At 36.1% G+C, this 72089-nt stretch overlaps 2 pseudogenes; one reads left to right on the plus strand and one right to left on the minus strand.

The window, feature by feature from the left end:
- Positions 1-3703: 3703 nt before the first annotated feature.
- On the minus strand, positions 3704-10097 carry LOC149249307 (LOB domain-containing protein 25 pseudogene; annotated as a pseudogene).
- An 842-nt stretch (positions 10098-10939) lies between these two features.
- On the plus strand, positions 10940-56630 carry LOC149249308 (heat shock protein 90-5, chloroplastic-like; annotated as a pseudogene).
- Positions 56631-72089: the final 15459 nt, after the last annotated feature.

A 72089-nucleotide genomic window follows, 5' to 3' on the forward strand; every position in this document is an offset into this window, starting at 1 on the left:
TTATAAAAAAATGCAATTGCTTGAATGTCGTTCATTGTTAACCCTCAACTTCATACAAGCAATGCCTATATATTTATACAACACTCCATCCAATACAACAATGTTGTTACCAAACATGCTTGCCCCAATTGAGAAGGTAGCAATATATGGGAATCCAATAAAAGGTTTTTCATTCTTTGTAACCAACTTGCCTCAGCTAAGTAAATAGGTTACTTATTATATCCCCATAATTTTTTTCCCATACTTGCAAACAAACTATTTTGTTCATCTCTATTTCTAGCCTTCGTCTAAATAACAAATTTCTTGTTGCAAATGCTTGGAGTCTTTATTGTCATATATATGGATGCTTTTCGGGTGCAAGTTCATGCCCACACCAATTGTATTGCTGCTTCTATTCTTTGTCAACAATAAACCATAAGGGTTTGAAAATCGATTTCTACTTAGCTAATCAATTTTTCATATATACCTGGGGCATTTTTGTTATGTTTGATTCTTCTTGTGCTTGGCGAAAGCACTGATCCTGTTGGATTATTCATTAAATTTGTTTGGTTTTTCTTCTAGCACATGTATATATATGGTCATTTTCTCAATCTAATATGACATATTAAATGCAATACATAACACATGTGTTACTTCAATCAAACGTTCTAAATTGTTTGAATACTAGACACATAATTGGTGTCATATCTAAAGTGATTAAATGCATTGTAACCAATTTAGAATTCTCAAATGAAGCCTTAAGGTTGTATAACATAGTTCTCACTTCATTTTTCCCATCACATTGGATGGCATTGTCATTTCTCATGTTTTTTTCCAATGAATTGGCATAAAGTACTTGTTTTTTTTGTTGGTTGATGTGACATCCAACTCCTACAATGTTGATCTTCGAGGATTCCAACATATCATGGGTGCAAGAATCAAAATCTTCAAGCAATTCTTATAAACTTCCATCATTTTTCCTGTGATTAACAACCACACTCACATGGATTGCAAAAGCCATTGTAATTCTCCTATTTTCGAACAGACACTTCAAACAACATTCTAATACTAATGTTTACCAATTAAAAAACAACAACCTGCTAATGTGCTACTTAGAAGGGCAATTCTTGATGAGAACAAAATTATTTGATTATGTCTTACAAATTTTCCAAGCTATTATCTCCTTATTATGTTCTATTCATATTGGTTGATTCTTGGTTCATTCCTTTCTGAACATTAGAATAGTTTTCTCAATGTTAGCAAGTCGTCCAAAATTGTTCAAGGAAACTATTCGATCTACAATGGATTTCTCCATCCTTAAAAAACCTGCCACAAATTATCGGTGATTCTTTGCACCTCCTGATGTAAATGCTAGTTAATATTTGTCTGCTATTTACAACCTCAAAATATGAAATAGGAGAAGCCTATGGCCTGAACAGATTTTGACTGCTGAAATTCAAGCAAACTCAACTAAGAAAGTATTGTTTATTGGACGAGCCAAAGGCATGAAGCATGGTGGCAATCTGGTCTTAACAGTAGAGTAGAAATGAGTCGGAACCTTAGCTTGGTAAATAGTTAAGCATGATGTGGATAGTTACTACCTAATCACAAAGCTATGCATCTCTTGCTATTTGGTAAGTCCTCATCTCATAAAAATTGCAGTCGTTGATTGAAATTATCGCATCTAAAACCCTTCACATCTAGCGTACAGATTCCCAATCAAGTATTGTTATCAACCCTTGAAGAACTGTGTGAAATGGAAACTTGTTTTTGTTTTCTCCCAGTATTCTTTTCTTCATGCGAACAAACTCCATAGCTAGAGTCTAGAGGTAAATAAAACTAAATAAAGATCCGAGTTTCCTTAACAGTTCATGTTCTTCTGTTGCCCTAGAGGCCGCATTGGAAAAACCTAGAAGGAAGGAGACTGTAAAGATAACGCTTAGGATTTGTGATGGTGACATCAATTGGAAGATCAAGGAATGCAAGGCATCAACTATTCATAAGAATGGGAAGCCAGTGGTTTGAAAAAAGAAAAGTTTTATATGGGCCACTTAATACGAATTGTCCGAAAACATGGGACAAAAAAGGATGGGCCTTGAGGATGTTTCCAATTTTCTGATTGCCAGTTTTGTTAGCTGGCGAATCTTCAATCTACAAAGCTATATATTAAAATTCACCTCTAAGTTATTCATAGCCAAATCTACTGAAGCTAATCGCAGATTTAAAAAAAATTCAGGAAAATCTAATGGACAAGACTAAAGTTTTACCTATAATCTCTAATTAAGTTTATTATAACCTCACACACCATCAATTTTGAAGTTCTAATAATGTAAAATGTAGAATGTAGAATGCACAACATCAATTTTGAAGCTCTAACAACATAAAATGTAGAATTTGGAATGCAGAGTTGTTTATGTATAGAAACAACAAATAGTAATACTCAAAACAGATGAAAAGTGTGGATATAGACTCACCATGTATTGTTGTAAATCATCTGGCGCAGAGAGACTCGTTTGAGACATTGATCCACAACAGCCAGACCCTTGCATAAATGCCAACTACACAAAACCAAAGCATATTCCTTGCAATATTTTATATTTAGTTGAGTTCAAGCTCTTCTATCTGAATTGTGTTTGTTAAATAAAATAAAATAAAATAAATACTGTAGTTTTCAAGGACTTCAAAATTTATTCAATATTCTTTGCAATCTTAGGATTCAATTTCCAATGTCTTCAAAAGTAAGATTTCACTTTTGATATTCATAAATTTAGGTTACAAAAGCCACATCTCACAGTTCTCGAGTATCAATCTATCAGACCTAAAATCATAGACAGGGTTCATAGCTAGAGAATTTTCATGCTGTGCAATAGGGAACATAATCTCAGGAATATCGGAGATAGGAATTCCTTGTCCTTACTTGATGTAAATAGCTTCACGGGCTCTATAAATACAACAATAATATCATTTAAATACATTCATAAATATATGGAACGACATCATACAACTATTTTCACATCTTTTCAGCTAATAGAAAGCTATGTGTAATCCCGAGATTTGAGGTGTTGTGCATGTTTCATGATTTTGGTGATTTCTCTGCCTATGAATAATTAACAAACTTTGATATGATCTAATTAAATACTTTAAGGGAAATGCTAATCTAATTATAAAGGATGGCATCCTGTTCATAAGAAAAAAATACAATTTTAATCCTAGATTTCGGGCATTATAGCCAAGCCCAAGAAGTGTTATTTTCCGTCAAGATTCATCACACTTATCTTGAAATGACATGACAACCCAAAAGTAAGAACTGGAATCAAATAGGAGAATATATTTTATGCTTCGGCCATTCATCATATAATATTAGAAAGCAGATGAGACTTGAATTTCAACTAGGAAAATAGATTTACAACACTCGCTCGATAGACTTCTACAACAAACCCAAAGATAGTGCCACTCTTCATAGACATCAAGAGGTGATTTATAGACGCAACTCTTGCAAAATTTTCACATCAACACCTAATAAGATATAATGAAGCTTCCATCCAACTTGCAGAATAGTAAAAGGTCGGTATGGTAACCAAAAATGCATTATATCTACAGTAAGATCAATGGCAGTTTAATGGAGAAGTTTCACCATTTGATATTTAACAAAAAAAATATCCATATACATGAAATTTAGGTCTTATAAAAAAGCTACCACAAGAGACTAAGGGAAAGACAAGTGTCAAAAACTTCCTCCTCTACTTCTGCTTCCGCTGTCACTGGCAGGCCTGGATGAAGAATATAGTGCATAGGCATGATTTGTCATACCTAGTGCAGCGAGGCCAACCTCGTAGGAACCATTGATTCTCAAGGCCAATTCTAGAAGCTGCCCTTTATTCAGTTGTAGCTCCTATATAGAATTAGGGAATTCCACTCAATTTTGTTGTTATTGTTCCCTAGTTGCGACATGAATCATGTGAACACTGGAATAAGCTGGTAGCGTGGAGCCTGGACTATGTGGAATAAGAACATGCTTCGTTGTAGAGGTGTATTGAAAAAGGTTCGCATGGGCAGTTGCCAGTTCCTTCTATAGTTGTTGCACCTGTCTCTGCAGAATGGAGATCGCTCATGTTGGAAATATTAATCCCAGCCATTGCCTTAAACACACTCACAACCACCATACTTGCCCAGTCAACTTTTGCAAGTTCCTATTTTGTTTACAAGCGGAAGCAATGAAGTTCTGAGCAGTAGTACAACGCTAACCATTCTTCAACACATCAGAGAGTTAAAGCACTTAATGAAGTTTGGTAAATATGTATGGCCAAACATTTACTAAGCAACTCCTACTTCCTGTCTGCAACCTCTACAAGTTCAGAAAATCCCTCATTTTGTATAATTTCCCATCCTGTGTCTTAAATATTTGCTCTGTCATCTATTAATGAGTCAAAGTTGTATGTTTTGATAAATACGATTGTAAAATTCATTTTCAATGTTGAACAGTAGAGAGGAGTCAAGTGTATAAGTCTAAGAGGTACTGAGCAGAAAATCATCGAGGAAATATTGGTGGGTGAGTGAAAACAAGTTTTATGGAGTTTTACATATAGTTACTCTGCAACCCTAGTGAAGCTTAAATCGCAATAAGATTTTTGTGTTTTTAATTGGAGTAGCAACCTCCAATTTATCATGGGAATGTATTTACATATGCTTTATAATATAATCCAAAGTTTGGTTTGTTGTGATATGGCCTTAAACCTTTATGAGTATATTTACCACAACCATTTGGTTTTTACTCTCTTTTGTTGTGCATTTAATTTTTGTTTCATTTAAGCCTCTGTCTAGTTGCGATGTGCTTGCCGCAAATAAATATTTTCTTGCCACAACCGATTTCTGAGCCAAACTCCTCACCTATGCCCTTGCAAAATTTTCTAACATGGTATCAGAGTAGGTTAAACTTTGTTAGTATAAAAACAAGTGTTTTTACTAGCAATTAAAAATTGTTTTGAGGGCAGATTTTTGAAGTGTATTTACCAGTAGGTAGAAAGTTTTTTTTCACTAAGAAATGGAAAACATCAAGCACAAGCTTGACTAATCCTTAGATACCTCAGTTTAATGGGGAAATTTATTATTATTGGGCTATTATAATGGAGGCCCTATTTTCTTCTCAAGACATTTGGGATTTGGTGGAGAATGGCTTTCAAGAACCGGCAGATGCAATAGCATACAATGCCTTGTCTCAAGTAGAAAGGGATTTGTTGAGGGACAACAGGAAGAAGGATGTAAAATCCCTCTTCTACATTTCTCAAACAGTTCATGAAAGTATTTTTCCAAGGGTTGTAGTAGCAATGAAGTCCAAGAAAGCATGGGACACCCTCTAGACAACCTACCAAGGGATGGAAAAAGTCAAGACAACAAAACTGCAAATGCTGAGAAGAGACTTTGAAACACTTTGTATGAAAAAGTCTGAGAATGTGGACTCATTTTATACACATGTAATTGGGTTTCTTACTTAAATCAGGTCTCATGGTGAGACACTTAAGGAAAGGATAATATTTGAGAAAGTTTTGAGAAGTTTGCCAGCAAGGTTTGATGCCATTGTTGTGGCCATAGAAGAGACAAAGGATCTCTCACAATTCTCAGTGGATGAGCTTCATGCAACACTGATTTCGCATGAACATAGACTGAATAGAGCAACAAGCTCCTCACAGGAGCATGCGTTCGAGACACAAGTTTCATTTGGTTAAGGTAGAGGTATAGGAAGATCATATGCTAGAGGAAGAGGAAGAAGCCCACATAGAGGTGGAAGAAGCAGCCCTTCAAGCTCAAGTGGAAGAGGAAGCAATCAAAATCCAAGTCAAGGCCCAAGCAAAAATCAAGCACAAGGTCAGAGGTATGATAAATCTCAAGTTCAATGTCATTACTGTAAGAATTATGGTCATTATACAAATGAATGTAGAAAGAAGCAATACAACATTAGTAACAAACCAAGTGTAAATTTCACAAAGGAAAATCAGAACCATGATAGCATGTTTTTAGCTTGTAATGTAGCATAAGAAAAACAAAGTGATATATGTTATCTAGATTCAAGGTGTAGCAACCACATGTCAGGGAACATAGAAATGTTTTCCAATCTAGATGAAAATGTGAAATCTGAAGTGAAATTAGGGACTAATAGCAAAGTCTCTGTCATGGGCAAAGGAAGAGTTAATATCCTAACAAAGAAGGGGGAGAAGAAGTACATTTCAAATGTTTACTTTGTCCCTATTTTGAAGCATAACCTCATAAGCATTGGACAACTCATGAAAAATGGCTACAATGTCTTTCTCAAAAATGATGGGTGCACAATGTTGGATAGGCCTCCAAGCAGGAAGTTGATTGCAAAAGTTCAGATGACAAGTAATAGGATGTTTCCCCTAAAAATAAGATCAGATTTTAAGGAAGAAGGTGCACAAGCACAACTATAAATGAACTCACAAGAGGATGGAAGAAAAGATGCAGCGGTCACACAAGTAAAATATCAAGCAGAGCTCAAAGATGAAAATTGGTTATGGCATTTAAGATTTGGTCATCTCAACTTTGGAGGTTTGAATTTGCTGCATAGGAAAGGCATGGTGAAGGGATTGCCACTCATATAAAAACAAGACAACGTATGTGAGGGATGCATCTTGGGCAAAGAACATAGAGAGACATTTCCGGGAAGAAATTCAATAAGAGAAAAGGCACCCTTGGAGATTGTCCATTCAGATTTATGTGGACAATGCAGACACCATCAATTGGTGGCAACCATTATTTATTGACCTTCATAGATGACTACACAAGGAAGACATGGGTCTATGTCCTAAAATAGAAAGGTGAAGTGTTTGAGCGCTTCCGTCAATACAAATTTCTTGTTGAGAAGCAAAGTGGAAACTACATAAAAGTCTTGAGGACTAACAAAGGTGGTGAATACATCTCAAATGAGTTCCTTCGCTTTTGCAGGGAGAATAGAATTCATAAGAAATTTACAACAAGGTATACACCTCAACAAAATGGTGTCGTGAAAAGGAAGAATAGGACCATTATGGAAATGGAAAGGAGTATGTTGAAGGCAAATCATTTACCAAATTATTATTGGGCTAAAGTTGTCGATTGTGCAACGTATTTCATTAATAGGTGTCCAACCAAAAGTGTCAAGAATTTCGTTCCTGAAGAAGCATGGAGTGGAAGAAATCATAGAGTCACCTGCATGAGAGTATGGATGTGTGGCTTATGCACATGTCCTGATGTGTTGAGGAAGAAGTTAGACAAAAAGGGGAAGAAATGCATATTTTTTGGATACAGTGATGAATCCAAGGCTTACAAGCTCTACAATCCATCAACGAAGAAGGTCATAATCAATAGAGATGTGCAGTTCATAGAAGAGGAAGCATGGGATGGAATTTTAGAGAGGACAGTCAATGTCAAAGCATGTATACCGCATGAGGACAAAGAGGAATTGACAGAAGCAAGAAATTCCTCAACAATGACTCCCTCTACTCCTATTCAAGCGCAACATAGCATGCAACAAGCAAGACCATTAACAAATAATAAGACAACATTGCACAGTCATGCAATTGCTTCTCTAAGCACGCCGCAAAGAGCAACACCAAGTGACATGTCGAGCTCATCTTCAGCAAGCATAAGAAGACCAAAATTAAGAAATTTAAATGAAATTTATGAGAAAGATAAAGTCGATAGTAGCGGTGATCTGAATTCCTTAGTTGCATTATTTTGTCATGTAGATGACCCAATCCATTTTGAAGATGCAATCAAAGAAGAAAAATGGGTTGCGACAATGGAGGATGAAATAGAAGTAATAGAAAGAATGACACATGGGAGTTAGTGGACCTTCCTCAAGGAAAATAAGTTATTGGAGTGAAGTGGGTCTATAAGACCAAGAGAAATGTTGACGACAAGATTGAAAGGCATAAAGTGAGGCTAGTTTCCACAGGATACAAGCAGCAGCATGGAAGAGATTATGCGGAGACGTTTGCGTAAGTCACGAGGATGGAGACAATGCGTATAGTTGTGGTGATTGTCATGCAACATAAATATAATGTGAATCAAATGGACGTAAAATCAGTGTTCTTGAATGGAGCGCTGAAAGAGGAAGTGTATGTTGCACAACCGCATAGTTATGAGGTAGAAGGCCAAGAAAACAAAGTGTATCAGTTGAGAAAAGTTCTTTATGGGTTGAAGCAAGCACCACGTGCATGGTATAGTAGGATAGATGCTTACTTGTTGGGCAATGGTTTCGAAAATGTGACAGTGAGCCTACTTTCTACATCAAAGAGAGTGATGGTAAGATTCTTATTGTTGTCTTATATGTAGATGATTTAATTTTTACAGGCAGTGATGATTTCCTCATCGTTGATTTCAAAGAAGTTATGAAGAGTGAATTTGAAATTACTCACTGGGGGTTGTTAAGGTATTTTTGGGTTAATAATTGAAGCAAACAGAAAATGGTATTTTTATTTCTCAAGCAAAGTATGTAGCAGACATTTTGGACAAGTTTAATATGCTGAACAGAAAGCCCGCACCAACTCCAACTGTCATGGGGTTGAAGTTGAGCAAATAATATTGCAGTAGCAATGTCAATCCGACATTATACAAAAGTATGATAGGCAGGTTGATGTATTTGACCACCACTAGGCCTGATATAATGTATGTAGTAAGTCTGGTGTCGAGGTTCATGGAGATACCAAAGGAAACACATTGGAAAGCAGCGAAAAAGATTCTAAGGTATGTCAATGGGACAAAACAGTATGGTATTTTGTACACTGCAACAAATGATTTTAGGCTAGTTGGTTACATTGGCAATGATTAGGCAGGAAGTGTCGATGACAGAAAGAGCACGTCAGGATATGTTTTTCATTTGGGTTTCAGAGCCATTTCATGGGCCTCCAAGAAGCAGCCAATAGTGTCATTGTCAACAGCAGAAGCTGAATATGTCGCCACAACAGTAACAATGTGTCAAGCAGTTTTGATGAGAAGGATGTCAAGGGATTTGCGCCATGACCAAGAGGGAACGACAACTATTTTCTGCGACAACACTTCCGCAATTTTATTGTCAAAGAATTTTGTCTTTCACAGGAGGACCAAGCATATTGATGCTAAATATCATTTTATTAGAGATTTGATTAACAATGGTGAAATTGTGTTGTAGCACTACGGTTCACAGGAACAATTTGTTATATTTTCACAAAGCCATTGGGACATGAAAGTTTTGTTTATCTCAAACACTGTTTGAGAATATTCAATGGACGCCGTTGTGATTAAGGGGGAGTGTTGGAAATATTAATGCCAACCACAGCCTTAAACACACTGACAACCACCATACTTGCCTAGTCAACTTTTGCAGGTTGGGATTTTGTTTGTAGGCGGAAGGAGTGAAGTTATGAGCAATAGTACAGTGCTAACCATTCCGCAACACATCAGAGAGTTAAAGCACTTACTGAAGTTAGGTAAATATGCATGGACAAACATTTACTACGCAACTCTTACTTCTAGTCCTTCATAAAATCCTTCATTTTGTATAATCACCCACCCTGTGTAATATTTGCTCTATCATTTATTAATGAGTCAAAGTTGTATGTTTTGATAAATATGAATGTATAAATCATTTTCAATGTTAAGCAAATAGAAGTAGAAAGGAGCCGAGTGTGTAAGTTTGTGGGTACTTTGTGTTTTTACTTGGAGCAGTGGCCTCCAATTTATCATGCGAATGTATTTACATTTAATTTTTGTTTGAATTAAGCCTGTGTCTAGTTGCTATGTGTTTTCTGCCATTGAAGATTTGCTTGTCACAACCGATTTTTGAGCCAGAGTCTTCTCCTTGGCCCCCGCAAAATTTTTCTAACAAGCCCAAAAGACCCATAAACGGGATCTTTCAAACGAGCTTCGGCTTCATAGGCCAGAAAATTCACGTGTCTTCCCGCTGATGAGGCCCTAAATTGTTGAGAATTTTGGTCACATTGCTTGCTCCGAAAATCTTGTGAACATTGGCAAATTCTTGAGGTTCTTCTCGAGGAAAATACGGTGCAAATACGCACTCTGAAGTACACTTTCTTCTTAGGAATTTGCAACGCAGGGCAGGGTGAGTTCCACGAATTCCAAGCCATCTCTGCCATGGAAGATAAACCATCATGCTTTATTATGGCGGAAAAGAAATCAGTACCTGACACATAAATATGACTAACTACCAAGTAAATAATTATATTAATCAGTATAGAAAATAACCAGAAAACACACCATTTCTTAATATACAGATTGTTATGGTTTGTATACTCCTATTTTTTTAATTCCCAACGGGCAGACTAGCTGCAAGATCGAAATCGTCAGGGTAAGTACCCGAATTGGGTTGCTGAAATTTCGCAGGCACACACAACTGGAAAATCTTCGTTTCTTTGAGTGCCACACGGCTGCCGTTGATGACGAATTTAGCAGTCAAAGTACTAACCCTGGTGGCCATCTGGGCTCAACTTTTGAGTGGAAATTGGCCTGAACCCTAACTTGTGCTCAACTAAGCGTTTTATGAACGGTTAACCCTGAATCAAAACACTGTGCTTTGAGTGTCATATGGTACGGCTGTATCTCATAGGAATCGCCACAACTGCTCGAAATTCAAAGATCTTCCGTTCTCGCGTACAAACGCCCAATGCAGTACTGTTACCAACCCTCATGTACTGTATATCAGAGACGAAAATAACCCATTTGTTTCTGGAAACAGGATGATCAATATCGTAATCTAATTTAATTTCCGGGTCTTGCGATCGATCTCCTGTGACTAGCCTCTGAACATACATATGAATATGACTAAATCGAGATCCCAGTTTCCTCAGGGGCTCAACTCCCGCCCCGCCGTACCAGACACCACACTAATAAAAACAAGGAAGGAGGCGCTATAGAGGAGTTAACTGTTAGGTTTGTCAATGTTGGCATCACAGCCTGGATGAATTGGAAGATGGATTGGAAGATGGAGATGGTACTCCAAGTACCTATCAGCTTTTCCCAAACAATAAAAGGCTATGATATGAAAGGAATGCAAACAGAAAGAGGGAGGTGAGTATGGACCACACGATTGAATACAATCTGCCCAAAGTGGAGGACTAAAAGGGGTAGGCACGTGGAGAGCCTTTCTAATTCTATTTCTAATTTTGTGTTTAGCTTCATTGCATTGAACGTATAATTTTTTTTTTTTTTTTAAAAGAAATGGGTCTCTCTCTCAAGTTGCTGTTACCAAGTCTATACTTTCATATTGGTGTTTTCTAAACAGGTTGAGTTTTAGGCTAGAATTTAGTTAAATTTTTTTAAGAAGTTTTAATTTTTGTTGTTTAAAATAGGTTATTGATTACATATATGGATTCAACACTTTAAAAAACATTTGGATCACTAGGAATGTAGAGATTCAGCACCTTAAAAAACACCTGAGGCAGTAGGATTATTCAAACTTATAATTCTAAGAAATCCCTACTAAATTTAGAACAAATTAAATCAAAACATATACCAAAAAAATACTGCAAAACTTACAACAGATAATCTCGCTTTCATATTCATTTAATTAACAACAATACATCTAAACATTAAAACTAATTATTTTAATATCAATAAAAAGGAATTTGAAAAACTTACAAAAAAAAATATTCAAATGTGAAAAGAAAAACATAATAATCATATAGCACAATCACTTGGAATAATTCTAATTAATTTTTTTGGTAGTCTAACTAAATTGCTCTTTTTCTTTAAAATTGAGGAAAATTCTTTGATAAATTCCGGCAGAGATTTTTGTAAAACAAGGTTAAGGTTGTTAAACTTCAAAATTTCGGGTGCCCCAAATGTTTTTGATGGTGCTGAATCCATTGCCACTTTCAAAAACATGATTTAAACACTACTTCTTGTTGGGTATACGACCAAAGTCCCACATTGACTAGAAGTGGAGAGGATCATGGGTATATAAGGATGGACAAATATCTCCGTTGGTATGAGGCCTTTTGGGGTAAAGCCCAAAAACAAATCCATGAGGGCTTAAGCCCAAAGTGGACAATATCATACCATTGTGGAGATATGTGGTGTCCAGAGTCCTAACAAGTGGTATCGGAGCCATGCCCTGAAGTTAGTCAAGTGGATGAATCCTCGGAATGCTGAACGAAGGTGGTGGGCCCCGGTAATATCACGATGGGATCCGTGGATGAGCTCGGTTAGACAGGTGGTGTGCTCCGGATTCTTCATGGACGTGTCCTGGTCCCAACACGGTGAAGAGGAGTTGACCTGGGATAGAGCAAGCTCTCGAGGCAGGTGGTGCTTCCATGTAAGGCGTGTGCTTCCAACGCATTGGAGTGGAGAATCCTGGTTGGTAGAGAGTGGATGGATGGATAATCGTTTGAGGGGAGGCTCGATGGTCCTTTGTTCGAAGGGAGGATTGTTGGGTATACGACCAAAGTCCCACATTGACTAGAAGTGGGGAGGATCATGGGTATATAAGGATGGACAAATATCTCCATTGGTATGAGGCCTTTTGGGGTAAAGCCCAAAAACAAATCCATGAGGGCTTAGGCCCAAAGTGGACAATATCATACCATTGTGGAGATATGTGGTGTCCAGAGTCCTAACACTTCTACAGGATTTGTTGAAATCACCAAAAGTAGCCTTACGACAATTCCTCTTGTCCACTTTTTCTTAACTTGTACTTATTTAAGCATATCCAAGCATTTCCAAAAATAGTAGTTTAACTGAGGACACAATTTTGCTCAAAAATAATGGAAATTTGATCAAAATTTTGATCCAAAGTTACAGTGGTCAAGCTTCACGATTTTGGGTTCCTCCAAATTTTTAATGGTGTTGGATCTATTTCCAACATAAAAATAAACTAAAAACAACTATTTAAACACTTTAGCAATCAATTTTTTTTTTAAATTTCTTTTCCAAAATTCAGCATTAAATTTTCCATCTTGACTAAATTGTGGCTTTAGTGGCCTGCGTGGACAACGCCTTTGCAAAATGCATCATGCATTATCATCCTCTGTTACCGTGCGACTCTCGATCTCCATGGAGTTTACAAACATAATTAATACATTCATGAACGAAAAGCAGCTAATCAAAGCTGTTGGATAACGCGGAATACGTAATTGTTTATGTATATATAAACATGAACAAATGAACACGCCTGTAATAGCAATCCCCAAACATATCAAAAGCGCGGCCATGGATAATGAATATAGTATGTATGTCAGCTCAGATCTCAACCAATGACTGTAAATAATCTGGCACCAGAGAGCCTCGTGTGTGTCGCATATTTACCAGAAACTGCCACCAACTTCTCACAAATCCGAACAGAACAACACCCAGAATATTCTTGCACTATTTGATTAATTTCCAGCTGTTCTATATGAAAAGTTTGCCATGATATCTTATTTCTAATTGCATCAAATGGAAAGTTCCTGTAGCATTCTTAATTGGCATAATTTATTGATCGAGATTGATCATATGGTTGATGAATTTCAAAAATAGTAGTCCCATAAACATTGAGAGAACCGCATATATATATATATATATATATAAAAGCTGACTTCACTGTGCTAGGATTTTTTAGATAGGTGCCGTATACATCCACTCAGGGCTCGAGGAATTCTATAATGTATATACTATAATGCTCAGAAGATGTCGCAATCTAATCTAAAGAAGATTTTCAGAGAAAGTCGGCATGGTAGGAATAGAGGTACGGGCAGGCGCACAGTCACCAAATATAATCTATGATATATGATATATAGCAATTGCCATAGGATGCAATTTTACAGCCTTCTTCTTTACGTATATATATTAATATGTATTAAGTCCCTGTTCCAATCATTCCCGACAAATCATTACACAGCGCAATAAAATGGAGCACAATTCACGGGATTACTTCAGTACATATAGCAATAAAATGGATTAAAATTCATGGGATTACTTCAGTCCGGTTTTCTTAATCACTATTATATTTCTTTCCTAGCTGTTCAAATCTCTTAGCCAACCAAATTATTTTCTCTAGCTATTCAAATCTCTTACCCATTTTAAAATATGTGCGAGTGATGATTGCATAAATGCACGGGGACTTTTACTATATAAGGAGATATAGGGATTATACACAGCACCTATATCGGCATCAGTGGAAACTCCGAAACAAATTAAAAATTACAAGATACATTTGGTATGCATGTGCATAATACGGCCCTACATTTAAAAGTATTGCTTCAAATGTATAGATACTTTTAGCTAGCCGGTCAAAGTCCATTGTATATAGTCTCACATAATTAGCCACAATGCTTGCTGTGGCTCGTGTTTAGTTTTTTTTAATGGGGAAAGCAGTGATGATATAATCTATGATGGTGATGGATGTACCATTATCATTGCACGAGAAAACAAGAATTTCGATTTCTTATTAGGAATGCATCCCCTTCGTACATAGAGTGTAGAAATCAAACACATGTGAACGAACAGTAAGTATGGTTGGTAGTACTTGTTAAACTAATGGGAAAATATTGTTATTTGACTTCCTGCTTTCTTGTTTACCGTAATGATGATAGAGATAGGATGAGGGAGGGTAATGATGATAGAGATAGGATGAGGGAGATATTTATTGAAGGTTTGAAAAAAATTGTTAGATTTTTTTGGAATTTGATAATAATTTTTTTTGTGAGATTGCAATGTTTTGTTATTTAAGTTGTATTTTTAAGTGTAAAAATGAATTCAGTTTTTTGGCAAATTTTTAGGGCATTTATATAGTGCAAAATCAACAATTTTTCTAAGAGGTGATAAATTGAGATGTACATTATATTTGTATTTTGCAGTGTTGCTCTTAACTATCGAACATAATTCTTACAACTTAGATTAATTCGCTATCCTTGGGTTGCAAATTAGTTGTTGATAAGGTGTAGTGTTAAGGCATTCCATGGGACATCAGTGGTTCAAACCTCAACTAGCTTGTGTAACATGTGTGGGGCCACGTGGATACACTTGTAGGTTATAGTGGTAGTAATAAAAAAAAAAAATCTTGTATCATATCAATGCCAGATCCACCCACTTAGCAATTCCTCTAATCATAAAAAATAAAATAGAAAAAATGGATTGGAAAATATATTAGAAATTGGCTAAGGAATCACCTTTTTAGACTACATCATCATGATAGTGTTCTTACAAAGATTGCACACCATCTTACTAAGTAAAATTTTAATCTCAATGCATATCATGTCTTAAGTTCAATGTATTATGCATCACATTTATTTTGTTAAGAGACTTCTGAATAATTTATAATGTAATTATCATTCTTCTTTATGTTAATGATATTGTTCTTATGGTGAGAATCCCTATGATCTTGACAAGTGACTAAAAATTCTCAAGCATTCATGTCCTAGTATGGGTATGATTGTTCATATTGATAAAAGAAATATTATGGAAATAAAATCTAAGAATATCACTTAATGCTAATTTTATGCATGATAATAAAAGCTTGGAAGAAATTACTTCATACAAATTCCTTGCAATCGATCTTCATTACAAACTTGATTGGACCTACAATATTTAGAAAACGACAAATGGAGGGTGGAAAGCTCATCATGAACTTCGAAATAGTTGTAAATCATTGAACTTTTAGCTAGATAGAATAAGAAGAAACTCTTCTTTGAGAAACTTATCACTCTTATCATTTCATATGATTATGAGGTTTCAGGTTACATATCTCTAGAGAATCATGAAAAAATATAGAGCAAATCCAAAAGCATTTTATAACTTTTAATCTTAAAATTAAATGTGATACACCCTATCTTATCCTCCTCAAAGAGGTGAATCTTTCCCCCATTGAGAATATCGTTATGAATGGGTACTTAATGTACAAGAAAAAGATAAATGACTTGGAAGACAAGAGGCTTCCTAAGGTTGCTTGTAGCTCAAATTGGATCCTTGTCAAAATCTTTTGTAAACTTTGCAAAGGGCATTTTTTTAGGTGAAGTTGAGAAAATGTCTAAAATTTACTTGGAAGTTAAAATAAACCATTACAATAGTTGTCTTTCCAAGGTATCTCATTAAAAGTAATTCTTGTGGTGAAAAATAACAATAAAGGGGGAGATGCAAAGAGAATTGGGGAAGTTTGAAGGACAATAACAAAGATGAAAGCTTGAAGATTGTGATTTTCTTAAAGATTGGAGGATGAAGGAATCAAGGAGCCTATCCACGATGAGTGAATGTGTCTTTAGGCCATGTCATCTAATTGTTTTTTGCTAATGATAAACAATGTGTAGGGACCTACCTTAGGACGAATATATATATATATATATATATATATATATATATATATATATAAACCCAACTCAACATAATAGCAACTAATTATTAGATGTAGGAAACCATGCTCGTATTTTATTAACCAATAAGTAATGCAATTTAAGTTATCATGTTGCAAATAATAAGCAAATAAATATTTTCATTTTAAACTAATCATCCATTAGCAACATCCATTATGAAAGTCACATAGTAATTAAAAACACATCAACATGAGAAGCACGTATTAATTTTAAGGCACATACATCAATAGTCCATAAATTTGCAATTCAACCCTTATATATCCTTCACTTTTACAGTTTGGTAATTATCAAGCATGTAATAGAAATTTATGGAAAAACGAGGTACCATTCACCAAAGGGGTGGAGATTCAATCTCGGCTTTGTTTCTTCTTGCACTCCTTTTTTGTTATCCGCGTACACGTGTGAAGGATGTTGTTTCCCAACTAAACGTCATTGACTCACTAGTTGACCTCCCAACCTACTCCTTGGGTACTATTTTTCTACATAGACCCCCGAATTGCAATGGGGCTATAAAGTAGAGGAAGAATACTAGCCGATGGAGGAGAGCACTCCTGGCTCAAGAGTTCCCTCTCTAATGGCCTCCACCACACCAAACTCACTATAGAATTCATAGTCACTCACATTAGAATTATGTAATCCATCCAATAGTAGGGAAAAATTGATCCCTCTCCCATAGCTTGCTCCTTCTTTTATAGGAGGCTTCATATGTAACACTTGTCACTTCATGCAAAAATAATTATTTTTATTCATACAAAAGTTTGATTAGTCACCCATCCATGTGCCATCCTCTCACCAAGTATCTCCTAAATTATTTACTTAAATTCTTATTTAAAAATAATATTTTCCTTCACCCCAACATGATTCTCTATTTCTTCTCCTACTTGTCTCTTGACCCCTCTTTTATGCTCCTTATTTTGTGTTCATTACTGAATTCAACTGGTAGGTCTCATATTTGGTTCCCAAAATGCACCCTAGTTTATCTCAATTTGACTCTTATATGGAGATCCTTGTGTTGGCTCTTGCCACATGGAGGTTTTCTCATGAAACTAAATTTCTCTAATTTAAATTATTATTCTTTATTTTCATTCACCACCCTCTTTTTTTAATGAGGTTAAACTATACTAGTATTAATGTTTCTAATTAACTCTATATCATTTTCCCCTTTTTGCTAATTTAAAACACTTAGATACTTTGGAGTTACTTTTTGTGCACATTATCTACCTAAGATTTACCAAATGTGGGAAGGGTATAGTTACTTAATTGGTCTAATCTTCTTATTTCTTCCTAGTTTATCTTTACCCCAAGGTTTAGTCTTGATTTAGTTAACTTGGTTCTAAAACCTCACTTACTACATTATGTGAATTAGTATGATTATTAGATCTTAATTATATTTCAACGGTTTATTATTGATGCCAAGGATGCCAACTTAGTCATTACCTTCAACAAACTCCCCTGAAGTTTCAAGGGTGCCATGGAAATCAGTTTCTTCTTGATGCTAAGGATTCCAAGTTGGTTGTTCCCTTCAAGAAATCCCCTCGAATTTTGAAGGGTGTCATGTTGCTTTCCCTTCAGGCATCTAGTGACTATGAGAGGAAAACTAAGTGTGATGACGGAGACAGTTATCCTCTCTATGTCACCCTCTATAGTGCGACTAATGTTGTTGGGGATCAAGGAACCCACCTAGATGTGTGCCCCCCATTAAATTCCTCATGAGCAACCCAATCAAAGGTTTGCCCCACGACATCATGATCTTAAAGGTGAAGGTGTCTCAACAACTTTCATCCCAAGTCACAGTGGGAGTGCTAGTGGGTAAAATCAATGACGTTTTCCCACCCCTCCCATGAAGTTCCATCTATCTGTACAACCCCATCACCCATGTGTGAGTCATTCGACCAAGAAACTACCTTCTACATATAGCCACTAACATCTCATTAGAATTCACAACACAATTTTTAATTGAAATTTAATTTTTTTTGAGACAATAGTATGCAATTCAAATCAAATCAGAGGTCTTTGACTCATCACATGTAAGTGAACGGTCTCCTACCACACTCAATAATCATCAATAATATTTGTTCTTAGTACTGGTCATCGATATAATTACTTATTCTAAATCATAACCATGAAAAACTCATCAACATCTTCGTTAATTCTGAGAAAGAACTAATGCAAACATACAACATAATAAATCCATTGCATAACTATACCTAGTCATAAAACAGGTCCATCAAAGCTATTATCATCATAACATGAAACTAGAAAACAATTATTATCACATCCACTAATAGTAAAAGTTAGATATCAACATCTTTGTTAACTGTGAATAAGAACTAATATAAACATACAACATAATGAATCCATCACATGACTATACCAAGTCATAAACATGTCCATCATAACTATTATTATCAATAACATCAAGCTGGAAAATGATTGTTATCACACTTACTAATAGTAAAAGTTGAATATATGGATCCTCGATTTGAAGTCCTAAAAGAATAATGTATGATCCCTAAGGTTATATCAAGTCTATTATCATATCTAGGTCATTCAACTAGAGTAGTGCACTACATACACCCGCTCTTAACAATGGAATTCGTCCCAAAGTCCTTAGAAAAGTTAATGAAAACGGTGACGCATCTCCTCGACATCCTCTCAAGTGGTTGAATTGGGACTATAACTATCCCACTAGACCTTAATGTGGTCAACCAATCATCCTCTAAGCTACAAAGTTCATTGGTCTAGTATGTGAATTAGTTCGACCATCACCATTCGCTCATCTGACATCTGCAAATGACGTAAGTCAATAACATGCAAAGGATCTGAAATATAATGATGCAATATGAACACATGGAACACATCATGCATGCATTCTAGTGATGTAGGTAAACCAAGCCTATATCCCACTACTTCTTTCCTTCCTATGATTTCAAAAAGTCCCACAAACTGGGGAGATAATTTTGATCCCTTCCCAAAATTTATGGAGCTTTTTTGGGATCTTACTTTGAAAGACGCCCTATCTCCCACTTCATAACATCAATCCATCAAATGAGCATCAACATAGCTCTAATTTTAATCTTGTGCTTCTTTAAGCCTCCCTTTAATCTTGGTCATTTGTTCTTCCATCTCTTGTACTACTTCTTGTCCTATTAATAATCGATCCTCTAGTCAATCCCAACGAAGAAATGTTCTGCAAGACCTCCCATACAAGAACTCAAATCGTGCCACCTTGATGGAAATTTGATAATTGTTATTGTAAGAAAATTCAAATAGTGGTAAAAACTCTCCCCATAACTTTTGTTGATTCTTTACATACATTTGTAGCATGTCCTCGAGGATTTGATTAGTCATTTTTTGTTTGAATATTTGTCTCAGGGTGATGAGAAATGTTGAAGTTCAATTGGGTTCCCAAAGTTTCTTAGAAATTGATCAAAAACATTCCTATAAACATTTCCCCCCTATCTAATATGATCTTCCTTGGCATTCCATGTAATCTCACAATCTCATCAATAAAAACTTTGGTTATCTTAAGTGCCTTATATGAAGTCTTAATTGGTATAAAATGGATGCTCTTGGTCAATGTGTCTACCACTACAAATATGGAATCATGCCTTCTTGTGGTCATTGGCAGTCCCACAATGAAATCCATTGATATAACTTCCCATTTAGACTCTTGTACCTCATGGGGTTGCAATGACCCTGTTGCATGTTTGTGCTCACCTTTCACTCACTAACACTCTAAACATCTCACTACAAAATTTAAAATGTCCTTCATCTTCTTCCAAAATAAGAGTTGTTTCAGGTCCGCACTCATCTTCTTGACACTAATGTGTGCCATGTATACTGCTCGATTTGTTGTGCTCAAGATTATTTGATGTATATCTTCATTTGACGACACATATATCATTCCATGGAATCGTAGTAGTCCATCATTATCTAGGGAGTACCCTTAACACTTTGGGATCATTATTTCATCCTACCTTAAACTCTTTCTAACTTCCTTGTACTAAGTGTCCTCAACTTGTAAATTGAGAAAATCCCCTCTCAGGTTTGGCTTTAAGGAAATCACTAAAAATATTCAAGTTCTCCTACTTAAAGCATCTGCCACCTTGTTTACAGTTCCTTTCATGTAAGTAATATAAAATTCATATTCACTTATTAATTCGAACCACCTTATCTTTCTGGTGTTTAAATGATCATAGGTGAATATGTGTTGCTGTCCACAATGGTTAGTTTTTAGTTCAAAATTCCTTCATAGTAGGTAGTGTCTCCAAATCTTTAGGGCATAAAAAATAACTACCATTTCTAGATCATGTGTTTTATAGTTCTCCTCATGGGTTCTAAGTTTTCTTGACACATATTCTATTACTCTTCCTTCTTGTATCAATACGCACCCCAATCCTTCCTTGGAGGCATCAATGCAAGCCAAAAATTCCTACTTCATATCTGGTACTTTTAGGGTTGGTGCCATTGTTAGTAATTATTTTAACCTTTGGAATGTATATTCATATTTTTCAGTCCAAATGAACTTCTTGTTCTTTCTTTGGAGTTTATTAATGGGGATTTCTATCTTCAAAAACCCTTCAAAAAATTTGTGATAATACATGGACATTCCCATGAAACTATGTATTCCATGAACATTGGCTAGTGCTAGCTATTCGATGATGGCCTTGATATTTGTCAGGTCTACCGTTGTTACACAGTATTTTGTCACACTTCCTATTCCACATCCTGAAGTACCAAAATGTTGACAACTGTGAAGTGTACTCATCATGAAACACATACTGAAACATCCCTGAAGAATAGAAGAAAAATTTCCCTAAGTCAATTCTGGAGAAGGTTGAGAGAAACCCTAAATTTTAGGAACAATGCTCTTTGCTCCACTACTTTCCCGTACTGATGACAGGTTGCAATTCTTTGACCTAGCACTACCAATGCGGGTTTTGATATGAAATCCTGCGTTGAACCTCTTCTCCCAGGTTTTATCAAAATGGAGGAGAAGCTTCGTATGCTAGAAACTTCGAGAAATAGCAAGCTAGATGTTGTTGGGTAGAGATATGGTCGAGAACTCCCATTTGGAGCTTCTGATCCTACCTTTAAGGGACTTCCCCTTGAGATATGGACCTTCCTCCCTCTTTTGCGGATCCCTAACTCCCTCTCCTTTCCTATAAATAAAATCCCCTCCATTCCCAAATGGTTGGTTATTGATTACTTGCATTCCTATGAAGAGATTATGCCTAAATGCTACCCATCTAAATTGGAGAAGGAGTGCTTGAATATTCTTGGATTGGACATGGAGATCCACTAAAAGTAGGTCTCCAACATTAAGGCAATGTTTGTATGCTTCCCTTTTTTATTTATTAATATATGCATATTATGTTCACTTTCTGTAAATGTCTAAATATTTATGCATTTGGCTTGATACTTCTTGATCTATCGAGTAGTTTATGTTTGATATATACTATGTATGCTCTTGTATCTTGGATTTTCCTTTGATTTCTCTTGCAGGTACTTGGATGTAAGGAACAAGCAAGGAGTGAGCCTGGAAGCTAAGGGATTGAAGTCATCATCAACAGATTGAGAAAGTAGCATCAGAGCGAGGTAGGTTTCTCTCTCTCTCTCTGCAGTTTCAAACATAAGCTAGGAAAGTCTGCATTAGTTTGTTTAGTTTGTTGCTACACCCACTCATTGGGCTAGAGAGATCTCCTCTATCCACAGAGGGGATTTATCTTCACAACAAAATGGCGACTTCGTTGGGGAAGCTATAACCTCTTCATCTCTTTTCTTCATTTGACCTTTTGATTAGTTTGGTCGACCATTGAATTACTAGTTAGTGTGAGTCAGTATAGGTTTGGACATTGAATAATCACTGCTTTAGAGTGTTAGGTCTAGATTGTTTGTTGAAACTCTTTTTATTTTTTACCAATTTTCTTGCCCTACGCGTTTTTGACCTGAACAGTCATGCCACCAACACGCTTTTCATTAAAATAGTCACACTGAAACCACTTTCAGCATGGGTTTGGCATTAACAATCACACCGATCTCAAATATTTGAGAAAATTAGGGTTTCTACCCTAGAATCTAGTGTGTCCTCGCGTTTGAAGGTCTTTTCCTGTCCTCTATGTTTGGATTTGCCAATATTTTTGTCTGGTTGTCTTAGTTAATTAACAAATTAGTCTCATTGGCTTTGAAGTGCTTGAAGTCAAATTTGGTTGAGTTATAGGGTTTATAGGTCAATTAGTCATCACTTTCTCTTTGTTTTTGTCGCTGAGATACTGGTTTGTTGATTTATTGAGTCTTGTTTTCTGCGGAAATAATTGAAAACATCAGTTTGCATTTGTTTTAGCCTCTCTTTCACAAAGTTTCTTTTGAAGTTGCACTAGGTCATTTGAATTTGGAAATCATCTTTGATTTTAATCAAACATAGATTACATTGTTTGATTTTCAAGTTGAAAGAGTGCATCATTTATTGGTTCAAAATGAAAAGTGAAAAATATTTTCATTTAGGTGCTTTTGAATTAGATTTAGTGTTGCTTTGGTTGATGCATTAGTTGCATTAGAGAATTTGAGTCAGATTCTCATTTTTATTTAGTTGATGCTTTAGTTGCATTAGAGCATTCAAAATTCAAGGAAAAAACATCATTTATATAAGTTCATCTTAGTAAATGTGAAAATCATTTTGCTTTCAAAAAGTTGCATCTAGGATAGTGAAAAGTGAAGATCAATTTTACTATTCAATGGCTAGTTTTCTTCCTAAGTCCCATTGACTAGGTCAACCCTTTTCTTTAATAGTATTCTATTAGATTATATTATTATTTACTTAATAAGTTGCGACTATATCAATAAAAAATAATTATTTATTTCATAACAGCTAAATTTTTAACCAATTGATTTTATTTCACCAATGGCTAATTCTAAACGGCTAACACTGGAGAATGATGCATCCATGCTATTTATTCTCTTAGATCGATTGTTTTCTCACCTTGTCCTGAGAATGAACCACATTATTTGGTTCGAAACTTCGACCCAATCCTTACGATCTATCAATCTGGAACAATTTTCTCTAAATCGATGGATCACAAAAGTCTTAGATCTAACATCATTTTTACTTTTGATTATTTCATTTGGAAAGTGAAAGTTAGTGGAAGGCATGTTGTTTGATGCATTATTGATTGAAATTTCTTCCCTTGATTAGTCTAGCTTTCATCGAAGTGGAAAGTTTTCCTTTTCTCATATAGCTCCATCTTAGGGATTCATGTGACATCGTTTTGAGCCCAAAATGAAAGCATAATTCAAGATAAATGTTAAAATTTACTTAATTAACCTAAGGAGCATTTGGAACCTAACACAAACATTTAGAGGTCTACGCGAGAGACATGTTATGATGTCTATAAACCTAGCAGTTGTCGTTATCTGCCAGCATTGTATCCCGAGGGTGAAATCTCAATCCATGTATGGAAGTATATAGGATTGTCCTCTAGTAGACGTCATTTCATTTACTTTAACAAGTCTGAAACAACAAGTACTCGGCAATATTTTCATGCTTCAAGAGTCATAAAAGAGCTTAAAGATAATTCCAAGGGGTCACTTTTTCGTTTATTTTTTACGAGTCCAAAAAAGCGATAAAATAAAACTCATTGAATGAGTCATAATTAATCATCGTCACCATGTTACATGACTTGTCGTTGCAGAAGTGAAACGCACATTACCCATTTCGAGGAAAAATATTAAAATATAAGTGAAATATGCCCTAATTTGGTAGAAATGTCATTTAAAAACTTATAAAATCTCAAAAAAGTAAATCATTTTTACCATTCTGCCATTTTGCAAATCAGAGAGCATTTTTACCCTATTTTACCTCAATCTTCAGGTAAGGAGTACGATCAATCCCGAACACCATTGGTTGAATTGTTCACTGCAAGTAAGAGATCTGTCCCTTTCCTTCAATTTGGTTGTAATTTCATGCATTTCCATCCATAGATTAGGATGTAAGGAGGGCTTAGAAAAAATTTATGTTGAGGGCAATCAATGTGGGTTTTACCCATCAAACCCATGTTGCTCACCCTGCGGCCAACTGTGGCAGTGTGGTGGAAGCGCGGAAAAATACACACACAGACGCGTTAGTGCCGAGCTGAATTTTTTTTTGGAAAATCCTCCATGTTTAATGATTTGTTTCCATAGAAACTCATGAAATGTTGTTTTATGGATGTTCCATAGGTTAATCAACCAAAAATGGTGATTGAATGGAAAGAAAGAGAACACAAAACCGAAGACCATCAAGCAACCCAGGACCCAAATTGCATTGCTGCCCTTCAACATTGTGGGTTACTGAAACTCTTTCGGATTCCTGCAATTAAGAACCAGGTTGAGTTACTACTGCATTTGATTGGTTGGTGGGATGTGGATCACCAACTATTTATGATTAGGGACCAAAAACTTGAGATAGATGTCATAGACATCTATTTCATTATTGGTTTGTCCAAAAAGAGACAACAGATTCAGCTATTTGGTTCTCGAACTGGAGGGGAGATCACGGATATGTTGATTTTGAGACATTCCTCAGGCACTCGAAAAATTCAGAGTGGGAAGATAGATATAAATACCATCACTAGTCTCCCACAAAGAACAATCCTTCATACTATGGCCCGAGTAGTTGGGGCTCAGGATTTGCATGAAGAAACAAAGTCTCATTTCCAATATGCCATTAATTGTCTAAGTCCCATAAATTTTAACTAGTGTGAGGGATTGTTAGTCAATATAAAGAGCCAACTCACGAAGTACAAGTCAGGAAATTTGAAACAGTTCGGCTATGGATCCATCCTAGTGATGTTCTTCTTAGAACATGTACCATTATTTCTATATCAGTGGATAGAAGTGGATGCACCAGCACCCAAAGATCCATGGTTGATGAGGTGGCGTGAGTTGATGCCTCGAGAGGGAGGTGCTCAGCGGATGTCATTTCCCTTGATTTTTTTTTATGGTTGCTATAACAACTAATCATGGTAGATGATTGGGCATACACTGGAATAAATTTCTGAGGATATCCCAACCTTCCACTTCCATCAGGTGCATAATGGATTGATGCAAGTAAAAACCAGTTTTTAAAGTTTTTGATGTTTTTGATTTTTTTTTTTTTTTTGTGTACTAAGATTTGACACTTGTGAGTTTTCCAGATGTTGGACTAGAGAGACCTCTAGGGGTTTCTCTGATATCCAGGAGAGTGGCACGACAGATAGAGGATTCTCCCTATGAGGAGGGAGATGACTCGATCATTGAGGTGGAACGCAACTTGGAAGTCCTGACAAGGGGCATTCTAGAATATGCATTGATTGATGAGGTGCCACTTCAATATCATAGGCACACTATAGGGATGCTCGCTAGACTGCATCGGTTGTTGAACCGAATCATAAGAGTTGTGTCATGCTACCATGAGCACCATGTTGGCGGGTAACCATCTCTAGTCTTTATCTTCCACACTTATGTAGGCTTGAGAAGCCATGTGTCTCAGAACACAGTTTTTGACATTTTTATGTAATAAACATTTTGCTAATACTATATATATATATATACACGTTTTCTTATTATGTTCACTATGTGATGGTTTTTGTTTTACATATGTTTTAGATGTCTATCTAATACATAATTAGCCAATGTATCTATTAATGTGTTCAAATATCTCGGAATATGTTGATAAGTGATATAATCAAAGTCTCATTCCAAGAGACGAATTCACAAATACATTCTCAAAATCTGAGGGTTTCTAATTGAATATTGTCAATTAAGTTGTATTATAATGATCTGTGAATCAAGATTAATGACTAACTCTCTAATGCCAAGAGCAATGGCTTCTGAAAAAAGCTCAATAACTGCACTATATTCGAAAATGTTATTAGTAGTATGACCTAAACATATGCCTTGTAAATTCACTAACTCACCATTCGGGTCATAGATTGCCCGTGCAGCAGAAGATATATTTTGTGTACTATGACAAGCTCCATCAACAAAACAAACATAAGGGTTTGATGAAATCTACAAACGAAGTACAACACATGGTAAGTAGAGGAAAACACGCTTGCAAAAGAAAACAAACACAGCAAAACGAAACTACACACTAATGAATCACACTATTGTACAAAGTATTTACACAAAATCATGCATAATACTTCTTGAGGTAAAGCCCATTTCATGGCTTAGCCAACTAATTTCCTTCATAGTCAACCAACTCATAGGCACCTTTCTGTAAAATGCGTTTAACAATGTAATGCCCATGCCACATTGGTTCAAATTTCCCAACTCCCAATTTATTATTGGCTTGGTCATATAGAAAGACCAAGTCACCTTCAACAAAAACACAAGGAGTAACAATTTTATCGTATTGTGCTTTAACTCATTCCTTTTGAGCTTCAATTACTAATGCAACAATATGGCAAGTTTCATCAAGCCTTTCAAAGTAAAGTAATCATTCCTCCTTCGGTGAAGTGCCATGGAGTAATTAGATATCTATTTTTAATGAAGGAATCTCACATTCAATCGGAAGGGTTGCCTCTAGACCATACACCAACTGAAAGGGTGTGAATCTATTTGTTGTCTTAGCTGTGGTTTGGTATGCCCACAGAGCTGAAAATAGCATAAGGTGAAATTTTTGTTTATGCATCCCAATAGTATGCGAAAGCATGGTAACCAACACTTTGTTGACTGCCTCAACTTGGCCGTTGGCCTATGGATAGTAAGGAGTTGAGCTGTCACGACATAGACCCAACTAGGTAGTAAGCTTTGTCATCATATAATTTTGAAAATGAGAGCCATAGTCAGTGACAATGACTTGAGGGACACCAAATGGAGCTATGACGTGATTAAAAAGGAATTGAGCTGCAATTTTTATATCAACATCATATGTGGGCATCACCTTGGCCCATTTAGTGAAATAATCGACGACGATGATGATATAACCATGCCCCCTGGCCGAGTGAGGGTTACATGTCATGAAGTCAATACCCCATTTTGCAAAGGGTCTGGCAGTAACAGATGGGTGCAAGGGTGCAGGTGGGGGGTGCTATTTATGGTTTTAAATCTGGTAGACATTACATTTTTGGACTGCTAAAATATAATCTTTGAAGATCTAAGGCCAAAAATAACCAGCGCGAAGGATTTTTTGAGTCGTAGCATATCCCAACATGTGACTGCCATAGGCCCTAGATCGGTAGTCATTTAAGACTTTTTGAGCCTCATTAAGTGTTAAACATCTATGAAGGATGGAATTGAGACCAACACGATACAAAGTATCCCCAATAATTTGATAAGTTTGGGAGTGATGTCACATGTGTCGACGTTCAAACTTGGATAACTCTGGCCGAAAGTTTTGGGTCTAGAGATAGGTAATGATATCTCCATACCATGGATTAACGATACTAATGAGGAAGAGAGTTTCGTTAGGAATCAACTTGTCAGATGTAGTAGATGTGGTTGCAGATGGAAGGTCACAAATTAACTCAACGAAAAACAATGATATCTTCAATTTAGCTTTAGAAAATTCCAAATCGAATTCTTGTAGGATAAAAATCCATTTAGAATACTTTCCCCCCAGCAACTGACGAGTCGAAATTTATGTCATGGGGTTGCAGTCAGAAATCATAGTGGTTTTTCGTAAGAGAATATAGTGCCGAAAGCGTTGAACATCGTGGATAGCTACTAAAGCCAATTTCTCGACATGGGCATATCAAGTTTCAACGTAAAAAATATTTCGACTCAAGTAATAAATCACATGTTCATCATCATCATCCTGAATAGGTACCATAGCAATAGTACTATCAGTAGCGGCCAAGTACAAGAAATAATCACAGTGATAATATGGGGGATGTAGTAAAGGAGCACTAATGAAGGCATTCTTCAATGCATCGAAGGATTTTTGAGAAACTTCATCCCAAATGAATGGGATCCCTTTCTTTAACAAGTGAGTAAATCCCTTGGCAAGTTCAGCGTAATTTGGGACAAAATGATGAAGGAAATTTGCTTTCCCTTGTAAACTTTGAAACTGATGTAAAGAAGATGGAGGGGGTAAATTCATGATGGCCTCAACTTTAAATGGACCAATCCAGATGCCTTCCTTGGATACGAAAAAACCTAAGAGACGACCAGATTCAACGCAAAAGACACACTTATGCGGATTCAAATGAATATTGTAGTGTTAACTACGAAGAAAGACCTCTCGAAGGTGATCAAGATGGTTTTCATGCTTAATAGAATGTGATGGTCAATCATTGAGATATTGTTCAAAAATATGCTTAATATCATGAAAGGCATAAGACATCACTCATTTATCTAGACCAAAAGGGAGATTTTTGTAAGCAAAGGTTCCCCAAACACAAATGAAAGAAGTTTTATGTTGATCAGCATGGAGATTGTTAATTTGGTTGTATCCATAATAACCATCCGTAAAGGAAAAAATATCACTCCTAGCACATTCGTCAATGATTTGATCTATAAAGGGAGTCAGATAATTATCTTTAGGACATGCTCGATTGATATCACGATATTCAACACAAACGTGGATAGTTCCTTCTTTCTTAGTCACAGGAACAATATTCAAGACCCAATCTATTAATGGAATACGATAAATGAAACCAAATTTAAGTAGTTTTTCAAATTCTCCCTTTATGGCAGATTCCTTTCTAGGGTGCACGGGATGAAGACGCTAATGATAGGCTTCGCATTTAGATAAGTAGGTATTTCATGCACTACTATACTTGGATCTATGTCAGGCATCTCTTTGTACGACCAAGCAAAGACATCACAAAATTCTTTGAAGAGGGTAGTATAAATCTTGATCTCATCTGGAGAAAAAGAAACTCCAATATGGATATTTTCGACAATCCCTGGTTTGACAGATATGTCGATGGGCATTGTAATTGAAATGTTTCCCATGTTTCCTTCAGACAACAATTCATGAACCAAAATAGGTGTCTAAAGTGGATGAGTCGGTACATCGGAAACAAGGGTTTCTAGACAAGAAGAAAACTCACTAAGGCTTGGGAGAAATGAAGAACGATGATGGGCATCATTCCATGGAGTTTCCTTGAGAGACATAACTTTTGAAATACTCTCATAAGTTGAAAATATCTCATTCAAAGGATATGGGGAATTCCAAGAATCGAGCCAAGGAGATTGTGAATATGTGTCTAGACTCATACTAAAATGATCATGAATTTCAGAATTTGTTGTAGAAGTCAAAAGGATAGCCTGATATGCTTTCTTTACAGGGCTAAGCAGCATAACAATGCCAAAACTATCAATTTGATCAGGACAGGGAATGAACCAAGGATCATGACAAGTCGAGACCATGTTAATTGAAGTGATGTTCGGAGGTGGAAGGGAAAAGTTTCCCATAAGGGAAGAGTCTTTAAAAATACCTTCCCCAACACTCTTGTAAGGGATAACGATATTTCCAAAAAAATGGCACATTTCCATTTGAGGAGTTGGAAGAGAAAAAGGTGAGTTGATTGATAGTGACTATTTTCCCTTGATGAGGAAAATGAAGCACACGAAATAGGGTAGAAACCACACAAAACATTGCATGGGTGCAACTACGACTAAGTAGAAGATTGTAATTCATATTGGCATTGGCAACTTCCACTTCCAAGTTATAGGTTTCTCCATCCAATTGAATTTGCAAGTCATTGAGAATACTATATCGATGAGAACCTCTACAATCAAAAGATTCCAAAGTATTAGGGGACTAGTTGAGAGGTGGAGAGCCAATAACTTTCCAATGTGAAAGGGACATGATGCAAGTAGAAGAATCCTCATCAATAATAGTCCTATGAATAGTATTTCCTTTTAGAATAACTTGTATCAAAAAGGCAAGTTGATGTAGGAGACGAGGAACTTGGTTTTTGAGATCAAAAGTAATGAGATTCGAATCAGTATGATTAATCCCTCCTATGGTGATTAGTAATGCTTTTTTTGTGATGGACAAGTCTGGAGGACTTCCAAAGTTGACATCACTGAAGGCGCTTGAACTAAGTCTTCCACAATATTATAATGTTGAGCATCTCGCACATTCCGATTATACGATGACTTCCGAAGAACACCTTTAGGAGGTGTACAGATAATGGAATCATTACTAGGTCATTCAATATGAAGAGGACTATAATTGGGTAGAGCAGAAGTAGAATGCATATCAATAGCATCATTTTCCACAACCAGTTTGGTAGGAGTCTGATAATCTTTTGATCAAGTAGCAAAAGAGACAGGTGTCATAACACTCATAAAAAAATGAAAGCCTGAAGATGTAGAGGATTGAGGTTGATCTACGAATGAATTCTGTTGTGATGGAAAGGGTTCTTTCAACATGGCTAGTGTCCCTAGGGTGCCTTTTAATAGCCAAGTAACCTTAGCACGGTAGGGACAATCCTTGGTATAATGATCTTCATCAAAAATAAGACAAGGATATTTCGGCTTACGTTTGGATGCATCATCAACATATAGTTTAAGAGGATCCTATTTAGGGGTATCAGATTTAGCCTTACCTTTACCCTTCTTTTTACCTTTCGAGGTTTTATCTGCTGTGGTAGATTGGACATCATTCACCTAGAAAGTTTTACTGGGATTTTTGGGAGTATTAGAAGGAGGAGAAGGTGCAGTAGTCAAAACATATTTCTTCTTCATAGAAGCAGAAGAAGTATTACTAGAAGTTTGAGCTACTAACCCAATAATACCATCAATGAGTGGTGTCTCTATAGGGTTAGAAGATGTCGGATCAATTGAAGGTTGTGAAGTATTGGGTAAGAGATTATAAAGCATGCCAGATTACGAATATACCAAATCTAGATCCTATGTACACGCGATGGCTTATTCTTCAGTCACACATCCACCCATAGCTATGTCTTTGGTGATTTGATTAACGAATCACTTAGTAAACCATTCAGTTAAAAGCTCATCAAGGATTTTGAACTTAATAATATGACGTCAACTTCTCCATTCATGGATGTGATTAGAGATGTGGGTAGTAGTATTCTGTTTCAAAGACATTAAGAGATGGGTACTAGTTTCATACATAACTGGTAGATGGAAGTAAGTAAGAAAATCCATAGCCAAATTGTTGAAATCTTGAAAGGAACCTCGAGGAGAGGAGTTGGCCCACTAACCATATGAGGAGAGGAAACATATGGAAAGCCTTCGGGAATAAAATGATATTCAGATTCATTACCAATACTAGGAGTATGGGTGGCTGGGACTTCCGGAGGAGGATCTTGAGGAGAGGTTGGAATCTCACCTTCTGATGCCATATGTGGAAACATTTAGCGAGGATGAATTTGTGATGAACGAGGAAAAAGTTACAAAGGTACGTCGGGATTATCAAAGTGACTATATGGGCATTGAGGAGATATTATCGAAGGATCTTAAATCGGAATCGGAGGAAACAACAAAAACTATTGAGGAACCTCAGGACTTTCTGGGTCAGACTCTTGATATGATGCCAATGACTCTTGAGGTGGAGGACGAGAAGCAAGGGGTTGAATACTCAAGATAATTCCAAGTTCAAGACCTTGATCTTCGAGTGAGTTTGGAATCTCAGGGTGGACTCCTTGTGGTGACCCTTCATTGTCGGACTGTGAAGGGGATATGTAAGGCAAACTTAGCAGTTCTGCCACGATGACCTTTTCTAAAAAACTAGAAAGAGAGGAAGTGATTTATTTGAGCTTCAATTAAAATTTACCATTATTAAGGCATAATGAGGCTAAGGAGAACTGCATCGGTAAGCCATGTTATCATGGGCAGTAAAATTTAGAACTTAAAAAAGAAAAAGTAAATCTAAAAGGCTAATCTAGGTAAGAGGGTTTACCAAGTATCCATGAACTACAATATACACCTTAGCCGAAACCAAGGACTTAACGTACGGTGGCCAATCTCCCCAAATGTTGTGTTATGTGTATCATGTTTATAAGGCAACCGACTCACTTACTTGTGGCTAAAGGATAGTAACCTAGTGGGGTCTCCCAATATATATGTGACTATACGGGGAGCACAAGTCCATGTTAGCACCATCTAATGCATAATCGTTCGATGAGAGAATTCCCATATACTTTCCATAGGTGGAGCACCTTTGATATACCCGAGAGTACTGGAGAACGATCCTATATACTTCTATATGTGGAACGAGATATCACCCCTGAGACACAATACTGGTAGATACTGACAACTTCTAGGTTTATACACACCGGAACACGTCTCTAGCCTAGACCTATAAATGTTTGCATTAAGTTTCAAATTCTCCTTAGGTTAATTGAGTAAATTTTAATGTTTATCTTGAATTATATTTGAATTTTGGGCTCAAAATGATGTCATCTGAATCCCTAAGATGCAGCTATATGGGAAAAGGAAAAATTTCTACTTTGATGAAAGCTAGACTAATCAAGGGAAGAAATTTAAATCAATAATGCATAAAACAACATGCCTTCCACTAACTTTCACTTTCACTTTCCAATTGAAATGCTCAAAAGTAAAAATGATCTTCACTTTTCACTATCCTCGATGCAACTTTTCTAAAGAAAAATGATTTTCACTTTTACTAAGATGCACTTATATAAATGATGTTTTTTCTTTGATTTTTTAATTCTCTAATACAACTGAAGCATCAACTAAAGAAAAATTAGAATCCAATTCAAATTCTCTAATGCAACTAATGCTTCAACCAAAGAAACACCAAATCTAATTCAAAAGCACCTAAATGAAAATATTTTTTACTTTTCTTTTTGAACCAATAAATGATGCGCTCTTTCATCTTGAAAATCAAATAATGTAATATATGCTTGATCAAAATCAAAGATGATTTCCAAATACAAATGACCTAATGCAACTTGAAAAGAAACTTTGTGAAAGACAAGCTAAAACAAATACAAACTGATGTTTCCAATGATTTCCGTAGAAAACAAGACTCAATCAATTAGCAAACTAGTATCTCAGGGACACAAAAAAAGAGAAAGTGATGACTAATTGACCTAGAAACCCTAGAACTCAACCAAATTTCACTTCAAGCACTTCAAATCCAAAGAGACTAATTTGATAATTAACCAAGACAACCAGACAAAAACACTGGCAAATCTAGACACAGAGGACAGGAAAAGACCTTTAGAGACCAAGACACACTAGATTCTAGGGTAGAAACCCTATTTTTTCACAAATATCTAAGATCAATGCAGCTATTAAATCCAAACCCTTGCTGAAAGTGGTTTTAACATGATTGTTTTATGGAAAAGTGCACTTGCAGTGCGACTGTTCAGGTGAAAAATGCGTTGGACGAGAAAATTGGGAAAAAATAAAAAGAGTTTCAACAAACTGTCCAGACCTTACACTCTAAAGCAATGATCATTCAATGTGAAATTCTATACTGACTCACACTAACTAGTAATTTAATGGTCGATCAAACTGTTCAAAAGGCCAAATCAAGAAAAGAGATGAGGAGGGTATAGCTTCCCCAGCAAAGTTGCCATTTTTTTGTGAAGATAAATCCCCTCTACGGACAGAGTCGATCTCTCTAGCCCAATGAGTGGGTCTAGCAACGAAGTAAACAAACCAATGCAGACTTTCCTAGCTTATGTTTGAAAATGCAGAGAGAGAGAGAAACCTACCTCTCTCTGATGTTACTTTCTCAATCCTTTGATGATGACTTCGGTCCTTTAGCTTCCAGGCTCACTCCTTGCGTGTTCCTTACGTCCAAGTATCTACAAGAGAAATCAAAGGACAATCCAAGATACAAGAGAATACATCGTATATATCAAACATAAACTACTCAATAGATAAAGGACTATCAAGCTAAATGCATAAATATTTAGACATTTATAAAACAACATTTCATGAGTTTATATGGAAACAAATCTAGAAAGAAATCATTAAACATGGAGGATTTTCCAAAAAATTTACAACTTTACGCCAGTGCGTCTATCTATGTATTTTTTCGTGCTTCTAGTGCGCTGCCACAATTGGCCACAGGGAGAGCAATGCGAGTCCAATGGGTAAAAACCGTGTTGATCACCCTCAACATAAATTTTTTCAAAGCCCTCCTTAAAACCTAATCTATGGATGGAAATGCATGAAATTACAACCAAATTAAAGGGAAGGGAGAGATCACTTACCTGCAGTGAACGACTTGGTGAATGATGACTTGGAGAATGGTGTCCGAGATTGATCATACTCCTTGCCTAAAGATCGAGGTAAAATAGTGTAAAAATGCTCTTTGATTTGCAAAATGGTAGAATGGTAAAAATTATTTACTTTTTGGAGATTTTATAAGTTTTTAAATGACATTTTACCAAATTAGGGCATATTTCAATTATATTTTAATATTTTTCCTCAAAATCGATAATGTGTGCTTCACTTGTGCAGCGACAGGTCATGGAACAAGGTGACGATGATTAATTATGATTGATTCAACGAGTTATATTTTATCACTTTTTCGGACTCGTAAAAAATAAATGAAAAAGCAACCCCCTAGAATTATCTTTAAGCTCTTTTATAACTCTAGAAACATGAAAAGATTGCCAAGTACTTGTCATTTCAGACTCGTTAAAGTAAATTAAATGATGTCTACTCAGTATAAGTTTAACCTTTTTCTAGACTGAGATAGACTATTGTACGAAAAAGGAATACTTTAGTAAAACATGGCTAAGCGGTTCTCTTAGATATCATTTTCTACCTTTTCAAATTTGAGAGAGGATTTACAAAAAGGTACCTTTGGATTTTTCTTTTTCGCCTCTTTTTCAAACTCTCTAAACATAAAAAAGATGTCGAGTTTCACCTCCATCAGACTCATAAAACTTAAAGAACGCGGGACTTGTCACCATGACAAGACTAAGTTTCTCCTTCCTAGGACTCGTTAAACCTACTAGGATGGATTCATCTGAAGGATGAACTTATATGGAAATCATATGATATCCCCTTCAAGCTTGCGATAAAAAATAATGGGGTACTCACTAGAAATAGTGGGGGAAAAATGAAAGCAAACATCTCTTGTATTTGGTATAAACGTAGCATGTCGCTCTTGAACATGACACTTATCTGTTACTCATGTCAGGTTTGGGATATCCTCACTTAATCACTTGCCTTCTTGGTTTGGGAAATCCATTTTTCCTCTCATCTGCTTATACTTTTTTTTCATCATGACCTATGATCCTATGTTGATTCAAATGTTGGCAAACTCCGGAGTCGTGTCACCGATATGTTTAAGAGAAGTTTCATCTGCAGTGTTTTATTGCTTATACATTGTCTGAATTTTCTACCACATTATTGAATCAAACTTACCTACTCTACTATATCCTTTCTTTCATGTTGATAATGTGGGATATATTATGGACCTCCTTTGATGAATCAATTTTTGTTGACTTCAGCTCATTATCCAAAAAGATGATCTAGAAACTCCCTTCCAGTACCTTGGAGCTTGCATGCCTCAATGGAAAGTTCTTCGCATTCAGCGATAGGTTTACATCATTGGAATTTGATCGAATGATTCTACGCGTGTTCAACTTCAGCTTCATTATTCACACTCGTGGATTATGCTAATTGTACCTTGAGATCCATTGTTATTATTGGTGGTTTCTCTCGTGCCTATTAATGGTTTACATCATTGACCAGTAATTAGGTGGTTTCTATCATGTTCAACTTTGACACATGCTAGAATTCGTACATTGATCGGATTAGGACAAAGCTCAAGACCTTGGATTCCATCTAATAAAATCCAAGTTGCATGGATTTGTGAGTTATTCTTGATTGTACACATGATTATACAGATGGTTTCATCCATACTATGGATCCATGCACATGATCCCTTCTATTCGGATGGCCGCGCCCATGTCATGGATTCATGTATTGTTATATGCATATTCATGTATCATTAGGCATGTTTATATTAGAGATGTCAGATATGTATATGTATATGCTTGATTTGTAGGTCTCCTGATGTTGTTTTCCCAGTCCTTGCCTTGACTAGTAAAGCATTTCACCCATCACTCTCTGTTCTTCCTTCATGCTTTAAGGGAAATCTGTCACACAATATTTTGTCACACTTCCTATTCACTTCATGTTACACATCCTAAAGTATCAAAATGTTGACAACTGTGAAGTGTACTCATCATGAAACACATACTGAAACAACCCTAAAGAATAGAAGAAAAACTGCCCTGAGTCAATTATGGAGAAGGTTGATTGAAACCATAAATTTCAAGACCAACACTCTTTGCTCCACTTCTTTCCCGTGTTGATGGCAGGCTGTAGTTCTTCGATCTGGTGCTGTGAGCATGGGTTTTGATATGAAATCCCACGTTGAACCTCTTCTGGTAGGTTTTCTAAAAATGGAGGAGAAGCTTCATATGTTAGAAAGTTAGAGAAACAACGAGCTAGATGTTGTTGGGTAGAGATATGGCCGAGCTCTCCCATTTGGAGCTCTTGATCCTACCTTTAAGGTACTTCCCCTTGAGATGTGGACCTTCCTCCCTCTTTTGTGGATCCCTGACTCCCTCTCCTTTCCTATAAATCAAATCCCCTCCATCCCCAAATGGTTGGTCATTGATTGCTTGCATTCCTATCCTAAGATTATGTCTAAATGCTGCCCATCTAACTTGGAGATGGAGTTCTTGAAGATTCTTGGATTGGACATGGACATCCACTAAAATGAGGTCTCCAACATCATGGCGATGGTTGTATGCTTTCATTTTTTATTTATTAATATATAAATCTAATGTTCACTTTCCATAAATGTCTAAATATTTATGCATTTAGCTTAATACTCCTTGATCTATCAAGTAGTTTATGTTTGATATATATTATTTATTCTCTTGTATCTTGGATTGTCCTTTGATTTCTATTGCATGTACTTGGATGTAAGGAACAAGGAAGGAGTGAGTCTAGAAGCTAAGGGATCGAATTCATCATCAAAGAATTGAGCAATTAGCATCAAAGCGGGGTAGGTTTTTTTCTCTCTCTCTCTCTGCATTTTCAAGCATAAGCTAGGAAAGTTTGCATTAGTTTGTTGCTAGACCCACTCATTGGGCTAGAGAGATCGCCTCTATCCATGAAGGGGATTTATCTTCACAACAAACACAATACCCTCCCTATAGATAATGTTCCCAAGATAGTGGATCTTGGATTGATAAAATGAACACTTTGACAACTTCCCATATAGTTGGTTCTCTCTAAGACACTATACAACTAGCCTCAAGTGTTCTTCATACTCCTCTAGGGTCTTTGAGTAGATAAAAATATCGTCAATAAAGACTTGTACAAACTTATCTAGTTATTCCAAAAATATTTCATTCATCAAACTCATGAAAACCCTTGGGGAATTTGTCAAACCAAAGGGTAATAAAACAAATTCATAATGCCCAAATATTGTCTTAAAGCACTACAACAAATCCTTGTGATTAGCGTCCCTTTTTACTTCCTTTTTTGCATCTAGAGCCCATTTTTGGTGTATCTGCATCCATTTATCAAATATGGTGCAAAACTTAACAAAAAAATTGCACCGAGTTTTGCACCAAACCTTACACCAAGTTTAACACCAGGTATTGCAATAGGTTTTGCACCGGGTTTTACACCAAATTTTATGCCAATTTTTGTGTCATCCTTTGCACTAGGTTTTGTTCTAGGTTTTGCATCAAGTTTGGCACCTAATTTTGTTTGACATACTTTTGCATCCTCATGTGCATCCACTTTTTGCACCTACACTTGCATCAACTTTTGCATCGACTTTTGCACCCTTTTTTGCATCCTTTTTTAAATCATTTTTTGCATCCATTTTTGCATCCCTTTTGCACCAAGTTTTACATCGAGTTTTGTGTCTAGTTTTGCATATAATTTTGCATCTACTTTTGTTGCATCCACTTTTCCATCTTGTTTTGCATCCATATTTACATCCTCTTTTGCATCTATTATTGTGCCCACTATTGCATCTAATATTTTTGTGCCACAATTGGCACCTATTTTGGCACCTCCTTTTGCACCCACTTTTGATTATAATTTTGCATCCACGTTTGCATCCTCATTTGCGTCTAGGTTTTCATCAACTTTTACATCTATTTTTGCATCCCATTTTGAAGCCACTTTTGGATCAGGATTTGCATCGGGTTTTGTGTCTCGTTTTGCATCTACTTTTGCATCGACTTCTATTGCATCCACTTTTGCATACAATTTTGCATCCACTGTTGCACCCATTTTAAAGTCCACTTTTTGCATCCCTTTTTACATCTTCATTTGCATCATAGTTTGATTATTTTTTTGCATCTATCATTACATCCACTTTTGTTGTGCCACAATTTGCACCATGTTTTTCACTTACTGTTGTACCCACGTTTGATTCCAATTTTGCATCCATGTTCACATCCTCTTTTGCATCAAATATTGCATCTCTTTTTGCATCCACTTTTGTGTCAGGTTTATGCATTGGGTTTTGCATCTCATTTTGTATCTACTTTTGCATCTACTTCCATTGTATCTATTTTTTGCATCCAATTTTGTTTCGCCTATTGCATCAATGTTTGATTCCACTTTTACATCCCTTTTTGCATCTTATTTTACATATTTTTTTGTCTATTGTTACATCCACTTTTGTTGTGACGTATCTTTCACCTACCATTGCAACCACATTTTCTTCCACATTTGCTCCCTCTTTTGTGTTCAAGTTTTCATCGATTGTGTATGTTTTTACATCCCCTATTGCATCCACTTTTGTTTCATCCATTTTTGCATCTAATTTTGTGTCCACTATTGCACCCATGATTGTGTCCATGTTTACATCCCTTTTTTCATCTTATTTGGTATCCATGTTTGTCTCTTTTTTGCATCTAAGTTTGTGTCCTTTTTTGCGTCTGTTGTTGCATCCACATTTGTTTCACCACAATTTGTGCCAAGTTTTACGCCTACCATTGGACCCATGCTTGCTTCCACTTTTGCATTCATGTTTGCATCCAAGTTTGCATTGACAACTGCATCTGCTTTTTCATCCACTTCTGTGTCAGGTTTTTCATGTTGTTGTGCATCTACTTATGTTGCATCCACTCTTCATCCAATTTTACTTCTATTGTTGCCCCCATTTCTGTGTTCGCTTTTGCATCCCTTTTTGAACACTCATCATATTTTCTACATTGATGATATTCCTTATGGCATTGACAATTATGAACAATTGATGACAATGTCAATAATATTGACAATGATGAAAATGAAGATGATGGCGATGATATGAATTGTGATTATGATGATAAAGATGATAGTGGTTACAATGACAATGATGATGATGGCAATGATTATGATGATGACAATGCTAATGACCTTGGCGAATCTTCCCAATTTTTAAATGTTGTCATTGTCATAATCATAAGCATTATCTTTGGTGTCATCATCCTTGTCATCATTATCATCATTATCATCATTTTCATCTAGGTCATCATCAAAAACAATAATGGCATGAATGATGATGATGTCCATGATGACGATTACAACAATGATGATAGAAATTACATTAATGATGATGATGGGGATGATAAAAATGACAATGACGATGATAACGGTGGTGATGATGATCATCATCGATCATCTCTCAAAAATAGAGTTATTATTTCTCTTACGTATATCAATGTGTCCTAAACAACCCTTTTCTAGCACTGATCACATTTTTTGGGTTGATGATATTTCTTACAACATCTATAATTATGAACAATTGCAAACAATGTCCATAATGATGATGATGATGATGATGATGATGGAGCTGATGATGATGGCATGAATGGTGATTATGATGATAATGTAATGATGGCAATAATGATGACAAGGATGATGGTGATGATGATGACAATGATTATGATAATGAGAATGACCTTACAATCTTATGGATTCGTGAACAATTACTAGTTTCAATACCATCTTCTGGATACGTATTACTATCATACTTTTTACATTTTCTATCTCTCTTGAGGTATCTTACTATAATGGTGTTGTCAACACTAGAAAGATATCTTGTTGTAATGGTGGTTCTAATGTTAGCACCAGCAAAGTTTTTGTTAAATTTTGGTTAAAAAAATTGATTTATGCAATTATTTTGACAATCTATGTAAAAAAGTAAATAACATACAATTATTTTGACTGTAGTCCCATTGATTATCATGAATTCACCAATTTGAAGACCATCTTTTACATACATATTATTATTAAACTTTTTGCATTATATCCCTCTTATATCTTGTTGTAATGGCAGTATTAACACTAGAAAAATATCTTGTTGTAATGGTGATGTTAGTATTAGCACTAAAAAAATCATTAAATTTTGGTAAAAAAAGGTTGATAATTTATATATTTATTTATTTTTAATTTGGGAAATTTTTGTTTTTGGTTTTGTTTTGTTTTGTTTTGTTTTTGGTTTTGTTTTGTTTTTGTTTTTTTTTGTTTTTTTTTAATTCTATTTTTATGTAGTAATATTTTTTTGGTTGAATTTTGGTAGTAACTAGTTTTTGGTCGAATCATATGTATTAACCATGTTATTTGTACTACAAGTCTAATTGTTGGGTCCCTATAATACTAGTGATTACCCCATTACTATTGTAGTTATACCCCTTATTAATATTGTTGTGCCCCTATTACCCACATATTGTTATTACTGTGCCCCATAGAATCCCTCTATTATTATTTTTGTGGCTTTATATTATTATTGTTAGGTCGGTTGGATTATATTGTGACTCCTTAGACTCCTATATATAGAAAGGAGGTTTTGTCATTTGAATCATCCAAGAATTGTTCATTTATGTAATGTAAAGGAGGTTGCCCCCTCGAAGAGGCTGAATTCTAAGGCGTTGATCTATCTTTTCTATCTTTTCTTGAGCTGGTTTCATAACATTTGGTATCAGAGCTTTGGATTCTAGGGTTTCGCTGCTCCAAACAGGTCATCGTGGCATTTTTGCTATAACTTTTTTTCTGCGACGTTTCAGAAGTTGCAAAAAAACTCATTTGAGAAGAAATCATGTTGAACCTCGGGTCCGAATTTCAGAGCTTTTCGCGCTATATTTGCGGAGATATGATCTGAGGAAGTTGGTCTTTTTGCAGACTCCTGAATTACATTCCAAACAGGTGACCTGGGGAAAATCGTCATAACTTTCTCTCTGGGGATAAGATTGAAATTTCGTAAGAAGGTACAGAAAGAGGACGGACTCTAGTTTCTTGTATGCATTTTTCAGATCCAAAGGTCGAAACAGTGACTCGTGCCACGTCGTACAAGTTCGCTCTATTGAACTAGTCTATAATCAAGTCACTGTGGGAGATTTCGCATAACTCTTCCGTGGAGAATCCAATTTGGGTCAAACTTGTGGCATTAGAAAGAGGACATAGAGGGCTACTTCAGGTCACAAATTCAGAACTAGATGATCGAAAAGTACAGAGATACATCAGAGGCAATATCGAGCTCCTACAAAGTGAAAAAAGGTGTGTAGATTTTCTTAAATTTTTGCTTAAGATCGGTTTGAAAATTATTTTGAAGGAATTATTATCGATAACTGATGCCCCGAGGAAAGAAAATTCAAACACCTAGTAAGGAACCTCAAAGCTCTAGCATGACTCATGAAGAAGAGGAAGAAATGCTACATGATATATCAAAATTACAAGAACAAGTGCAACAAATGTCACGCTCACAAAAGCTAACAGAAGCTAAGATAAATGGCATGGAATCTAAGATAAAGGGCGTGGAAGCTAACATGGATGATTGGAAGACAGATTTGAAGACAGACATGGAAGAATTGAAGATATATTTGAACACAAACTTGAAGACAGGAATGACAGATATGAAGACAGATTTGACAAATTTTCTACAAGAAATACTCACTAATGGTGAAAAGGTAGTAAAGGAAACTCATGATGCGAACAAAAGAAATGTTAATCATGATATCATAGACTCTAATGTTGGATCGAATACTCACCATATTCCAAAAATCGATATGAGGAAGTTTGATGGCAAGGATCCCGCCACATGGATATTACAGATGGAGCAGTTCTTTGATCTCTATAATGTGCAAAACACACAAAAGGTACGTATGGCAACTTTATACTTGGAACCAAATCAGTTTGTATGGTATCAATGGCTTTGCTCTCGTAAACAATTTATCACTTGGGCAATTTTTACGGAAGAATTGATAGCACATTATGAGGATACAAAAAGCAACACTTTTTTTAGCCAATTGATAAGTCTCAAACAAAAGGGTTCAATAATGGAGCACATTGAGGAGTTCTAAAAATTGAACATAAGGGTAAAAGATATTCCAGAGGAGCATAGGATTGATGTGTTCATAGGGTCTTTAAAAGATAATATCCAACATGATGTTCGCCTTTGGGAACTTGATTCATTAGAGAAGGCATTCAGGTTAGCAAGAAAAATGGAAAGCAAAATTATGGCAACCAGGAAGCATACCACTCACAACTATAAAGACGGAAGCATTGTTGCCCCTAGTCTTCCACAACCTATAAGGTTGACACCACAACAATTGGAAGAAAAAAGAGCAAAAGGGCTTTGTTACAGTTGTGATAGCAAATACACTAAAGGTCATAAGTGTGCTGAGAAGAAATTATTCTACATAGATTGTGAAGAGGAAGAAGAAAAGGAGCAAGAAAGGTCAAAAGAAGAGGATATAATCCAGGAACAAAGCCTAGATGAAGAACAAATAAATCCGACCATATCTTGTAATGCATTGGTGGGAATTACCACTCCTCAAACCATCAAGATAGAAGGACAAATCAAGAAGAAAAAGGTAATAGTGTTGATTGATTCAGGAAGAACCCACAATTTTATTCATTGTAGGGTAGCAAAAGAATTGAATTGCTTCCTATATCCAGCACCAGAGTGTCAAGTGATGATTGCAAATGGAGGAACAATAAATTGCTCTGGAAAGTGCCATAATATCAAGCTATCCATGGGAGAATATGTATTGACTAGCCCAATGCTTTCCATTCCAATGGGAGGTGCTGATGTTGTACTAGGAGTCCAATGGCTACAATCCTTGGGTACAATAGCTTTTAATTTTCAAGAACTTTTCATCAAATTTTCTACCGAAGGAAAGGAAGTTGAATTAAGGGGTATTGCAGGGAAACCAGGAAAGATAATGAGCTCTAATGGTATGACAAAGCTTCTAAAAAAGGAGCAAAGAGGTGTAATTGCACAATTATGTTCTCTAGATGTTTCCACATCGGAATCATCTATTTCTCCAGATCTCCAAAAAGTCCTGGACAATCATTCCAAGGTATTTGAGACTCCCAAAGGTCTCCCACCTATGCGTGATCATGATCATGCTATTCATTTGATTCCAGGAAGTGTTCCTCCAAACATCAGGCCGTACAAATATCCCTATGTCCAAAAGAGTGAAATTGAACGTATGGTTGCAGAAATGCTAGAGGATGGTATAATTCAACCGAGTCAAAGTTCTTTCCTTGCTCCAGTAGTATTGGTGCACAAGAAGGATGGATCATGGCGCATGTGTCCGGATTATAGGGAGATCAACAAGCTCACTATTAAAGATAAGTTCCCCATTCCTATCATTGATGAATTACTGGATGAATTGCATGGATCAATTTACTTCACCAAGTTGGATCTTTATTCAGGATATCATCAAATTAGAATGAAGATTGAAGACATTCCGAAAACAGCATTTAGAACTCATGAGGGTCATTATGAATTTTTGGTCATGCCTTTTGGCCTTACCAATGCACCTTCAACATTTCAAGGTTTGATGAATTCAATTTTCAAACCATTCCTTAGAAAATTTGTGTTAGTATTTTTTGATGATATACTAATCTACAGCAAGTCTTGGAAGGATCATGTTGAACATGTTGAGAGGGTGCTACAACTATTGCAGGAGAAACAATTATATGCAAAAAGATCCAAATGTTTCTTTGGAGTCCAGGAGGTGGAATATTTGGGTCATATTGTATCTCATGAAGGAGTTAAGGTAGACCCTAGCAAAATTAAAGCCATTAAGGAATGGAAAATCCCCACATCCATAAAGCATCTGCGAGGATTTCTTGGGTTGACAGGGTATTATCGCAAGTTTGTTAAGAATTATGGGAGAATAGCAGCACCGCTAACAACATTATTGAAGAAAGATGCATTTTCATGGACTCCGGAAGCAACAAAGGCCTTTGAACATCTTAAAGAGGCAATGTGCCAAGCATCGGTCTTAGCTACACCAGACTTCACAAAAACCTTTATTGTGGAATGTGATGCTTCAGGAAATGGAATTGGTGCTGTTCTAATGCAAGATGAAAGACCCATTGCTTTTGAAAGTCGTCCAATCAAGGGAAAGTTTTTAAGCAAAGCTATTTATGAGAAGGAAATGTTGTCAATACTCCATGCACTTAAGAAATGGCGACCCTACCTAATGGGAAGACACTTCAAGGTAAAAACGGATCATGATAGCCTTAAATACTTTTTAGAACAAAGATTATCCTCTAAAGAGCAACAAAAGTGGGTCACAAAGATGTTGGGTTATGACTTTGAAATCATCTACAAAAAGGGGAAGCAAAATGTGGTGGCAGATGCACTCTCAAGAAAGGATGAGGATGTGGAAGCATTGTTGTGTGCCATTTCTATTATCCAACCAGATTGGATAAACAAAGCAAGGGAGGAATGGAAGAATGACGAAGAAGTGTGGGCACTTATTCGAAAGCTACAACAAGATTCCAGTACGTCTGATACATTTAGCTGGCAAAATGATTCGTTATGGTACAAAGATCGCTTATACCTCTGTAAGAGTTCCCAGCTAAAACAAAATATTCTTATGGAATTTCACACTTCTCCCTTAGGAGGGCACTCAGGATTTCTAAAAACTTACCACAGGGTTAAGAAGGAATTTTTTTGGGATGGCCTTAAATCAGATATTCAAAAGTTTGTGGTGGAATGTTTGGTTTGCCAACAAAATAAAGTTGAAACAATTAAGACACCGAGTCTATTACAACCTTTATCCATTCCAAGCCAACGATGGGAGGAGGTTTTAATGGATTTTATCACAGGTTTACCCAAGTCTGAGGGAAAGAGTGTCATCATGGTGGTAGTTGACAGACTTACCAAGTATGCACACTTTTGTGCATTATCACATCCATTTAAAGCCAGTACAGTTTCTACTACATTTATGGAAACAATTCAAAAGCTACATGGAAACCCAAAGATTATTGTAAGTGACAGAGATCCCATTTTCACTGGAAATTTTTGGACAGAATTATTTTCTTGTCTTGGTACTCAGTTAGCTCATAGCTCATCTTATCATCCTCAATCTGATCGGCAAACTGAGATAGTAAACAAATGTTTGGAAGGATATCTTCGTTTCTTTGTATCTGATAAACAAACACAATGGGTCAAATGGTTGCCTCTGGCTGAATGGTGGTATAACACTTCCTTCCATACAGCAATAAAAATGACCCCATTTATGGCACTTTATGGGTATCAACCACCATCCATCACATCATATTTAAGAGAAAATTCTAAGGTTCAGGCAGTGGAACATCACATCGAACATCAACAACAAGTCCTCCAACTCTTAAAGGATAACTTCGTGTTGGCACAGAATAGAATGAAACAACAGGCAGATCAACATCGCAATGAAAGAAGTTTTGATGTAGGTGATTGGGTATTCCTACAGCTACAACCATATAAGCAAATGTCCCTCAAGCAAGCTAAGAAGGATAATAAATTATCACCAAAGTATTATGGTTCGTACAAGGTGTTGCAAAAGATTGGTACTATGGCATACAAATTGGAGCTTCCTGCAGCTTCTCGATTGCACCCAGTTTTCCATGTTTCATGTTTAAAGAAGGTTATAGGCGACAAGCTCCCAGTTCAAACAATATTTCCAGAACTTGACGAGGAAGGAAAAATTATATTGGAACCGGAAGCAGTCATATAACTAAGAATTCGGCAGCTACGAAATAGATCAATTTTAGAGTATCTTATCAAGTGGAAGAACTTATCTGCTGAAGATTCCACATGGGAGGATGAGAATTTTATGCAGAAGTATCCAGAACTACTCAAGCGTTGAGGACAACACTTTTTTGAAGGCGAGGGCCATGTTGGGTCCATATAATACTGGTGATTACCCCATTACTATTGTAGTTATACCCCTTATTAATATTGTTGTGCCCCTATTACCTGCATATTGTTATTACTGTGCCCCATAGAATCCCTCTATTTTTATTTTTGTGCCTTTATATTATTATTGTTAGGTCGGCTGGATTATATTGTGACTCCTTAGACTCCTATATATAGAAAGGAGGTTTTGTCATTTGAATCATCCAAGAATTGTTCATTTATGTAATGTAAAGGAGGTTGCCCCCTCGAAGAGGCTGAATTCTAAGGTGTTGATCTATCTTTTCTATCTTTTCTTGAGCTGGTTTCATAACACTAATTGTTGGGACAAAATTGCTCTTTCAAATAAGTTGCAAAAAACATATAAATGGAAGAATAGCGATGGCAACTATTTGTATTGTCCAACTGTTCAGGATATCATTTATGAAAATATTCAACATTTTTAGAAACAATGGATTAGAGGTGAGTATGTAATTGTACATAATGTTTGGATGATACATAAAAAAAAAGTTGGTTTCATTGATGTGCTTAGGATCTACTTTGGATACGAACCCCTACATTTTGGAAGTATGCAAATAATTAATTTTGTTTACCTTTGATAACCAATGAAATTTTATTTCTTTTTCCTCGTAAAACCATGGAAGATATGGCAATAATCCTCATTAGAAAACAACTTCTTGTTGAAGGTTTATAATTGCTTGCAAAAGTTCAACAAATGTGTATATAAGTTTTTAGTTGCTATTAGGGAAACAATGTGATTATAGGTTTTAGTAGACATATATCATTCTTGGTATTTGATTCACTTTGATGATGGCCTCTTCTGACCAATATATGAGATTGTGAATTTGTTGATATTTTTTATATTACCAAGTAGAGATACTTGTTTATAGGAATTTTGTAAAACCTGAAGTATTGACAAATGGTTTTTTCACTGTTAAGCATGTTTAAGTCAAATTGGGTTGCAAAACTTAAGGAGAAAGAAAAAACAATTGTTAGTAGTTGTGAATTGATATAGCCATTAAATGATTCCCAACCATTTTCTTTATGCTACAAGTCTAATTCTCTAGACAAAATTAATAATTTTGTTTAGTTACAAAGAGCATATAAGTAGAATAATATCAACCGTGGAAACTATTTGTATTGTCCATTAACTATTCAGTATATCATGTGTGAAAATCTTTAAAATTTTAAAAAACAATGAAAATGAGAGGTGAACTTGTAAATATACAGAATGCTTGGATGATACATCCAAGACAAAGTTGGCTTCATCAATGTGTTCAAGATCTACCTTGGAATAGAAACCATATGTTTTGGAAGTGTGCAAAAAATTAATTTGACCTACCTTTAAAGATAGTCTATGTATGGTAACCTTTTATGACCAATGATTTTTTTTCTCATCATCATCATCATCAACATCATATATATATATATATTAGAAACCAAGGAAGATATGATGATAATCCTCATCAAAAAATGACCTATGATAGTGGTGGCGATGGTGAATATGATGACGATGACAATGGCAATGAGGATGATGATTAAATGATGATAACGATGACAACAATACAATGATAGGGACCCTATGCCATCAGGGATTCCCTATATGGGGAAAATATTACCTGCATGTGGTAAAGTTATTATTGATCACAAAAATGAATAAACTCATTAGACAATTTGAATTCACCTTCATTACCCAACCAAATATCCTTAATAATTCAAATTTTTATTGTAGTGTAGTTTAATATATTTGTGTTAATTAATTCCATAAATTCAACTTAACAAGTTATATTTGTGTTTTAAGTTATATTTGTCTATATGCAAAATATGTGACAATTTATACACACATAAATTATTTTCATTTTGTCTCAGTCATAACTTCATATCATTTATAACCATTTTCAACTAATAGATGAAACTAACCATAGTAACTCTTATCTAACCTATAATTAAATGCAACCATTATTTAATGTTAGATAGAAATTACTGTATAAAACATGGATCCATTTCAAAGATATACACAATAAATTACTCAACAAAACACTATTATACATATATATAATAAATTAAAAATATTATTTTTGAACACATTATTTTAAAAACAAGCCACTTCAATTTCATATTCTTAGATTTTCCACCTTAGGAACATCCAAAAACAACAATTGTCTCAAAGTATTCATCCATGCATGTAGTATCATCATGACCAACCTCTTGTTCAGTGTGTTGATTTTCTATTGCATTTACAAACTCCATTGTCATATCCTCTTCCACCCATTTCTTTTTTTGTGATTTAATTGTACGGCGTAGGCCCCGTCCATATGCAGGTATTGTATTGGTCTATCAAAATGATTAAACTCCTCATTTGTTCTGATTCCATTGCCAACCTAAAATAATTGATACATGCATTATGTTTTCAAAGGTTAGAGATTAGACTATATAATGTACTTATATTGTCCATTAATTTATAGCTGAACTTATTTATAACACCCACAAAGTATAACAATTGTATCAAAGTATTCATTCCATGTATTATCATCATGACTAACCTCTTGTTCATTGCCACCAATTTCTATTGTATTTGCAGACTCAATTGTCATATCTTCTTCCACCCACTTTCTCATGTGATGTGCTTTAACAGTATGGGGTTCACCCTTGTGTACATATTTTGGTTGTTTTATAGTAAAAGGGTTTAACTTTGTATTTGTTGCAAACACATTTTCCACCTAAAATAATCAACGACATGCATTATTTTTTTCAAGTTTGAATAATAAACTATATAAATTACTACGTTTAGGAAAACAAGGATCGGAAACTAAATTTCATTTTATTATATTTCATAAATTAATTTAATATTTAAGTACTTGATGCCCTAAATCATGTTGTGTGTCTTCATTGGAAATAAATTCATTTGTTTCCATGGCCTCTCCTAGCACATACAATACACAACAATGGTAACAATTTTTATTAAAGTCATCTATGGAATTGTTATAGTCTTATTTCTTATTCGATTATTTTAACCATTCTAATTTTCATGTTAGCTATTTGCATTTTTAGTTATGAAATTCTCCACCATTGCTGTGATTATCTTATGATAATGATTGAACCCAAGTTGAAGTCTTAACTTTTCAAGCAGATCTACACTTCTGATTATTAGGGTCATATCTATTGAATTTTGGATACTATTTTTTAACGTGGATATCAAGTTGCTTATCTAGTTTGAATGTACATTAGGAACATAACGGCACTAGACTCTCATGAAATTGTTTGAATCCTATGGAGATTTTGATATTTACCGAACATTAGATGTTGAACATATTATATTGCATGTCATACATGTGAAGTATATTTAATATATGTTAGATGATCTAAATTACACCTTTGCATTAATATTAATACACAAATGATATTTTTTTCTTATTGGAAAAAAAACACTATGGCATTTCCAACCTAAGTCAATAATGACTAAAATAATTATTGCATAAATCAATAAATCCTAAAATGATGCCTAAGTGATCTATTCCTCCCAAAGAGATAGGAGTAAAGTATAAATGGTACAACTATGGGCACTACAATGTAAACAACACATGTTCAAACCTTTACAGGGGTAGAGCCTCTATGCACACTGTGCATGAGGGAAGGTGTTTGATATCTTATAGTTGGTTTCCCTTCATCACCAAAGTGGATTAGGTTATGAGTGGATTGGCAAAGCAACCCTTATTTGTTCCTTTCAGTTTTTGGGAAATCTCAAGTTCAACTAGTGCTAGTAGATGGTTTCAAAGATGTTTGCTAGGGTTTTTCAACAAGGTCACTAGATCCCAATGCAACATAGATACTTCAGATTTGTTGAAAAGTAAAACCCCCACATAGCACCGAATAGATCATTAATGACTACCTAGAGAACTTAGACTAAATTAATCGTGGAAGTAAAAACTACAACCAAATTAATCATGAAAGTAAAAACTACAATTGAAAAAAAAACATACACTTGGTAATATACTAGAATTCATCCTCACCCAATCCAAATTTGATGAATAATATGTTAAATCTTTAATGAAACTCATGAAAAATAATAAGCATGTTGTTAATATAAGAGTGCATGAACTTGCTTAATGTATATTTGTTAATTGGAGATGATGAATATCCAAAGTTGATGAATAATATGCTAAGTATTTGATGAAACTTATGAAAGATAATAAGCATGTTTATCCATATAGGAGTGCATGAACTTTCTTAATGTGTAGTTATTAATTAGAGATGATGAATATGTATATATACTTATTTATGTATTTACTAGGGATTATTGTAATTTCAAGAAATTAATATACATGGCCAATAAATAAGTTATTTTTTTTTGGCTTGCCCTAACTACGCTGGCACCTATGGCCCTCATTCCCATGTTCAATGCACTGACCATAAATCATTCACTCTAGAAAACCCCGCTTCGCTCCAAAAAATCCCGATTTCGAATAAGAAAAAAGGCAAAAGGAGGGGAATTGGGAGGATAACCCGAAAAAGACACGGGGGGAACGAAAAAGGCTAGCGCTGGAACCTATGGATCTCACTCCCATGTTCGATGCGCTGATCATAGATCATTCACGCCAGAAAACCTCGATTCACTCTAGAAAACCCCGATTTCGAATAGGAAAAAAGGTGAAAGGAGGGGAATTGGGAGGATAACCAGAAAAAGACATGGTGGGAATGAAAAAGGGCGAGTGTTGGAACCTATGGATCTTGCTCCCACCTTCAATATGCTGACCATAGATCATTTGCTCTGGGAAAACCCCGATTTGGAATAAGAAAAAAGGTGGAAGGAGGGGACTTGGGAGGATCACCAGAAACAGAAAAAGACGCGGTGGGAACGAAAAAGGGCTAGCAATACCAGATCATCCGTATATTGAAGCTATTGGTGACATGAGAGAAGGAAAGTGCACAGGTCAGGGAGGTAGTGGGACAAATCTGCATGGCTTAGAAAGACGTAGCACAGAGGTTAGTTGATCCATCTGAACTTACCCTCACGAACTTCTACATTGTCCGTGCTGTTTATACACATTATGTGAACAACTGATGGAATCCCCTAAACTTTCTATGCGTAGAGTTATTTTTCAGTATTGTTAATGAATGGATTATTGTAAGCCCTAACTTTCTATTGCTAGGTTAGCATTATTTTATCATAGGGCAAAGGAATTGCAAACATTCTGTTAGCTAGCCACTTCTAGCAAAAGAAATTTGTGATTATCTGAGACAGTTATTGTATCCTTTAACATTGGAAAATAGTGTCACATAGCTGCTAGTTTGGATAGTGGTGAATCCTGACTAGTGTTACCAAACTCTTATGTGTATGAGTTGACTCTTTGAAGCTGGGCTCCATCAACTCCTCCTAGGCTGATGTGGTCTTTGTGCCATCAATTTCTGCTTAGAAGTTGTGGCCAGTAGATGGAGTGATGATCTGACAAGATTTAAATTGGTTGCTACATTATCTCCTATCTCTATCTTAGGTGGGATTTTTTTTTTTTTTGGTTAGGTTTTTTGTATGGCTTTTATTTCTACTACATCCCTTGATTTTACACCACTCAAAATTTCTCTTGGTTGGTGAGGGTGATTTGGTAATTTGGCTCCTCCTTTCCAGCCAATCACTCTTCCTCTTTATTCATCCATAAAGCAAAGGAGGGAAAGCAAAAGTTATATGGAAGAGTTTGCATGACATACTTATATGGAGTATTCAAGGCCCAAGAAGATCATAGCAAGAACCTCATTTCCAGAAATCTATTCTGGTATGTGTTCTGTAGGTTTGATGTTTTAACCATCTAACACTCACAAAACTCTTCATGAGAACTTTTATCTCGAGTTTCTGGAGAAATTTTGATATAAACTTTGTTAATGGTATAGTGTTCTACAAGTGCAACCATTGTTTCTTGTGACATTCATTGTAACACACTTACAATCTTCTTGATCTCAATGATCTGCACACAACCATGAGACTCAGACTAAGATCTTAGTTGACCTTGATTTTGTGTCTGAAATCTAAGTGAAAAAATATGAACATAGGAGACATATAACTGAATGATTACTGGGCTGTAAAATACACAGCTGATCTTCTGAAACAGAGGAATTATTGATAGATATAACACTAATTGTCTAAAACCAAATTAAAAACTCTTATCTTCTACATATACAACTGAAATTTAGGTTGCATAAATTCAGGAGTTACTTAAATTTGAAAAGTTAGTGTAGTAGTAAGCAAATTTCTCTTTTGTTTTCCAGATTTAAAGTTTGATATGTTCTAGCACATCTCATATAATTGTGTGCATTGCCTTTTTTGGTCATTGTTGGATGTGAGGGTTTTTGGTTTGGTTTCTTGTTAAATGGACATATATTGACCTGTCAGAAATACTGGTTTAAATTTTTATTAAGAATGGAATTCTCCCATGTAGTTTCTACATAGATTATCAATAAAATATGTCTAATACAAAAGAATGATCATTTGATTGTTGTGCAACAGTAATGCAAGTGATGCTCTAGATAAACTATGGTTTTTAAGTGTGACCAACCCGAGTGTACTTGGAGATGGTGGTGACTTGGAGATCCGCATAAAACTAGATAAGGAGAACGGAACCATCACCATATTGTAAGTTCTGTGTGTTGCGATTTTCAAATAAAATTCTCATGCTCTTGTAACTGATGACTTACAAGAGTTGGCTCTTTGTGTGGTTTACAGGGATACTGGCATCGGTATGACCAAAGAAGAATTAATTGACTGTCTTGGGACTATAGCTCAGAGTGGAACTAAAAAGTTTTTAGAGGCTTTGAAGGTTGGACTGTTTTAACATTTTTGCTGCTAAATCAGTTGGTCCAGTCCAGCTTTGAGACAGTAGTTTATGCTCTACATTCTTGTTTTACAAAAATGTACGTCTTGTTTGCAGGAAAATAAGACTGGCCCTGACAACAATTTGATTGGTCAATTTGGTGTAGGCTTCTATTTTGCTTTTCTTGTTGCTGATAAGGTATCTTTTTATATTTCTTGGATAAGTTTTCAGTGATTAATGGCTGATAAGTCTCTGCTATGCTTAATTGTTCCTTTTGGTTAAAGACGAGCTACAAAGACCTTCTGAAGAAGTGATGTCATCATTACCAAAAAATCTTGTTTGGAAATGCTGGAGTTTCTTTTGGTTGCTGTGAGTAATAATGATCCTCAATGTGTCGCAGGTCACCGTCTCAACAAAAAGCCCAAAGTCTGATAAGCAGTATGTGTGGGAAGGAAAAGCTGATACTAGCTCCTATATAATACGGGAGGAGACAGATCCAGAAAATCTCATTGTTAGAGGGACTAAAATAACCCTTTACCTAAAGGTAGAGGGCATTTATTTTGCATGGCATTGTTAAATTTCTTTTATACTACCATATGTTGATATTCCATTTGTTGTCCTTCCATGCAACCTGATGACAAGTTTGACTATGCTAATCTGGAAAGGGTTTGTAACCTAGTTAAGAATTATTCACAGTTTGTCTCTTTCCCAATATACACATGGCAGGAAAAGTCCCAAATGAAGGGGGTGAGTAGGATAGGTTTTGATGTACTCCTTTTTGTTTGTCTATAAAAGTGAAGAACTAATTCCCTTGCTCATCAATCATATGTGAAACAAAGTTTAATAGTGTGTAATAGTGTGTCAAAGCTAGCTGTAAGCCTGATTTATCTTCTGAAAGAAGCTGGGATCTTTTGAAGGTTGAGGATGACAGTGCTGAAGTAAAGGAAGGGGAGGAAAAGAAAACTAAGACTGTGATAGAAAAGTATTGGGACTGGGAATTGGCAAATGAAACAATGCCTATCTAGGTAATCCACTATATGTTATTGTGCCAATTTGCCAAAGGATGTTTTAGGCTGCATTGGGTTTTATCTTTTTGTCTTTTTTGGAAGTTTAGCAATGGTGAGGCTACATCATGGTCATGTCCAAGAATAACACCCGAATAAGGCAGGTAATTGAACCAGTGACTTAACATCTAGGAGTACCTTAACAGCGCACCTGATCACCATCTATCCAAGACCCTGTGGATGCATTGGGTGTTATCTTATTATGAACAACCATTTCATATATTTTCTGGCTAATTGTGAACTCAAAATTCTGTTTTATTTCATTTTAATATTGCATGCCTGAATCCTTTGTATATAGCAGAAGCATGGCCCATGTCAATCTCTAGTTGTTCCTCTAGGGCTTAGCCTTATGTCTTTCTAACTTTCATGTTCTAGATGTGTAATCCCAAAGAGGTTGCATTAGAAGAGTACAATGAGTTTTACGAGAAGGCATTCAATGAATTTCTGGATCCTTTGACATACACTCACTTCACAACCGAGGTATGGCCTTTTGGATAGATGTACAGAGATCTTTAATTGGGAAAATTTCTTCTTTTGGTTCACGTAATCGGTGTATGAAAGATTATTACAACAAATTGCCCCATACTATCTGATGCAAGGTGAAGTAGAGTTTAGAAGTGTCATTTACATCCCTGGTATGGCTCCCCTCAGTACTGAGGATATAATGCATCTAAAGACTAAGAACATTCATCTATATGTCAAGCGTGTTTTTATTTCTGATGACTTTGATGGTGAATTGGTAAGTTGTATTGATTGTATTTTTTGCAACTACTTCACTCTTGGAATGTTTCCTCCAAAAATTATAGTCTCATTTGAGAGTATCTGGAGCTTATGTTGAACAAAATATGTTCTACCTGTATGTAGTTTCCACGCTATCTGAGCTTTGTTAAAGGTGTTGTCGATTCAAATGATCTTCCTCTTAATGTCTCCAGGGAGATCCTTCAAGAAAGCTGCATTGTAAGTTCCTCATTCACAGCTTCCTTTTCAAATATGCCATTGTATGAGGTTAAATTATAAGATTTAATATGCAAATCAGTTGGTACTTTTTTGAATAATATTGATATGCAAGCATTAATATGAGCTTCTATGTTGGAAATATTTTGGTTTCCAAGTATTTCGTGGGTTTAAAGAAGAAAAATATGGATTGTGTCTTTATGTTTTATTTAGTTGTAGATGGTAAATGTTTTGTTCTGGAGCTAGGTAGGGATTTTATATTGCTGTTACATCAAGTCATATGCCATCTGAAGTTTCAACGAGTCTAACTGCAAGATATTGTGAGTATTTGCTTTCGTGTCTTCAACAGTAGTAAATTTTTTTATGCAATGGTGTTTTGGTTGAACATTTGTCTACTTATTGAGTTTAGTTGTGACTAAATCCTTGAATGTGCATGTCAGGTTCGTATAATGAAGAAGCATCATTTACGGAAGACATTTGATATGATTCAGGGTATTGTGCAAAGTGAGAATAAATATGTAAGTCCACAACCTGTAAATTTAGAGGAAATTTATTAACCATGTCATGGTCCAAGAAATATTGTTATGCTATCCTACTTTCCACCTTAAATTCAATGTGAGGTGCTCATTAAACACTATCTATTTGAATGGAGTTATGTTTCATAGATTAGTAGAATCTAGTTAATATATGTGCCATAATTTGAGTTGTTTATAGACTCCTTACATCTTTATGTTCCTGAACTTTCTTCTCAGAAATGGAAATCATGTTTTGTGACAGTAATGTTGATTGATTCTTGTCAGCTTAATGAAATTGAAGTATTATTGCATTGTCTTCTGTCATATTCTTTGATGTTGATTGAGTGAATGTGTTTTGAAGCTTCTGTAAAAGGAATTTACATTATTTTGGATTGTTAATGCAGGATTACAAGAAATTCTGCTAGAACTTTGGAAAGTATATCAAATTGGGCTGTATCAAAGACTCAAATAATCATAAACGGATTGCTCCTCTTTTACGGTTCTTCTCATCCATGCATGATGAGGAGATGATTACCTTGGATGATTATATTGAAAGCATAACTGAAAAAAAAAAGAGTATTTTTTATATTGCTTCAAATAGCATTAAAAGTGCCAGGAGTGCACCATTTTTGGAAAAAAAATTGCAGAAGGATATTGGGGTATGATTTTACTTTTCCACATAAATGACATATATTTCATGTACCTTGATAGTACATACAAAGTGACAACTGCATTGTACTGTGTTACTTTACAGGTCCTCTATCTCGTAGACCCAATTGATGAGGTCACTATTCAAAATCTTCAGACATACAAAGACAAAAAATTTGTTGATATTAGTAAAGAAGACCTGGACCTAGGTAAGTAATTTGTATGTTGTATTGATATACTTGATGATGGAACACAATAACTATAGTCTGGGAAGTTATATACAGTCAGTCTCATTCTGAAGAAGAATGCCAATGAATGTGGTAGAAAATTATCCATAAATAAGAGCAAATCTCTGACCATCAGTTGCAGAAGAAACATGACCCTAAATCAAGCAAAATCTGTCAATTTCATTTCTGACATCAGAGAAAACTATGTTTTGTACTTCTTGAGTGGGCCTAATAGTTGATAACATGTGCTTCCTTGTAAGAGCTCACAGGTTCAAAGTCAAACCACAGGGGGTTAGAGTATGTACACCTCAGTAGACTTTAGCAGTCAAATCACTGCACGGAGATGGGTCACTTGTCCCACAAACAGGGGGTCTCATGCACCTTAAAATTAGATTATTATTATAATTTTCATCCTCTGCTTTCAAGGGATCATTATTTTTGCTTGTAGGTAGATCTATTATTTTCAGAGGAGAACAGACATGCATGTCCAGATTGGATGTTTTGAGTACATAATTGCTGTCTTTTTTATATTTTCAAAGAGAACAGGCATGCACGTCTGGATTGGATATTTTTAGAATAAAATTGCTATCTTTTTTATTTTAAATCTTTTTTTTTGTTCTTGTCCACATTTATTCATATGGTCTAAGTCCTATGTTTTGTCTGATTGAGTACGTGTTATGAAAAATATTGAACTTCAAAAGAAGTGAGCTTGGTTTTATCTTTTCTTCTGTGTGCTTGCATGCCCACATCACATGCTCATAGGTATCTTCATGTCCTCTTTGGGCACCAATGGCTCACTATTTCTTGCAGCAAAATTTATTCTTACCTGCAGACAAAGGTTGTGTAAGAGTCCTTGGTGTCCAGTGCAGCATTCTTCATTACTGGGACCTTGTACCATGTCCTCAGCAATAGACCTGCAATAGTTGATCAGTACATAACCAAGGCATACACATACATGCAAAACCTATATCATATGAACAGACATCATTTACACAACCTATCCCTAGCTGTTCTGACCAATGAAGAGGCTTGCTTTGTTCTGACCAATGAATAGGCTTGCTTTCACACAAATACAAACACAATTTCACTCAGAAATATTTATCTTTTCTCTAATGCACATATCATATCCTCATGCACACATATTGATCACTGATATTCCCCCTCTTGGCCTCTCAATGCACATTCAAGCATCTGGCTTTCAGTAGGAACATTCATAGGTATTACAGGGAGAAATGTGTTGATGTTATTGATATGCATATAATTACTAATACTATCGATTTGTTGTGTGTCTGAGCACTCTCTTCCTCCATGGAGTATACTGTTTAACACCTCTATTATACTTCATGCACTCAATCCCTCTTCATAGGCATCACAACCTTTATTATTATCCTTGTACAACTATTTCTAAAATTTTTGGAGACTATGCCAGGCCAATGACAATGGCAGGCAGTGGTCTTTGCCTTTGCAGCCTCTTTTGTCTTTTAACCTCTTTTGTTTGTGTTGCCACAAAATCTATCAGGCCTTGGAGAGGGGTACCCTACAAGGAAGGCACTAGACTAAGTGACAACAATGGTGTGGCGACCCATTGTCACCACAACCAAAACTCCCTGCTCATTATGGATTTTCACCAATGGGAGGAGTCCCTATATATAATAGGTCACCTAATAGGTGTTCTAATCCTGGAGGTTTAAGGTGACAAAGAGGCCTCCAAGGGAAAGGCACAATTTAGGCATAAGGCATCAAGAGGAAGAAGTTTGCTTTCCTTGAAAATGCCAAATTAGGGCAACATAAGACCTAGGCTTTGATTTTTTTAGGTTGAGAGTTGGGATGAATAAAGGTCAAGATGCCAAGAAAGGGCTTCCTACAACATATTCCAACAAGGTTAAGACACACGAAACCATCAAGAGGCCCCCAAGTTGAAGCTATAACTAAACTAGGGTTTACGCTAGGAAAAATATCTAGGGCAAGGGAGATTATTCATAAAAATAGAATGAATGCCCACCAAGGGGAATGATTTTGTGGCAACCACTCAACCCTCGATGTTTAGACTTTCCATGACCCAAATTCCCTCTCCTTTTCACTGAGAGCCCTAGTTGGTCGCTTGGCCATTCAGAGGACCAAGATAGGTAAGAGAGAGAAAGTAAACTTTATGGATGAAAATTGACTTTATCACCAAATAAGGATGGGTGGCGCCTAGTCCTAGCATTGATGGAGTGTATGGATTCTTTAGGTTGGCTAAAACTTGCAAAGGAGTAAGGATATTTTGATGTCCTAACATCATAACCCTAAGTATTTTCTTTGTTCGGGACCAAAATTCACTTGGGAGAGCTAATGTAAGATCACCAAGGGGCTTTCCATTCACATATCATACAATGAGTAATGCATGCAATAATATGACTTAGCATCCACAAAGTTGATATTCAACAAAATTAAGGCACAATATTTAATCTAGATCACCGATTTATTCTATATATTAGACATGAAATCAATTTTTTTCAATAAAAGAGCACTTGCAAGACAATATGCATGTACAATCCAATCATTTATCCAAGAAAACTTCTCCAAAGACAAGAATATAGCTCCAATACAAAGTATTTTCCATAGATCACATCTCTCTAATAGGAAAAGAGGCTCAAATTCTCAAGTAGAGACGCTAAATTCACAAGTGATAATGATGAAAAATGAAAAAATTCTTTCCATTATTTATATAAGGAGGAAAATTATAATTTTTAGTCTAAAATCCCCTAAAAGACAAGTAAAATCATAATGATGCATTGGGTTACAAGTCAACCCATCTAGCTTGGACAATAAATCAAATGAGAGTCCACATGTGTGAGCAGTGAGGCCTCAAAAGGCTGACGTCATCCAATAAATGAGCTCCATGTGGCATGCGTTGAGGCTTTTGGGTGGCAAGTGTGGTGTAAAAGCCTTTAAAAATCATTATTTGAGGGTTTGCCCTCAAATCTCCATCAATATCACTCTATGGTTCCCAGAATTATCATTTGAGAGTTGGAATTTTGATATTCTTTTTATTTTATTTTGTGGCCATGATATGCTCTTTCTTTTTCTTTTAGCTGCATCAACCTCTTAGGGCAAAGTTTCGAGCCCAAGCTAGGTATGTAGATGTATGGGTGTCAAATCCCAGAAAACTAAGGGTCAATGGAACCTGAAGAATGGAGGTGGAACATGGGCTTGTAATGTATGATGAAAAGTGGAAAGTATGGAATAGGGAGAAATGGAACAATGCTATCTCAATCAACCCCTCCTATACCCATTGGGCCATTAGGGGAGGCCCCATTGGACTAAGATCAAAGATTAAACCACCCCCCCCCCCTCCCCCCCCCCATTTAAGATGAGGGAACAAAATCACAGTCAAATCCCCTCTTTCTTCCAGGTCATCCAATAATACCTATAAAATGCCCAAATACAAACAAGAATAAGCACCAAATTGCAAAATGAATAAATTAGCCTTTGATTAGGAGCCAACCTTCATTCATGTGCTTTTGTTGGCTGGTTGAGAATGTATATGACTGATACAGGTGGTGGGGATACAATGGCAGATTGTCAGCTAGTGGTGGTTGTTAGTGGCTGCATGGTTGGTCAAATGGATGTGAAGATTGGGAGAAATTTTTTCTCCTATAGGGCCACCCACTTTGGTGGGTAATGTTAGTTTTTGTAGCATCGGATGGTGTTCTAGTCTTTATAGTTGTCAGAGAGGCTAAGAAACACTGGGACTCCATAACCTAGAAAAAGTTATAACCCAGAAAAAGTTTTAGGAAAATCCACCTAGAAGTGCCCTAATTAAGTTAATTAATCAGTAATTAAATTTTTCCTAAGTCTTAGGGAAAATGATTAATTAACAGTAATTAATTGAGGAAGGTGAGATTTCTCTAGAAACTCACATTAATTGTCTAGGAAATAATCTTAGTCGTTGATTAAGTTTTAATCTTGGCCATTGGAGTCCCAACAAGAGATTATTGGAAGAAGTCGATGGGTAGATGGAGGAATACACTTGAGATTGATTTCCTTGGGTAGTTTGACTTTCTAGAGAGCAACAATTGTTTGCTGCAAGAGTTCGAGCCAAAGAAGGGATGCAGGGATAAAGAGAGGTAAAGACAGTGAGTTCGGAGGAAACTTTCTAGATCTTGAGAGTAGCTTGTAGAGAGGCAGAGATGGCCACAAAGAGGATGATGCAGGTGTTGCGCATATGTCTCTAGAGGGAAATTCGATTTAGCTAGAGGAAGGGTCATTGCAAGTGCTAGTGGCTGAAAGAAATTCCAAAGGGCCAAGCTAGAGGCTTCCAGATCAATGACAGTCAGTCAAAAACTAATCAGAGGCAGTTCTAGGCCAGCGAGTTTTAGGCATGAGCAAAGTTGGTGCAGGGCCTATGCAGAGGCATTGGAGAGCTAGTTCAATTGGCTTGATTGAGCCAGGATTGCTTGTGGGGATGAGGAAAATTTTCTGACAATATTTTTACCAACATTTTTCTTTGTAGGATTAGCAAATTTCAACATCGAGTTGTACTCGGAATTTCACATTGTTGCTTAATAATAAAAACCTTCCGCTGCTGCACCGGTTTTTCCAAGTTGGGTTTTTCTGGGGACTTTTGTCCAAAAATAACGATGTTATAATTGTGTATGCTATTATTTTCTCAGTTTCCAGTTTATCTTCCACAATGTTTAATTTTGTGAAGATTGTAGTGTGATTAATTCGTTGTTACCGTAGTAATAAAATACTAAAGTGATTAACAATTAGAAGAATTAATTTTAGTTGTTGCAATAGAATTTTAGTTGTGAAATTTTCGTAGGTAATAGTTTGTAGTGGACTTTATTTCATCTTTGTCTCCCTCGTCGCATCTGGTTCTGTGTAACTATTGAAATGACTCATGGAAGTTTTCCTTATTACCTCTATGAATCCTTTGTGCTCAGTTACCTAAAAAAGATGGTGGTACAGGACATAGAGAATGAATTTGGTACTGGTTGGTCGGTTAAGAAGATAAAATTGCAAATGTCGCTCAACTGTAAGAGGTTTCGTTGCAACCAAACAAGAAAAATTAAAAAAATGCCTCAAGATCAAAGACGGAAATAAAGACCATTTGACATACCTTTTAAAGTATGGAAAGAACTTGTAAAATCATATGAGAAGTTGGATGCACAAAGAAAGGCTAGTGATGAAAGCATTTAGGTATTGAATTTCTCATTAAACGTTATTTAGAATGTATTAATACTTATAAGTATCTTAGAGGTGTATTTGTGTGAAAATAAATTGAATTGGTTTATGTGTAAGGACAAGGAATCCAAGGTGAGGTTAACCAAGACAAAATTCACTCATCGTAGTGGCCAAAAAGGTTTAAAAGCACTGATAACAACCTTTGTAAGTATATTAAACATGTGATATTTTTTTAATAAAATTTGTACTAGAAGAAAGTCATTGTTATCTAATTTCTCCCTATTTACTGATTGACAGGAGCTAAAATATGGAAGACCTCCAAATCATTTGGAAAAGGAGGCACTGCAGCAAAAGACATGGGTTGAATTTGTTGTTTGGATGGACTCTATGGTATGTAATCTTAGTTGGATTTCCAATATACTTTTGAACCGTATTTTCATTTTATTTTTTAGTACTATTAGATATTATATCTTACCTCATTTTATGGTTAGCATTGTATAACAAAAACACGCATTGTGTTATGTAATTAATACTAACATGTAATATTGATTTTTTTTTCCCAGAATGCTATAGGTAATGATTGCCAAGACGATGATCCAAACTATGCTCAACATATATCAGGAGATGATGAGGATGAGGATAATGGTGGTGAAGGAGGAGATGATGATGATAGTTGTGGTGTTGGTGATGATGTGGATGAGACTAATGAGGATGGTCAAGATGATCATGAGGATGATCTTGGTGGTGGTAGCTAGGCATGCACATGCATTGTTTTTGATGAAGAAATTATTGTGTAGAATGACATTGTTATGTTTAGATGGGTGTTGTGAATTTACCCTATATCAATGAAACATTTTGATTTGGTAATCATACGATGAGTTTGATTTGATTAAAGATGATGATGATATTATCATTATTATATTTTTATTTGATTTATATATTGGAAAGTATCATCATTATTTTGATAGAGAATTATAATGTATGGTGATATTACCATATTTGGATGTATGTTGTTAATTTATTGTAGAATAATGATATTCATGAAATATTTTGATATGTTAATCATATTTGAATTTTAGTTGTTTTGATTAAAAATAACATTGATCTTATTAGTATTATGTTGCTATTTTATACATGTGTTGAAAATTGTCAATGAATCATTGTATATGATGACATTGTTATTTTTTGGATGGATGTTGTCAATTTCCCTTAAATTTCTCTACAAATGATTTTGAATTGTGATATCTTCTTTAATGATATTTAGAAACTATGATATAATTCACCATGCAATTGAAATTAGTAAAATGAATCTATAAAGGGGGTGATATATGTAAAGAAAAATATACTCTACATAAGAAGTCAAATGCGGATGTCACCATGGATGCAAAATTGAAAGTAAAATTGGATGTTAAACTAGGAATTAATACAAAATGCAAACAATGACATACAAAGTGTTTTAAACTAGAAGTGAAAAATTGTGCAATAGTTGACACAAAGAAGGGAACAAAACATGGCATAAAAAAGGATATCAAATTGGGCAAAAACAAGGACACATAAATGGACACCAAATTAGATGCAAAAAAAGACAGAAAACTAGATGTAAAATAAGATGCAAAGTTGAGTGCTAAAAAGAAGAAAAAAATGTTACAAATTAAGATGCCAAATGATGATGCAAATAATGGTGTAAATTTGGGATGCAAACTTGGGCGCAAAAAAGGAAAAAAAAAAGATGTAATAAAAGACATAAAACAAGATGCAAAATGGGGTTGAAAAAAAGTGAAACCAAGGATGCCATATTGGATGTAAAAAATGATGCATAATCAGATGCAAATTTAGGCTTAAACTTAGACACAAAATTATATACAACTGTGGACACAAAATGAGACAGAAAAAGATGCAAATTTGGATGGTGAAAACGATGTAAAACTAGACACCAAAAAAATGCAAAATTGGATGAAAAAGTGGGCGTAAATAATGGTGCAACATTTGGCACATAAGTAGACACAAAAAATGGTGCGAAAATGGGCATAAAAATAGCTCATAATTGAATGCAAAAAATGATGCAAATCTTGGTGCAAAAAAAAATACAAAAATAGACGTAAAAAATGGCTCTAAATTGAATGTACCATTAGATACAAAATAATATGCAAAGGTGGACACAACACATGACTCAACATAAGATGCAAATATAAATGCAAATTTGGATGCTCAAAATGATTTAACGTTGGATGCAAGAAATGGTGTTAAAAACGATGAAAAATTGGATGCAACAAATGACACAAAATATGGTGCAAAATGGGATGGGAAAAATGGAGACAAATCAAATGTAAAAGTGGACGTAACAAATGGTCCAAAAAAAGATGCAAAAATGGGCACAAAAATGGATGAAAAATTTGGTGCTAAATCAAATTCAACACATGGTGCAAAGATAAGCACCAAAGCTGGTGCAAAAATAGGTACAAAACTAGAAGCAAAAACTAGTGTAAGACTAGATGCAAACCCTGACATAAGACTATATGCAAAAATTGACACAAAATGGATGCAGAAAAAGATGTTAAATTGGATGCAAAATACGATGTAAAGTTGATGCAAATGATGGCGCAAAAATGGAAGCAAAGAATGACACAAAATAGGAAGCAAAAGACGATGAAAAATAGATGTAAAAAATGACACAAAACTAGAAGCAAAACCTATCATAAAATAAGAGGCAAATCTTGGTTCAAAATTTGACGCAAAAAATGATGCATAGTTTGGTGTAAAAATTGATGCAAAATATAGCGTGAAAAAGGATGCAAAATCAGGTGCAAAAAAGGACGCTTTAAAAATTGTACAATAGAGCCAGATTTAGCACCAGGTTGCTCATCACAATTACAAAAAAGATGCACTAAAATCTGGTGCTAAATCTGGTGCAAATCATTGGTTTTGTTGTAGTGAAGGTTATCTTTAGGATATCTTCTTCCCTGATTTTCAACTTATGATATCTTGATCTCAAATCTATCTTAGAAGACACAATTTCTCCCTTCATTTGGTCGAACAAGTCATGTATCCTTAGTAGAGGATATTTATTTTTTATTGTCACCTTGTTCAACTACCAATAGTTATTACACAATCGCTAAGACATATTCTTCTTCTTAACAAAAAAATACAAGGGCTCCCCATGGGGATATGTTGGGTTGTATAATTCCTTTAGTTGGATTTGCAACTTATTTGGTATGGGAGACCTTACAAAACACCTCTTAGTTGGGATTGACTAGAGGATCAAGTATTGATAGGACCAGAAGTAGTACAAGAGATGGAAGAAAAAATGATTAAGATTAAGAGGAGGTTTAAAGAAGCACAAGATTAACATTAGAGCTATGTTGATGCTCATTGGATGGATTGAAGTTATGAAGTAGGAAATAGGGTATTTTTCAGAGTGAGACCCCAAAAAAGCTCCATAAAGTTTGGGAAGGGATCAAAATTATCTCCATGGTTTGTGGGACGTTTTGAAATCATATGAAGGAAAGAACTAGTGGGATATAGGCTCGGTTTACCTCCATCACTAGAGAATATGCATGATGTGTTCCCTGTGTTTGTATTGCATCATTATATTTTAGATCCTTTGCATGTTATTTACTTACGTCATTTGCAAATCTCAGATGATGGAATGGTGATGGTTGAACCAATTCGCATACTGGACCATTAAACTTTTCATCTTAAATGAAGATTGGTGGACCAAGTTAATGTCTAGTGGGATAATTATAGTCCCAATTCAACCACTTGGGAGGACGTCGAGGAGATGCATGATCATTTTCCTTTCCTTTTTTGAGGACTTTGGGATGAATTCCATTATTAATAGGGGGTGTATGTAGTGCCCTGCTATGGTTGAATGACTCTAATATGATAATATCCTTGATATAGCCTTAGGGCTCATACATTATTCTTTTAGGAAATCAAGTCGAGGATCTAGATATTTAACTTTTACTATTAGTAATTGTGATAATAATCATTTTCGATTTTGATGTTATGATAATAATAGTTGTGATGGACATGTTTATGACTAGGTCTAGTCTTGTGATGGATACATTATGTTGTATGTTTATATTATTTCTTGGTCACAGTTAACGAAGATGTTGATATTTAACTTTTACTATTAGTAGATGTGATAATAATTATTTTGTAGCTTCATGTTATGATGATAATAGCTATGATGGACATGTTTTATGACTAGGTATAGTTATGCAATGGATTTATTATGTTTTCTATTTACATTATTTCTTGTTTAGAATTAACAAAGATGTTGATGATTTTGTCATGGTGTTGTAGCGGCTACAACCTCCATCCAAATTTTTTCCTTAACTTTGTTTTGGAGCCTCCCTACCAACCTTTCATAGCAACATGTATTGCTTCGTCAAGTACACAAGCTCCAGTGATTTTCTTGCAGAAAGATAGTCTATCTATCAAATCTTGATGCATTCCCCTCACAAACTATTTCTCCAGACTTGGTCGAACTACAAGCTAAGAAGCTCCTTCAAGAAATTGCACAATTCTAGAGGGAAACCAACCTTCCCTCCAGAAATTGCACAATTCAGTCTCGTAGCCTACTGGGCTCTAGAATTGTGCAATTTTGTCAGTCAGGCTCCATTCAGAAAATTCCCCAATTCTTCCCAGCAGGGCTGCTTAGCCCAGGAATTGTGCAATCCTGGGTAGAAATCAGCTACTTTGCCCAGAAATTGCGCAAATCTTGTGGGAATCCATCCTAGCTCCCATCCAGAAATGCACATTTTCTCCCAGCAGCTGAGCAACCTCTTGCATGTGTAGTTTGGTTGACCAATTCGACCCAGGACCAAGGAAACTTGACTTGCATGCATGGCTTGCTTTTCCTGGAATAAAAAAAGGCAACATGGAAAAACCATCCCTTCATTCAGGGAGCTATTTTTAGCAGCTAGAGGTTACATTCAAAGATCATTTTAGAATCTTTCCTCCAAGTGTCGCTTTTTCCTAGATTTGTGGCATACACGTCATGAGCCAAAACTTATTTATTTGATGCATCGGAGATCATTCTTTCACATCAATATTGGATCTCTAACATCCCACAGTACATCCGAGACTCTTCGACACATCTACCTTAGCTATTCACGGGTAAGTGGTCTCAACTTGTCTTTTTCAGCATTCCTATCATCTTTTGTGTTTTCGCTTGTGTGAGTGTTGTTTGCTTGATTTATTTGAACACTTTTTGTCATTTACACGCATACTAGCTTGTACTTGCACCGTCTCATTTTTCGCTGCTATCTCATGGCTGTCGCATGCATGAAACTATTTTGTACGAACAATTGCGAATTCGGGGACCTACTTTACCCACATGCATGTTGCTCTGTTTTCTAAATCTTTCATTTAATGTTTGCATGCACGATCAATGACTTTTTCTTACATTTAGTATCACCATGCAATCACTTTCACATTTTCTTTCACTTGCCCATTGGCGGGTTTGGGCAACTTTGGCCTAAACTCTGCCTCACCAAGGAAACATTATGCAATCCTGAGAGTGAAGGCTCTACCTTCCTCTCCATAAATGTGCATTTCTTCCCATCATCTATTCCCCATGTCTGCTTTCCACAATCCCGAGGGACAGGGACTGTTGGCCCAGAAAATTGCGCAATGCGATCATTGCCAGCTGAAATTGCACATTGCGCAATTCCAAGAGTCATTAGTTAGCCTGGACTGCACATTGTACAATTCTAGCACCTAGTTAGCCTCCCCAGATAGCCCAAACTATTTTTTGCGCAAGTCTGGTAGCTAATCTCCCAGCCTCCCAAAAGAAATTGCACAATCCTTGCCAGTCTTTCCCCAAGTATGTGTTATGTCATTCCTCCAATTTGCTTTGGTTTCGCTGACAGATTTCTTACCATGCATGTCACTTTTTCTCCAAATCTAGTAGGTGTTCACTCACCTCTTGAAAGTTCAGGATCAATGGCCTCCAAGAGAGCAGGATCAAAGGACAGTGATGGAAGTGCAACTAGAGTGATGATTGAGTGAGTGTCCGCGAGTCTACCGATCTCTAAAGACACCAAGCACATTCTAGTTAAGGATGTCAAGCTGAAATGGCAAGAGGTCAATGATGCATTTATAGGCACATTTGGGGAAGACCTCAAATATCACTAGGTATACATGAACATTCACAAGTCCAGCTTGTAGCGGATTACATGAAGATACCACGTGTTCCCATGCACAGACATGATACACTGGATCGTCTCACACACTGATCCCGAGACAATGACCTTGAGCAGTGTCAACGGGACAAATATTGCAACCTTCAAGGAAGAGGACTATGATGAGATGTATCAGATGTCGGAGCTCGTAACTATCATGGAGACTCCCTTCATCTTACCTAGCAACAATGCCAACTTGAGAGACATTATGAAGAACTAGGTAAAGGAGCCAGGTAGATTTAGGATGAGACCCAACCAGATCTAGAAGACGAAGATACTACGGAAGGTGTATCAATACTTGGTCATCTTTGCATGTCGACTGTATGGCCAAGAAAGCATGAAAACCTTCCCACAGATTTGGGTGATTGCATTGGACTAGCTCGCCAGAGAGGGCAAACCATGAAACTAGTCTAGTATGTTGGCTCGTCAACTGAAGGAACAGGTAACGAGGGCTCGAAAACTGCCCAAAGGTATGCAAGAAGAAATCCACATGCCCACCTATATCTCGGATGGAGTCTATGCTTGGTAGGAGTTCACAGGCTTGAAGTGGGCATGGTTACCGGTGGAGACTGTTGTGAACACTTATTGTAAGTTGTTGTCTGAATGCAGCTTCAGAGGAGTTATCACATGGTTTTTCGATCATTTTGTCACCCCGGTTTACAAGATGGTATTCGAACAGGATCCAACTTGCATGTCAGAGGCAGAAATGGAGGCACTAATAGACATAGCTGATTGGTATGCCTCACCATTCGGCACCTTCCTACGTATGTACAAGACAGAGAAGCCTCTACATGTTCTACCTAAGTTTTCCTTGGACATGCTCATCATGCAGGAAGTAGCATATCACATCTCAGCAAGATTGACAGCTAGAATACACCGAAAGAAGAAGGCACCTTGGCCCGCTCTTTCATTACAGATTGGGTTATATGAGATCTGAAGTTTCAAGCATGCAGATGTCGAAGCAAAATAGATGAAGAAGTATCAATTCAACCTCCGAAGTTACAATCCATATGACCCACATTGTCTTGTGAAAGATAACAACATGAGAGTATAGTTCAACTGGGTCCATGGGGCATTTCATTGGGTGGAGGAGGACCCATGGAGATATTACTACAGTTTCTCTAGACCCAATGAACAAGTTGGCTTTGTTGTGGAGTGGTTAGCGAAGCAACGTGAAGCACCATCAGGGAGAGCACCAGAAGCAGTAGCAGTAATAGAAGTGAACATACCAGTGCACAATAAGGGCAAGAGAAAGATTTTCGATCACATGGAGGAAGAGAAAAGCCACATGTTTTGAGAATATCCACTTTTGGAGAAAGCAACTATGGCTTTCGAGGCAAAGAGGCAATGATGCGATAAGCGAATCGCACAAAGGTAGAGAGAGAAATAGTGACTAGAGGAAACTGAGAAGGAGTTGCATGAGTTGAAGGAGCAACTATGAAAGAAAATAGAGATACGAAAACAAGAGAGGGAAGCGCAACACAAACAGGTGCAGGAGGGTGTGCAACATGTGCAAACAGATGAAACAATGCTCGTATAGGTAGTGGACTTATCAAAACCACTGGAATCAGGTAGACAGGGTGAACCATTGCAGGAGCAGGACTTCGCTCATGAGATAGAGTAAGCACTTCAACAGTTGGATATGGATATGGAGCAACTGGAATTGGAACAAGACATCGACCTCATGCCTCATCACCAAGAGGTCGACTTACCTGCTTCATTGCATCCATAAGATGAGCACGTCTCAAGTGACCAAGGGGGCATTGAGATCCTTGGAGATCAGCCAGAAGGAGAGATGCAAAACATCTCATTCGACGAGTCTCAACATAGAGTTATGTAGTCTCGTAGAGTGTCAACTCCAGATGATCATACATCTCCTGCGTAAATTGAGAAACGAGTGATCATGTCTGACATTTGCAAACAACCAATAGCCTTGGTCGATGCTACCAGAGTGTATGCCAGAGCCACTAGCTCAAGCATGCACTTTCTGATAGCTGAGAATGAGCGAATGGCTAAGGAATTATAGACAACCATGCAAGGACAAGAGTCGGTTACAACATCTGCCCAAGCAGAACTGAAGAAGGCAATACTAGATGAAGTGTTGTCACTTGACATAGTCATGCAGGGGTTGTATTCCAAGTTTGGTACCGTGCACAAGGCAGTCATCCATCTCAACGGATGGTAGTAATGATGTGTTAGAAGAGCACGTATATTGGTGAACATGCATGTTGTTGTCGATTACATGCAAACATGGACAATGAGATATAAGGGAGCCTCACTTCACTTGCCTAAGATGATGAAGCCCAGAGTAGTCAAGCTAAAGGCACGTATTCGAAGTCAGATCCAGAACTATGAAGAGCTCCCATAGCTCATCACTAGTATATAGGCTTCCCATGCACATGTATTCAAGAGTATGGATGTTGTGGTGTGCACATGCAATCCCATCTATTGGGATTCTCACCCAAGTGAAAACAAAGCCACTTTTCCAACTAGAGATTGACTCGTACTTTGACAAGTTAATGCGCATTTCCACCAGCCCAAACTTTCCCATCAATGTAGAAATCATGCACAAGTATTTTGTTGGTCCGACTACATTGAAGACAATGATGCACATTCTTTTAGACAAGTTGGAAAGAGGGGCTTGAGATGTGTACCTAGATGTTATGGAGGTAAGAGTTAGGTTCCAGAAAGATGTCACCTTACAGAAAACGGACACCATCGCAGACTATCGGTATTGGCATCAGTACACTACTATCAACCACAATGAAGATGTCGAATAGGTGGTCTTCCAACAGTTTTTCGAGTCATAGTGATGTCTAGCATGGCTTTCTCAAGACATTTTGTCTCACATGGGTACATGTGCATTGTAATGTAACGTCTTGTCAAGTGTAAGTTCAAGTGTCGATAGTTGGATGTAACAGTCATAGAGTAGATGAAGAGTCATGAGGGTAGATGAACTGTCACAAAGGGGAATTTCAAGGTTCACCCCACACTTTGCTATAAATAGTCCCTCATAACTCATTGTATAGGCTTTTGGTCAGCCAAACTTCTGATAAGACTATCTTGGAGAGATCTTGGACAGTATTGTAACGAGCCTTGGCTTTTCGACTACGTAGAGCTAGTATATCTCTTTAGAAGAGCAAATGGTTGTGGCTGTAATGTTCCGCTATCAGAACTAGTGGTTGGACATGGATGTATTGTATGAATGGAACTTACACTTTTTAATATAACAAGAGCCAACACGTTTCATGCATATGTTGCATTGTATTCTATGCTATCTAGTTTACTCTAAATGATATATGTATCTATTTGCTTAGCATGCATGTATAACTTTCTATGTACATATGTATGAATTTTTTTGGAATGTATTGTTAGTTTAACCATCACTTTAGATTGCTAGCTAACTTTCCTTCCATGTTGTGATGCATCTTTGCTCATGTGTTACCTTCTTAACTCTGTGCTATCACAAGTTTCCAAGGGGCGCACTCATCTCAACCCCCATGTGTTAGATCCTCTCATGCAACTTCGTTGGCTCACTGCATATGTCACACCCTTGCTACCAACAGAGTTATCTTACTTGCCTCTATGAAAAATCACAGTCAAGGCATTACCATACGACCCATTGTTAGGACTCCTACACCAAACAGTGTGAGGTCTAGTTGGGACTTCTTACTGGGGAGATCCCCTGACATGTTGGCTGGTTCAACACTGTCAACATTTCTAGCTATAGAAGGAGAGCCAAATGACAAGCTATGTCCTCTCATCCTATTTTGAACCTTTGCATATCTATCATGGATTCTTGCACTCTTCTCCCTCCACAGTGTTTTTCGAATCACAAATATGTCACCATCATGAGGGAGTTCTTTGATCTCTTGTCCACTTACACATATGATGGTGAAGACGAAGTGGCCTAGCCTGAGTTCTTACATGACTTTCTTTCCATGCTTCATGAGGAAGATGGATGTTCTGACAAACAAGCCAGCTTGCTGCTTGCATACACACTTCGCGAATCTCCATGTCAATGGTTATGCATCCTACCAGATAACATCGTGCACTCACTTGAGCACTTCTGTGATCTCATTGAAGACACATTATATCATTTTGATCTAGACAATCTTGACCA

Source organism: Pinus tabuliformis, chromosome 7 (assembly GCF_031772625.1).
Source record: "Pinus tabuliformis cultivar Carrire ecotype Pingquan chromosome 7, CPIR1, whole genome shotgun sequence".
NCBI classification, from domain to species: domain Eukaryota; kingdom Viridiplantae; phylum Streptophyta; class Pinopsida; order Pinales; family Pinaceae; genus Pinus; species Pinus tabuliformis.